Source organism: Macaca mulatta, chromosome 2 (assembly GCF_049350105.2).
Source record: "Macaca mulatta isolate MMU2019108-1 chromosome 2, T2T-MMU8v2.0, whole genome shotgun sequence".
In the NCBI taxonomy this organism is placed as follows: Eukaryota; Metazoa; Chordata; class Mammalia; order Primates; family Cercopithecidae; genus Macaca; species Macaca mulatta.
Window position 1 is genome coordinate 187,677,670 of NC_133407.1, and position 72,089 is coordinate 187,749,758.

The following is a 72,089-nucleotide window of genomic DNA, read 5'->3' on the forward strand; positions in this document are numbered from 1 at the left end:
TTCCTTCTACTTTATCTTTTTCCCCCTTATCCATTGCGCCCTTTCATTTTTTTTTTCTGTATTTTCAATCCACGAAAAGTATGTACTAAATGAACATCAGCCTATATAACTTTTATTCTTAGGAATATTTATGGTGACTCACCTCCTTCTCATGATGTATTCCCAAAACAGACCAAAATCAAGGATAGAGAAATCGATTTCATGTTTTGATGGAAAGAGCTTACATCACTGATTCAAAATTGGGAGGCAATGGAAAGTATATCTTCAGCACTCATTGATGCCAGGAATGAAGATGTGGAGCCCAGAGGAAAGGAAGTCATCCTGACATGAAACAGTTAAAAATTATCCATGATGATAATATCAAAATTGAGAGTCCAGCTGTGCAGCAGCAAGGGTTACACCAAAGCAGTGCTAACCCTACTCCAGTAAAATCCTGTGGCCATCTTAATAGTCATGCTAGGAATGACATGACTTTGTAGATTTCCTCAGTACCTACCCTTCATTGACTTCTGCTTTTATTCTAACTTGACCCTCTCACCTTCCTGGCAATCATGTTAGCCACATGGAAACATTCTGTTTTATTCTACATCTGCCAAGGTTATCCAGAGTAGGTTTGCATTATATGGAGTTTTCTCATAAGATGTTGTTGGATAAGGGAAATAAATACTTTAAATTGACAGACTCCAATTTTAAAGTTAGGTATCTGAAATAATATTGGAAGCATTTTCCAAGAATGAATACAGGTCTATTACTTGTAAGGACACAATTATCCTTTCAATGACGATGTTAATTAAATTTGTGAACAGCTTAATAAATATTATAAATAAACAATTAATAAATAAACCTTCTATTTACAGTACCTAGCATTGTCATGCATAGAGTAATTTTTCAATAACTTTTTAAAGATTGGCAATAACCAATACATGTAATTGCATATCTTATTCAAGTCAGATATTAGATTCTAGGATAAGAAAAAAATTGACTGGAACTCTTTTAATTTGTTATAAATTAAATATATAAACAACATATTAATATTAACTAAATTCTTTTTGTAAAATATTTTTATGTTTTAACTTATTTTAACATGATTTCTTCTATTTTTTTTTAATGTTCACCACTTTTTAAAAACTACCAAATATTTATAACTATTTCCAGCTTTATTAAGTAAATCACTACTTCCAGGAAACTGCTAAGTGTAGTAATATACACCCTTCATATTTTTAATGTTTTAATTACCTAATATGTTACTCATGTTTTCTTCTTAAGGGTGATGCTAGATATTGGTTTAATAAGAAGAAAATAAAAGGAATTTGACAAAATAAAGCAAGAAAAAGGAAATAAAACCTATCAATAATATGACCTAGGATTAAGGAAAAGTTAAATTATATTTAACATTCTGAAATATACTAATTGTATATTTAAAAACAAAGAAAAGTAAAGATGTCTAATAGAATATGACCCCTCAACATACTTTATATATTAAAAGTCAGGGTAGGCCGGGCGTGGTGGCTCACGCCTGTAATCCCAGCACTTTGGGAGGCCGAGGCGGGTGGATCACCAGGTCAGGAGATCGAGACCATCCTGGCTAATACAATAAAACCCTGTCTCTACTAAAAATACAAAAAAATTAGCCAGGCATGGTGGCGGGCGCCTGTAGTCCCAGCTACTCGGGAGGCTGAGACAGGAGAATGGCTGAACCCGGGAGGCGGAGCTCGCAGTGAGCTGAGATCGGGCCACTGCACTCCAGCCTGGGTGATAGAGCGAGACTCAGTGTCAAAAAAAAAAAAAAAAAGAAAAAGAAAGAAAAGAAAAGAAAAAGTCAGGTTAGATTTTGTCTTTTTCTTTTATATTAGATGGAGTTATTTGTTCTAATATTCAGATATTGATATATCTGGTGAGAAGGATAAAACTGAGACAGTAAACTATGAGTGTTTCTGTTGCTGAGAGTCCTTGTCTGCTAAATATCCCCACTTCATGTGGGTGGAAATTGACCTAAGTTACTATTTGGGTGGAGCTGCCATTGTCCACCCCCAACATCTGGTTACCAAGAAGTATCTGAAGTCTGTGTGTTCACCCTCAAAACAATGACAACAGCAAAGGATCCTTAGGCATACCGCATTTGGGGAGAAGGTACTTTGGAATTGAAAACAACAACAACAAATTAGAGCACTCCAAGCTGATAAGGTAAGAAATGGTCAATTCTGTTAGATGTATGCAATGTTTTAGAAACAAGGGTTGTTTAAAATTTGTTTTAAGTACTAATGGCAAAAAAGTTTCTGAAAAAGTAAACTTCAATTGTCAAGGCAATCTATTAGTAGGAATAACATTTTCCCCAATAATTTATTTTAATGAGGAGCAATTGGGTTTATATTTAGCTATAACTTATTTCTGTCTTTGGGGCAATCTGATTACACATTTGATTGTCTCCTTTTTCATTTATTTATCAGCTCTTACTTCTGCCTTAAAACGATGGTGAGTATTCACCATTCTGTGCTGCTTCAAACATCTGCTCACTGCATGGTGGGGCTGCACTTCTCAGCTCCCACTGTATACCTGATATTTCTAGCTAACGATTTCTTCCATTCCTCGTTTTACATGAAATAATCGTAGCCATTTCTTTCTAACAGCTTTTGTGTTCTGTCTCTCAATTTCACAACTGTTCTAGGTAAAAGTAACAACAGTCATAGTAATAATAATAAAAAGAGTGAATATTCCCTTTATGTTGCTTTGACTTAGCATTTAGCTTAGACCAAGAAAAACCGATGTTCTCAAAGAAACTGTCTCATCATGAGACTCCTTTTTGTTTACAGATCCAACTGGAGACATTTGAGTATGCCAGTCTTAACAAATGTGCTATAAAAAACAAAGATATTATAAGAGTAGCATGGTTTGTCAAATAATGTTATTGGAAATGCTACAAAATCTGAAAATAAAGTACTATACTTTCCTCTTTAAATTTTTGATTAGTCTACATGTCAATTTGCATTTCCATATTTAGCAAGGTATAGAGTATCTCTTGATTTAGTAAGTGAAAAGATTTTTCATTGACAAGCTTTTATTGAAAAAATCTGTACATAAATCATTATAAAAGTAGCTTGAACTACAGAACTCTAATAGAATGTTATTAAATTTGAAAATATTTTGGTATGTATTTGTATGAAGATGTATTTTTTATTTCTTTTAATGGAAAACTGAATTGAATCACCCATTTTCTAAAAGTATCTATTAACCACTATAAAAGCGCAGGCATCAAAAGCACAGACTAGACACCAATATTAAAGGTAAATTTTTAAATATCTCTGGTATCCAACTGATGTTTACAAGAACTGGCATTTTTGCATACTTTAAAATAATGTTTGCATTTTATAAGCTACATATTTTTGTTTCAATCTGCTTTTAGTACTATGATGTATCAGGTTGAATCATTCAGTCATGCTGGTTTTGATCCACATGGTTTTCAAGCCAATTGAGTTATTTTAAGCACAGCATGAAAGAAGAATTTTCTCTTTAATCCAAACCATTTGCTTCACATAATGTCAATGTATACATGACAGAATTAGCAGAGATTTTGCCAAGTAGGCTATGATATACAATAAACAAAAGGCAAAGTACAGAATTATTCTGTTTTTGAGTTAAAATTATTCCACCTTAGAAAGTGTTTTAAAGTAATAATTCCTGAAAAAAATTTAACTATAGTTGCATATAATAATTTTGTACAGGTTTAATATTTGCTTGTACTGCTACAAATGGAAGGGTGTTTAAACAGAAATGGCATTTATTTCTGTAGTTCTTGATGATCTTTCAGGTACATATAATAATATATCCTGTCCTCTAACAATTATGTGACTAATTTTTCATAATACTGTTATTAAACGCATACATTTTTTCCTCTATCTAAAATCAGTCTTGGGCTATTTAATGTCATTCATTTCACATTTCACTGGAGAGGAAAACACAAATAGTTCTGCTATCCTGTTTTGCCCATGAAATATTTCCTAATAAGCATTGCCACATCAAATATAAGTGGATTGGCTTTAGAAGGTTAGTCAAACTGTTCTACTATTTACCTGTGAAAATTGAGGTCATGAGTTCACATAATGAAATGAATTCCCTTACACAGTATTTCTGCTAGTTGCTAAGTCGTGGCTAAATGGATCCTTTTAGAAACAAAAGAGCATGTTTTTGACTCAACACATTTATATGGTTTAAATGTGTCCCTCCAAGCTCGTGTGTTAGAAATGTATGCCCAATGCGTGTTTAAGAGGTAATTAGGTCATGAGAGTTCTGCCCTCGTGAATGGATTAAGACCATTATTGCAAGTGTGATTTAGCTATTGTGGGAGTGGATTCCTGATAAAAAGCTAAGTTCAGACCCTTTTGTCTCTCTCTTTCTTGCCCTCTCTCACACTCTCAACTTCCACCATAGGATAAAGCAACAAGAAGGCCTCAACAGATGCTGGTAGTGTGATATCAGACTGCCGAGCCTCCAGAATTGTGAAAAATAATTTTTTCTATAAATTACCCAGTCTATGGTATTCTGTTTTAGCAACACAAAATGGACTAAGGCAGAAAATTAGTACCAGAAGTGGATTTATCGCTATAACAAATACCCAAAAATGTCGAAGCACCTTTGGAACTGGGTATTGGGTACAGACTGGAAGAATTTGGATAAGCAGCCTTAAAAAACTTAAATTGCTGTGAATTGAGAGTTAAAGGCATTTCTGGTGAGGGCCCAGAAGGAGAGAAGAACTGCAGGGAAACTGAACTTTTCTAGAGGTTACTTAAATGGTTAAAATGAGAGTGTTGGTAGAAATATGGACACTAAAGGCCAGTCTGAGGAGGTCTCAAATGAAATTGAGAAACAAGATACTGGAAGCTAGAGTAGAGGCCATCCTTGTTACACAGTTGCAAAGAACTTGTCAGAATTGTGTTTCTGACCTAGGGTCTTATGCAAGGCAGAACTTAGGAGTGATGAGCTAAATTATCTTGTAGAAGAAGAAATATCTAAGCAGCACAGGGTAGAAGGTGGCACATGGCTTCTTTAGGCCATTTACCATAAAAGAAGAGAACAGGAATGATCTAAAGATGGAATTTATAATTAAATGGGAAGCAGAAAATAAATATTTTGAAAATATTTAGGCTAGAAATGTAAAGAATGAAAAGGCAGGTTTAGGAGAGGAAACTAAGTGTGTGGCCAAGTGACTAACCTTTGCTAAAAAGATTATGATTGGGAAGAAGGGAGCCAGGTAGTATTAATCAAAACAAGGAGGTAAAACTCTCAAGGCATTTCAGAGATATTACATTTCAGAGATATTAGGCTGCCCCTTCCATTGCTGGTCCAGAGCAGAACCTTGAAGGCAGTTTTCAGAGAGGAGCCTGTGGAACCTCAGTATTCACCGTCCTGTGCTGCTTCAAACATCTGCTCACCACATTGCGGTGGAGCACGTCTCAGCCCCTGCCACGACCATAGCTCAAGTGGGCCTATTGCAGCTTGGCTCACCACACTGGAGGGCACAAACAGTAAGCCTTGGCAGCATCCATATGGTGCTGACTCTGCAGACACACAGAGTGCACAAGCTGTAGGGCTGTGGTGGACTCCACCTGGATTTCAAAGGATGTATTGGACAGCCTTGGGGCCCAGGCAGGGCAGAAACTTGATGCAGGAACAGAGCCACCACAGAGAGCCCTCACTAGGGCAATGCTCAGAAGAACTGTGGGGTCAGGGATATTACATAAACTCTAGAACTGTAGAGCTATCAGCATAAAACTCCAGCCTGGGAGAGTTGCAAGCATAAGATTCCAACCTGTGAGAGTTGTGGTGTAGCCTATGTCCAACAAAGACATACAAGTGTGGCTGCCTGAGACTTTGAAGGCCCACCCCCAGTCCAGCATGTCCCGGAGGAGGAACATGGAGTTAGGAAATGTTATTGTGGAACTTTACAATTTAATGTTGTGTGCATTGCTGTGTTTTGTACTTACTTGGAATCTGTTACTCCTTTCTTCTGAATTATTTCTCCTTTTTGGAATAGGAACGTCTATCCTATGCCTGTTACACCATTGTATTTTGGGAGTAGATAGCTTACTTTGATTTCACAGGCTCACCTCTGGAGGAAAATTTGCCTCAGGATGAATTGTGCTTTGAGACTCACCCACATCTGATTTAGAGGAGACTCTGGACTTGGAGTGTTTTGAGTTAATGCTTTAATAAATTAAGAATTTGGGGTTATTGGACTGGAATGAATGTATTTTGCATGTGAGAAGGACATAAATTTTCAGGGCCAAGGGTGGAATGCTGTGGTTTGAATAAGTCCCCCAAAGTTTATGTGGTGGAAACTTAATCTACAGTGCAAGAGTGTTGACAAGAGAGACCTTTTACGAAGTAATTTGGTCATGAGGGCTCTGCCTTCATGAATGTAATAATGCCATTATTGTGGCAGTGTGTTCCTGATTTTTAAAAATGAGTTTGGTTCCCCTTTTGTCTGTTTCTCTCATTATTTTACCCTCTTAACTCTTAAGATGGGATGATGCAGCATAAAGATTCCTGCCACATCCTGGCACCTGGATACCGGGCTGCCTATCTTTTAGAACCATAAGCAATACATTTCCTTTCTTAATAAATTACTCAGTCTATGGTATTCTGTTCCAGAAACACCACAAAAAGTGTTCACAAAACAAACTCATTAACCCAGGTATTTTCCGGACTCCTAATAGCATTGCCTTAAAATGTATACATTTGTATAAAAATGGACCCATAAGAATACTTTGCTAAACATTTTGTTATCTGTTATCTATAGGTCAGAAAGTGTTTCATATTTAGCCTTCTCTGAATATTGTAACATGGAGAAATGAATACAATTATTCTTTACAAATGGAAAAACTTGAAGTTGGTTGTCAGATGTTTAGTAATTTTTAAGGTTATTTTTGACAGATGACTTTTAGAAGAGCAGCAACTAAAGTAAGAGTAAATATCACTTAAATGTCAATTAGTGACAGATAATTAACCAGATACTCCATGGGGAAAGCACATACAAATTACAATAATTTTTATAAGTTGCCAAACATACTGTAGAGATAAAACTTCAACGAATTATATATGTTCTCAAAATTCTATTAGGGTAACAAAATGAAATGCAAAGATATTAAAAATATATTGAAAACTATTACTGCAAGTTTTCTTAAAATATAACTGATAACTTTAAATTTGTATTTAACTTACTGACATATACAAAAAATATTGTTAGTTGTGCTTGAACATGGCTATGACACTTTTGTATGTTCCAGTATCTCATGGAAACAGTTTATTTAATTAATTTATTTATTTTACTTATTCTGATAGATCTTGCTTTCTAGTGAAATATTAGCAAATATATGATACTGGCTTTTTGAAATCATATTGTTAGTTATCTGCCTCCTATAAAAAGCAAATAGAAACTTCTTCTATTCTTAAAAGTCTTCATGATATGAGAATCATATATTACTCTTCTAAATAATAGATACATATTTCTGAAGAATTTTATGTTTAATCAAATTACATAAAGATGGGACTTATTACATCTAATGTGATATCTCAGTCACAAGTTAAACATCACATAAATTATTTTTTAGTAAATTAAGCAGCTTTAAATCTTCTGTCATCACAATTCAAGGAGACTTACTTTCTAAGAAAAGCACACATTCAATCTGAAGTCATTGCGTGACTAGCTCTCCCTTGGGTAATGCAATGCCCGACGAAATGTTAAATACACTAGCGTTTCATGGTAACAAATAGGACTAGAAAAAAAAATCATAGTTAAAAGACAGTAACAGTGTTGTAAAGATCAACACCTTTAGGTTTCTCAAAGGTAAAAGACTTGCTGTCACAATCAATAATAGCTGTGAGCACATATGGCTCCTCTAAAATGGCATCACTAGGAATGAAGTTAATAACACAGAGACAACAGTAAAAGCAATAAAATTGGTCTTTTCACCAATTATACAAAGTCCACTGATTCTGCATAAATAATCACAAGCAATTTTTTTGGCATACTCTTACGACAGAATGTATCACTCAGCGATGACTTTTTAGTGAAATTGAGATAAAATTGCAAAGCAGACATTTAACTTATTTCAAAGACAGAATTGCATTTTCTTTAAGAAAAAATAAAACTCCTATTCAGTATTGTCGTAAAGTCATTTTACCCTTAGTATTTACCAAGTTATGCTATATTTTGAAATATTAATGCATTGGGAAGGCAGTAGACTACAGTAGGCTGCGCTAATTTTCAGTCCCACCACTTACTAGCTGTGTGAACTTGGACAAATGAAGGGAGTGTTCTAACCTTCATGTCCTCATTTGCCAAATGAGGATAATAATGGTATGACTCTGGGAGAACATGGGTGAAGGTTGAATGGAATTTGGTAGCATGATCCCATGAAATGATAAAAATTTATAAAGAATGTCTGTCACAGAGCTGCTTTTATGTGGAAAAAGCATGTATATATTACATAAGCGCAAACTTACTTGTTTAGCTTATTATTTTTGTTTCGATTTTGTGTATTTACCTCTGGCCACTCTGCTTCCCTGTTTCCCCAAGAGATATAGGATAACAGTAGAATCCACCATAATATCTTATTGACATATATCTGTAGAGGTTTATATTGATGTACACCCATATATACATCACGATTTTAAGTTTTACAAAAACAAACTGATATTTGCATTATGCTATTTTTTTCAAAGATAATTTCTATAAATTATTCCAAGTCCTCTGAGGTAGCTCTTACACCTTTTTTAATGACTGCATAATATTTTCTAGAATATACATAATTAGTCTTTTATTGAAGACTGAGCATTCGCTTGGTTTTAAGGTGATTTCCCCATTACAAAATTATATACTAAAATGTTTAAATGTCAGTAAGTTATGCTTTTGTTTTTATGGGTTATAATATCAGGTTTTGAATTTCTGTGTTGAAATGCACATGTTTATTTGAGTTTAGAGACTGTACTAGAACAAAAGTTCTGCAGAGAGCTTTGTTGCCATCCAATAATATGTCTCAAGTATCTAGAAGAGTGAGTAGAATTTTTTATGGTTCGACAATGTATTCAAAATGCCTAGATGTGTGCCTACATTTTATTAAGCTCAATTTGTATTTTTTGAATAAATGAACAAAAGGATGTAATATGTCATATTTTTAAGACCAATGTGTCATTTTCTCTACATCCCAACCACCAGAAGATTTTGTAACTCTTGTATATTTTAAATTTTTTAGTGAATCTGAAAGGAAGAGAGTCTAACTTGTTGTATTTAATTTATATTTTCATAATATATTTTATCATCTCATTTCTTGATTATTTGGGTTGCTCTTTTGTGAGTTATCAATTAAAATCCTACCTGTTGTTTTATTTTTTCTCAGTTTGTAAGAGATATCTGTATTACTATAGAAATTGACTCTTTAATCTTTCTTCTGCCTTATTTATATATTTCAGATCTATCATATATTTATTTTGCTTATTATTTGATATATTTATTTTGCTTATTATTTGGATCATGAGGTCAAGAGATTGAGACAATCCTGGCCAACATGGTGAAACCCCATCTTTACTAAAAATACAAAAATTAGCTGGGCTTGGTGGCGCACGCCTGTAGTCGCAGCTACTCAGGAGGCTGAGGCAGGAGAATAGCTTGAACTGGTGAGGCGGAGGTTGCAGTGAGGCAGAGGTTGCAGTGAGCCGAGATCGCACCACTGCACTCCAGCCTGGCAACAGAGTGAGACTCTGTCTCAACAAAACAAAAAAAAGAAAGAAATTCAACTCCAGCTTCTGATGAAAAACGTAAGTTCTTACTAGAATAAAATTAACAATTTCAATTAGTTTTCTTCACTGGATTCAACATCTCTAGCTAGCAACATATGTATACATCTTTAACTAATTTAATCCGTCATTGTTAAATGAGTTATGAATATACATAAATCTTTATGCAACTCTTATTTACCCCTCACAATAAAATGATTTTTGTGTGTGTGTTACATCTTTGGTTTTTATTTTGTGGATTTTCTTAAGCAAATAGATTTGTCAGCTTCATATTACTGGCTGAAAAACTACTTGAACAGATTGTACATAAAGTTAACAGTCCTATGGAAATAATTTCTATTTTAATTGTATAATTTAATACAATAACAAATAAAAGTTGAGAAAAAGATGTAGCATGATCTACTATTCTTTTAATTTTATTCTAGATTTACATTTTTGGCATTAATAGTTTTCAATTGAACTATACTTAAATTACCATCTAAAGTTTTATTTTTACACGTTGAAATTTTTAAGAGTCAATGGACCTACAGTCCATATAAATGTAAATTTATTAATTGATCTACCTATCTATCCATACTTTCACTTTTAAAGACACCTAATAATGGTGATAACATAGAATTTGAATTAATAAAGAGAGATTAGCCTGCTGTGTCTCAAATGGTCTCTTTTCGTATTATTAGCTTTGTTTCAGATATGTTGCATTTACTAATTTACATATCTTCTCCTTTTTCAGTATTTCTTTAAATACCTTCTGCTACAATTGCACATAAAAAGAAATAAAAGATGTCAGCAGAATAAAAACACATAGTAAAGGTCATATGTTCAAAGTTGAGTGGTATCATCACTGGGAAAACATAAGATTCATAGACTACAAAGATGTTACTGTTATCCCTAAAACAATGTGGTTTTATATATCTAAATTCATTCCTTACCACTCAAAATATCTAGCTGTGCTTTATTTTACTTACCCACAGTTTGATAGTAAATCCTCAGAACTAAGTAGATGTTTCTGAGACTTCTAGGATTGAGATTTTTTAATTCATTATTTGTTATATAAGCATTTATTGAAAATAAGCACTGTGCTTCTTTTGGAGATACAATGGCTATCAAATCATAAAGCATAAAATGTAGAGGGTTAAGCAGAAAAAATACATTTAATGGAAGAAGCAAACATTGTTACCATCCCATATGGGAGAGAAATCACATCTAGGCAGGTGATCAGGAACCTCCCTACAGGGAAATAAGAAGTAGAACAAGTTTAGGTATTGATCAGGAATGTTGAAGGACGGGAGAAAAAATGGCTTTACCTTCTCTCTCTTTCAAGAAGAAAGAGCTAGTAAATGCCTATGATAAAGAGAAAATATCAGATAAACTGAAACAGTATGACAAATATAAACAGTATAACTGAAGTAATAAGTGTAAAGTGAAAAATAATCCATTTAACCTAAAATCATAAACTGAGCAAACGGTACGGAGGCATTTTGATTCTATCATAAAAGCAGTGTGATATCATTGGTAGAACAGATACGGTCAGGCTTGTATGAGTCATACCTCTTGGTTAACAGTGTGGAAAAAGGATTAGAAATATTAAGATTGGAATATCTGCTGTGAAAAATAGAGAAAGCATAAAAGCGTATCTTTTATAAGCTCCCCCATATGTATGTATGTGCATTTGTGTATATGTATCATATATATATTTCTTATTGTAGTCTACTTATGCTTATTGTAATCTATAGAAAAATGATACCAACTATACAGCCTCTTCAAATTGTGCAGCACAATTGTTTCGTTAGTAAGTTCTACTTTGTTTTTTTCAAAGCATGCAGTTTTGGGATTTAAACACCCAGGAAAGTCATCTTGCCAATTAAACTTGATTTTGTCCTAAATTCATGGTTATGATTAATCCATTAGCTATCACTCATGCCAAGCAGCAGTCAATGGATAGAAAGCAGAAAATTATGTCAAATACATTAATTTCTACATTCCATGAAGTTTTTTAATGCTACAGTTACTTTCTCAAAAACACTTTGACATTTTGACAAATATGTGGAATGATCTCTATTCCTCTTGCAAACAAAATGCATTTTACTCCAATAATTGATCATTTCACTCTAAATTATGATCAGTTCTGGTTGAATAAATGCAGTTATTTGACATCTGCCAACACTAATATTTTTCTTCCAGTTTTATCTTTACCTCTTCTAGTCCAGCTATGAAATTTTTAGTCTTTGTAAAAATAATACCTCATAATTAAAATAAGTTTAGTTGCCATATATAGTTTGCTATATATTCTTTTAATGGTCTCTAAATGCATTGTCCCTTTTAGGCAATTCATTTCTAGAAACTTGATATTAACAACATATCAAATATATATACTTACTAAGATACTTTGTAGAATTCATATATTTACATACACTTGTTAAGTTGTGAAGCCTCACCAATATTTATATTGTACACTTATACTATGTATATTAGACTAAGGCTGTGCGTTTTCATAATTTTGATTAACTGGATATTATTGTTTAAAAGAGTTTTATGCAGCACACATGTTTTTTATTTAGAAATAATGCTTTCCAATATTTTAAATAATGCTTAATATTTTAATAATCCAATATTGGATTAAAATAATAATCCAATGTTTTAAATAATCCAATATTTTAAATAATGCTTTCCAATATTTTAAATAATGCTTTCCAATATTGTAAAACCAATATTTTATTGGAAGTAACTAAAATGAACAAGTTGTACAATACAATTAAGGTTCTTCTTCTGTATGTTTTTAGTTTTACTGTCTCTCATCTATATCAGAAAAATGGGAGCCTTACACATTCTTTTTTTCATTTACATAACTGAATAGCTTATTAAGTGTTCTTGTTTTCACATTTTGTCTCATTCTTTCCTATTGTATCTGGGTTGCTTATCTACCTAGTGCCATCCTTGACTTTTTAAATTCATCTCTTTTATACTATTGCAGATTTTGAAAATAATATATTCTTGTTAACACCTATCCACAGTTTGTGAAACATATAAAAGTTAAGCTCTCTTTCAAAAAGTTTTTTTTATACAAAAGTATGAGATGCTGCAGTCCCACTGTACTTTCATACTCATTTGGATATTTTTATATCCAAGGCCTTTCATGAGCTCTTATATATAGAACTTACCAGTACCACAAAGTCATTTATATCAACTTTTCCAGGCAATTTTTAAACAATTAATTTTATAAGGAAAAGATTGAAACTCCAGGAATGGAAAGGAGTGTAAACTGAGGAAATGGTTGCAGGGTGGCTGTGGTGGAATAGTTTTGGAACATCGTTAGAGTGGAAATTCTGTGTTGCAAATGCAAAATTACAGCCTGTTACATAGCATGTAAGATCTTTAATCGAATGGATACTTTTAATAAATGTGAATTTTCCCTTAAAGAGTGCAGTATATTTCCTACATACAGCCTTATCAGGTAATCATTGTTTGAATAGAAGTGAAAACATACAAACTAGATGAAGTTGAAGACTACCGTTCAAGTATTTACTAAGAGAGGACTTTGCTTCTTGCAACTATCCAAACTACTTGGCTTTTATTAGTTTAAACAAGTAAATTTTATGAACTGTTTTTATCATAAAGTTAGGCAAGCAGAACCCTTTTCTCCCCCTCTCTGCCATCAGTCTACTATTTAAAATCTACAAATACAGAGAAGCAAGCCAATGGGAAGGCACCTAACTGTTGCATTAAAATCCTCTGTTTGTGTCTTAAAATTTGAACTAATATTTAGTATTGAGAACACATAGACTATATAAAATAATTAAGATGTTCTCATATTATTTGTATTGAACTATAAAGTTTCTCAATAGTTCACTTCTACAAAAATGATCAGGGAACTGTTTTTGCATTTTCAGTCTTTGTTAGTGACTTGTTCTCTTGGAAAGCTCTTAAGGTTTTAATAATATAATTGTCACTTTATTAAGTTGATTTCCTGGAATAAGCCACCTGGCTTTAGCAACTACATTTGTATTTTCTAGGTACTAACTCTCAATATTTACAGTTGGTTTTATATATAAGATATTACATTTTGGAAAGAAATGAATGTGATCTCTTCAGCCAGTATAATGACTATAGTGTCATCTTACATGACTCACATACCTAGCTTTGGATTTACTTTCCAGATCAATTCCAAATCCAAGATTTGACTGGATTTTCCAAAATAATAAACCCATCTTTTGGTGCATAGGTCTCCAAAGAATTTTTCTGTGCATTTTGATGTGCTTTGTGTCAATGGAGTTTTAGAACATATACCAGTATACATACTTTATCATCTCCGAAGGTGACTAAGCAAAGACTGAGTCTGATATCAAACGTGAAAATAATTGAATTTGATTATAAAACAAAGGAAAAGAATTTAAAAGGTGACTCTAGTGAGTAGGGCAACATAACTTGGCAATCATCTTTATTTAATTCATAAAGTGATATTTGCATGTCTACTTATGTGTATCTATTACTCCAAAGCTGTGTTGTTCAATTCAGTAGTCACTAGGTGTATGTTGATATTGAGCACATGAAACGTAGCCAGTTTGATGGAAAAATGGAATTTCCAATTTATATTATTTGAACTGACTATTTAAATTTGAAAACAAGCTATGTAAAATAAGTTTTTGATTAAACACAAGTTTATTGGTTTGGTATAGGTACATTTCACTTTGATCACTGCATTCTACCAGATTTTATAGTTGTAGTTCATGTGGCAGATGCATAAGTAGTTTCTGCTATTACACATACATTTTCTTCTAGAAAATGTCATTGTATCGTTTCAGTTTAAATGAATCTTTTCAACACAATGATTTAATGTTGTAATGCACTTATTTGAACATTTCACATAGCGAATTAGAGTGATACTATGTAAACTCTCAGATTTTGATAATGTAATTGTAAGTACTAATTATTTTAAAGTGTTTTTTATACTTATTTTCCTTCAAATTAAATTATTTTTCTCATTGAAGTAAAAATGTATGGTCATATTTATAAATTTAAAACAAACTACTTCTCCTATGGAATTGAGTGGAGATACAGAAGCTAGTACAGATTGAGCATCCTTAATCAAAAAATGTGAAATTTGAAATTCTCCAAAATCTGAAGTTTTTGAGTGCCAATATAACACCACAAGTGGAAAATTCCACATCAGACATGTTATCTTTTCACTGTATTAATGACATGTCATATTTCTTACTGTTAAGTACTTATGTCTGAATATGCATAAGAAAATTATTGCTTATCCATAGCATAAAAATTCTGTCAGGAATGACGGAGTTGTCAAATAAGCACAGGTGATCCAGATTGGTAGCTGAGATAGACACTTTTGCTTTCTGATGTTTTAATGTAGGCAACTTTGTTTCATGCACAAAATTATTTTTAATTTATTTTTAAATACTGTTTAAATAAAAGTACACCCAGGCTCTGTGTGTAAGGTTTTAAGTGAAGTGGTGGTTAAATGAATTATTATACCTGAAACAAGTTGTTATTTCAGGTATGGAAAACTTTTCAAACTTTTCAAAAAGTTATCAGGAATATTTTACAAAGCAAAAGATCTCAATAAGTTATCAAACAATTGTCTACAGTATACAAGATCTTTCTACTAATATCAAAAATCAATTGATTCAAATATTGAAATAATGTAAGTATTATTCTTTAGCCTACAATAAACAGGAAATAAAAAGCACTCTTCAATTAATACATTGGTTATGTTTTATCTCCATTTTTGCAAGGAAATGCTGTCAATTTGTGGCTTTAATTATTCAACTTTTGTCATAAATTATATTCAACTTTTGTCGTAAATTAAAATTTTCAACTTTTGTCATAAATTATATGTCATTAACATATGTCAAAGAAGAGAATCTGCTAAACATAAGGATGTTATTTTCTATCACAATGGGTGGTGCCTCAGTTTCAACTAGACAAAATTTTGGATTAATTAGAATGCTAAAACAGACTGCGTTCCTCTTCACATTTTGTTCTACTGTTAGAAACACATTGAAAATATCTGTACGTTTTCTGAAGCAAACTTAATGAAAAGTTTTATTGATGTTTAGTTGTTAAAACCATTTAATATGTGCATGCAAATGTGTAAATCATCACCAGGTTTTGCAAATCTTGAATGAAAAAGAAGGTAGTCAAGTAACATTTTTTGGATTCTTTTTCAGACAGAGTCTCACTCTGTCACCCAGGTTGGAGTGCAGTGGGGTGATCTCAACTCACTGCAAACTCTGCCTCCCAGTTTAAGCGATTCTCTTGCCTCAGCCACGATAGTAGTTAGGATTACGGGCATGCGCCACCATGCCCGGCTAATTTTTGTATTTGTATTTGTAGAGATGGGGTTTCGCCATATTGGCCAGGCTGGCCTCGAACTCCTGGCCTCAAGTGATCCGTCCTTCTCGGCCTCTCAAAGTGCTGGGATTACATGCTTGAGCCACCGTACTCAGCCAATTAACTTAATGATATTGTGTTCTCTACCAATGATTGTTGTTTGAATGGCAAAAAAGAGTTTCACACAGATTTTCTGTACTGTAAATTCCAATTAAATACTTTCTTGAAACAAGAGAAATGCATGCCAATATTCGATAGTTAAGACCCCCCCTGAAATTCAAGTGATTTATGCTTTCTCACCAATATCACAATATATATTAACTAATATGAAACTAAATTTAGTACATTTCTGTACCGAAATATATGCAGAAATTGAAATTTTTCATAATACAAATCTATGATGATAACATTTCTCTAACAGGATAAATATGCAGAAGGTGTTTATTGTAATTCACAGCGTCATGTAAATTGGCTGCAAAGCTACTCTTTTTCTGAGAAAATTTTGAGGAATGCTTTGCTGATATTAATAAACGGAGTTTATTTTAATTTATCAAATGCCTATTTAATTTAATGCTAATGTTACTGAGTTGACACAGTTAGTAGATTGATATAATTTGGGAAGTGTTATTTTTGGAACTGTTACACATTTGCTTCTAAGTTAAATTTCCTCCTTCCAGGCGCAGGCTATGGCTATGACTTCCCTCATGTCTGCGCTGGCTGCTCAACTGCTCTGTCCCCCGCAGAGCTGCCGCCTGCGCTCTCGCACCTTCCACCGTGCTGCACTTTGGAATCACCAGTGAGACAATTGTGAAACCAGCTTCAATTTCTGAGGAAGAATTGTTGAATTTAATAAATAAACTGAGTAATGTTGATAATTAGATGGCCACCTTGTTCAGCTGCCTCTTGCAGGGCACACTGATGAGAGAAAGATCTGCAATGCTTTTTCTCCAGACAAGGGTGTTGATGACTTTCCTGTAATGAATGTAGGACTAAAGTGTTTAGACCAGTATTCCATGTTACTGGCTACCCGATGGGATGTGCGGGAAACAATTAAGCAAACTGACATTCCAATCCTAGAGAAGACTGTGGTTGTGGCTGGAAGGTCAAAAATTGTTAGAATGCCCATTGTAATGTCACTGCACATAGATGGGGCACATGAACGTCCCAGAGATGATGCCACTGTTATAATATCTCCTGGATACTCTCCCAATGAGCAGTTGAAGAAACATAAAATTTTTGCAGATAGTGTAACATCCGCTGCAGGCATTCCAAGCCTGTTCACAATAGATATAATCAAGGAAAGAGCAGCAGTTATTGATGTGGGAATAACCAGAGTTCAAGATCCCGTAACTGCTAAACCCCAAATTGGTTGGAGATGCGAATTTTGAAGGAGTCAGATAAAAAGCCTGTTACATCATGCCACCTCCTGGAGGTGTTGGCCCCATGACGGTGGCGATGTTAATGAAGAATACCATTATTGCTGCAAAAAAGTGCTGAGGATGGAAGAACAGGAAGTGCTGACGTCTAAAGAGCTTGGAGTAGCCACTAATGAATTGTTGTGTCTTCTATGTCAAGAACAGCACTCCAAGCCAGCTCAAGAAGCAAAGCAGGCCAATAGAAAGACAATATATTTTATTTATTCTACTGAAATGGTTTAAAATGATGCTTTGTATTTATTGAAAGCTTAAATTGGAGGGTGTTTGTGCACATAGCTCTGCAGTACCTCACCAGGGGTCATTCCAGTATGCAGGGGTGTGTATCTAGCCAAGAGCAGCCATTAACCCAGTGCTGAGCTTGGGAGACATTTGTCATATTGAGATGGATACTTAACTCTGTCAAACCACCTCGGTTAAATGTTTGCCTTCACTAGGACTGCGTTTCCCAAATCCTATTCCAATAAGAGTTGATACTCATTTTAGGTACAAAAACTTCTGGGTTCAACTGATCGAACTAAAGGAAGAGTGTTGCTAGACAAAATTAGGGAAAAGGTGAAAAAGGAAAAAATGGTAGTAATTGAGTAGACAAAAATTCCTCTAACTTATATGTGCATTGATTGGTAACCAGATTTATCTAAGTAGAACTGGATTGCTTAGGAAAAAAGAAAAAGTACCTATTAATCGTTTTCCTAAGCTGTCTTTTTGAGGCTTAGTCATTGGGAAAATGTTTAGGATTGTTCCTTGATATTAGTCCTCATTTTATGTATGCTACCCTTCAGTAAGTTCTCCCTATTTTAGATTTCTAGGATTGAAAGGCTTACTTGATATATTAGTCTTGTGTATTATCATATTTGGCTTTGCTATATACTTTAACTTCATTGTTAAAGTTTTGTACTGTTAGGGAATATCTGTATAGTTTATTTAATATATCTTAAAACCTAATTTTGAAAAACAAACGTGGCTTGATAACCATTTGGGTAGCTTGGATAATTATGAAACTTACTTTCCACCAAAGAATTGCCAGCTTTTCTGAGATGTATCCTGTTGATTTGTTCAGAATATTTTTTTTCTTTTCTGAGCAGGAGTCTTGCTCTGTCGCCAGGCTGGAGTGCAGTGGCGTGATCTTGGCTCACTGCAACTTCCGCCTCCTGAGATCAAACAATTCTCCTGCCTCAGCCTTCCAAATAGCTGGGACTACAGGTGTGCACCACCATGCTCAGCTAATTTTTATATTTTTAGTAGAGATGGGTTTTCACCATGTTGGCCAGGATTGTCTCGATCTCTTGACCTCATGATCCGCCCGCCTCGGTCTCCCAAAGTACTGGGATTACAGGCTTACAGGCGTAAGCCACCTAACCCAGAAGATTTTTAAGAGTCTGGGTTAATATTAAATTTAATCATATCCTCTGAATGTTATCTTTTTCTTTATTAATAAAACAAACAAACAAGAAACAAAATTAAATTTCATTTTAAAACAGGAACTCATTTTGTCCATGTGGATACAAATGCTAAAGCAAAATCTTTTTCTTCATATTGATTCATTGATTGGAAAACTTTTAACTATGTTTGCAACAACTGGTGTATGGAAAATTTTTCAAATGTAAATTTATAAAATCTAAATACACATAAAATGCTTTCAATGAAAATGTAGTATCCATATTAAAATAAGCTGTACATGTAAAATATAAAGTAGATTTCAAAGAATTAGTATTTTAAAAATCATCTTGTTTTACGTTTTGAGATAAAATATAACATATTAGACTAAACACAAAATAGTATGAAAGTTGATTTTAAAAATTACATATATGGCTCAGGTTACACTTCTATTGGAAAATGCTCTGATCAAGCATGATTATGAGGGTGAGATAAATGCCTATATAAAGTATTCCAATGGTTTTCCTAGACTTTTTGACTTGAACATGATTTCCAGGACACTAGGAATCCAGAAATATGCTATGACACAGAGTTTAGTTTTTATTTTATAATTCCTTGGCTCCATAATCATGTATATGTGAAGACTACATAGAATTGAAACTAAAAACCTCTAAAAATCTATATGAATATAAAAGATGAACTTGTTTAGCTTAGTTAAAAGAAAGGCAAATGATGAGTCATGCTCATTTACTCATTTTCCTCACTATTTTAATGAAGAAGACTGGTTATCAATATGTTACCAGAACCATATTTCTAAGCCAAGAATAGAAGAAGTAATGTTTGGCACAGTAATCTTTGTCTTTTTTTCTTTTTGAAGAACTTAACAATGACCATGGATCACAGGCTAATTACTGAAAGCATTTCTTGGTAAATTTCAGTTATGCTTCCATTCAAATAGTAAATATGTATGTACATTTTTCCCTTTTTTGTTTTATTTGAAGAACATTTTAATAGTTCTTTTGAAAGTTTGTGTTTTCTAAATAAAATTGCTTCATAACAATTTATGTGTTTTAATTTTTATTCTGTTATTTTTAATATTTACTACATGGAAACATGCAAAAAGAAAAAGAAAAAGGAAAAAAACCCTCATAGTTTACTACATGTGAGAAGAAATATGGAATTAGGGCTACAGAAAAAAAGCAATAAACTTTAACCTATGTAAGAATAATAAATCAAGTAGCTCACTTATTTGCTACTTCTATATGAAATCTTAATAGAAAATGTTATTGCCTAAATGAAATTCACCAAGGCATGACACAATTGTTCCTTCTACCTTCTAGTATTTCTAGGAATCACTATACTCCCATCACGGTCAGCACAACACATAAATCCCTTTTAGGGAATATAGATGCTCATTAAACACAGTCTGAATGTCTCTCTAAAATTTTAATCTATGAGTCTTATGTCAAATAATTATATTTTTTAAAAAGTAACATAAAATAAGTTTTAAGCTTATAGTATCTTTTTATATGAAAGCAAAATAATAATTAATAAAATGTAGAAATCTAAACCTAGGATACAACAAAAGTACTTGGATAATTTTTTAAAAGGACAGAAGATTAATTTGACATAAAAATTAACATTAAAATTGACAAAGGCTAAAGCTTTGTTGAAAATGGTTTAAAGATTTCAGTTTAGATTAACACCTTCAAAGTGAGAATCAATTTAAGTTTTCTTACATCCTTTGTTAACATTTTTGTAAAGGGAAGAATATCAGTTTTTGTAACCTTTTAAAACTTTGCTTATCAAATCATTAAACTCTACTTATTTTCATCTGTGCTGATATTTTTAAATGACTGAAAATGAATATTTTGACATCAAAAGCCATATAATTCCTTGGCAGCATTACTGAATGTGAAAGGCTATTTTAAGGAGTCTAAAATAAATATAATATTAAAAACTCTAAATTTAGTTATTTATTATATCTTCTTCAGGGTAGTTTCAGTAGTAATAATACAGAGTTAAGTTATTTTTGTACTAAATGTAATTCATTTCATTCTGTTCATAATAATAAATGAACATTTTTTGCAATAGGAAGGAAATAGACCATGATCAATTTTAGTTACACATTAATGTCAATATTTACTTTATTAACTATAAGAAGAGCTTTTGAAAATACGTTTATCAATTGAGGTACAAGGAGAGATACATGCTCGCTCCTTCACCCACAAGGCTTGTGAGCGCGTATGTATATATGAACATGTATGTCCCCATATCACTTTGTAATATGAAAACTAGTAGGCAGAACATAGTAATTTGACAAGTACAGAATTTCAGCAACATGGAACTAGGGATGCAAGTGACTTAGAATCATACATATCTCTTGCCTTAAGCTAAACTAAGAGCCGAAATTATGCTCCAAAAACTTAGATGAATAGTATAAGGCGCAGGATTCAATATTTGTGGAAAGATCAACAAATTCTTATTTTTATTATTATACTTTAAGTTATAGGATATATGTGCACAATGTCCAAGTTTGTTACATATGTATACATGTCCCACGTTGGTTTGCTGCACCCATTAATTCGTCATTTGCATTAGGTAGTTCTGATTATATTATCCCTCCCCCATCCCTCCACCCCACGACAGGCCCCAGTGTGTGATGCTCTCCTTCCTGTGTCCAAGTGTTCTTATTGTTCAATTCCCACCTATGAGTGAGAACACGCAGTGTTTGGTTTTCTGTCCTTATGATAGTTTGCTCAGAATGATGGTTTCCAGCTTCATCAATGTCCCCACAAAGTACATGAACTCATCCTTTTTTTATGGCTGCATATATTCCAAGGTGTATATGTGCCACATTTTCTTAATCTAGTCTATCATTGATGGACATTTGGGTTGGTTCCAAGTCTTTGCTATTGTGAATAGTGCCGCGGTAAACATATGTGTGCTTGTGTCTTTATAGTAGCATGATTTATAATCCTTTGGGTATATACCAGTAATGGGATGGCTGGGTCAAATGGTATTTCTAGTTCTAGATCCTTAAGGAATTCCCACACTGTCTTCCACAATGGTTGAACTAGTTTAACTCCCACCAACAGTGTAAAAATGTTCCTATTTCTCCACATCCTCTCCAGCACCTGTTGTTTCCTGACTTTTAATGATCACCATTCTAACTGGTGTGAGATGCTATCTCATTGTGGTTTTGATTTGCATTTCTCTGATGACCAGTGATGATGAGCATTTTTTCATGTGTCTGTTGGCTGCATACATGTCTTCTTTTGAGAAGTGTCTGTTCATATTCTTTGCCCACTTTTTGTGGGGTTATTTGATTTTTTCTTGCAAATTTGCTTAAGTTCTTTGTAGATTCTGGATATTAGCCCTATGTCAGATGGGTAGATAGCAAAAATGTTCTCCCATTCTGTAGGTTGCCTATTCACTCTGATGGTAGTTTCTTTTGCTGTGCAGAAGCTGTTTAGTTTAATTGGATCCCATTTATCAATTTTGACTTTTGTTGCCATTGCTTGTGGTGTTTTAAGTCCTTGCCCATGCCTTTGTCCTGAATGGTATTGCCTAGGTTTTCTTCTAGGGCTTTTATGATTTTAGGTCTAACATTTAAGTCTTTAATCCATCTTGAATTGATTTTTTTTAAGATGTTAGGAAGGGATCCAGTTTCAGCTTTCTACATATGGCTAGCCAGTTTTCCCAGCACCATTTATTAAATAGGGAATATCAAATGGGAAATCCCCGTTTCTTGTTTTTGTCAGGTTTGTCAAAGATCAGATAGTTGTAGATGTTTGGTGTTATTTCTGAGGCCTCTGTTCTGTTTTATTGGTCTGTATCTCTGTTTTAGTACCAATATCATGCTGTTTTGGTTACTGTAGCCTTGTAGTGTAGTTTGAAGTCAGGTAGCATGATGCCTCCAGCTTTGTTCTTTTTGCTTAGGATTGTCTTGGCAATGCAAGCTCTTTATTGGTTTCATATGAACTTTAAAGTAGTTTTTTTTTTTTTCCAATTCTGTGAAGAAACTTATTGGTAGCTTGATGGGGATGGCATTGAATCTATACATTACCTTGGGCAGTATGACCATTTTCATGATTTTGACTCTTCCTATCCATGAGCATGGAATGTTCTTCCATTTGTTTGTGTCTGGTATGTTGTGTCTTTGTTCTCATTGGCTTCAAAGAACATCTTAATTTCTGCCTTCATTTCGTTATTTACCCAGTAGTCATTCAGGATCAGGTTGTTCAGTTTCCATGTAGTTGTGCGGTTTTAATCTTAAGTTCTAATTTGATTGCACTGTGGTCTGAGAGACACTTTGTTGTGATTTCTGTTCTTTTACATTTGCCAAGAAGTGCTTTACTTCCAACTATGTGGTCAATCTTGGAATATGTGTGATGTGGTGCTGAGAATTTTCTGTTGATTTGGAGTGGAGAGTTCTGTAGATGTCTATTAGGTCTGCTTGGTGCAGAGCTGAGTTCAAGTCCTAGATATCCTTGTTAAACTTCTGTCTCATTGATCTGTCTAATATTGACTGTGGGGTGTTAAAGTCTCCCACTATTATTGTGTGGGAGTCTAAGTCTCTTTGTAGGTCACAAAGGACTTGCTTTATGAATCTGGATGCTCCTGTATTGGGTGCATATACATTTAGGATAGTTAGCTCTTCTTGTTGAATTGATCACTTTACTATTACATAATGACCTTCTTTGTCTCTTTTGATCTTTGTTGGTTTAAAGTCTGCTTTATCAGAGACTAAGATTGCAACCCCTGTTTTTTGTTTGTTTGTTTTTGTTTTGTTTTGTTTTGTTTTTTGCTTTCCTTTTGCTTGGTAGATCTTCCTCCATCCCTTTGTTTTGAGTCTATGTGTGTCTCTGCATGTGAGATGGGTCTCCTGAATGCAGCACCCTGATGTATCTTGACTCTTTATCCAATTTGCCCACCTGTGTCTTTTAATTGGGGCACTTAGCCCATTTACATTTAAGGTTAATATTGTTACGTGTGAATTTGATCCTGTCATTATGCCAGTTAGTTGATGCAGTTTCTTCACAGCATCAATGGTATTTGCAGTTTGGCAAGTTTTTGCAGTGGCTGGTACCAGTTGTCCCTTTCCATGTTTAGTGCTTCTTTCAGAAGCTCTTGTAAGGCAGGCCTGGTAGTGACAAAATCTCTCAGCATTTGCTTGTCTGTAAAGGATTTTATTTCTCCTTTACTTATGAAGCTTAGTTTGGCTGGATATGAAATTCTGGGTTGAAAATTATTTTATTTAAGAATGTTGAATATTAGCCCCCACTCTTGTCTGGTGTGTAGAGTTTCTGCCAAGAAATCCACTGTTAGTCTGATGGGCTTCCTTTGTGGGTAACCCGACCTTTCTCTCTGACCGTCCTTAACATTTTTTCCTTCATTTCAACCTTGGTGAATCTGACAATTATATGTCTGGGGTTGCTCTTCTCAAGGGATATCTTTGTGGTGTTCTCTGTATTTACTGAATTTGAATGTTGGCCTGCTTTGCTAGGTTGGAGAAGATCTCCTGGATAATATTCTGAAGAGTCTTTTCCAGCTTGGTTCCATTCTCCCCGTCACTCTCAGGTACATCAATTAAACGTAGATTTGGTCTTTTCACATAGTCCCATATTTCTTGGAGGCTTTGTTTCTTTCTACTCTTTTTTTCTCTAAACTTCTCTTCTCACTTCATTTCATTCATTTGATCTTCAATCACTGATGTCCTTTCTTCCACTTGATTGAATCAGCTACTGAAGCCTTTGCATGCGTCATGTAGTTCTTGTGCCATGCTTTTCAGCTCCATCAGGTAATTTAAGGTCTTCTCTACACTGTTTATTCTACTTAGTCATTTGTCTAACCTTTTTTCAAGATTTTTAGTTTCCTTGAGATGGGTTAGAAAATCCTCCTTTAGCTTGGAGAAGTTTGTTATTACTGACCTTCTGAGGCCTACTTCTGTCAACTCTTCAAATCATTCTCCATCTAGCTTTGTTCCATTGCTGGTGAGGATCTGTAATACTTTAGAAGAGAAGAGGCACCATGGTTTTTAGAATTTTCAGCTTTTCTGCTCTGTTTTCTCCCCATTTTTGTGATTTTACCTACCTTTTGTCTTTGATGATTCTGACCTATAGATGGGGTTTTGTTGTGGATGTCCTTTTTGTTGATGTTGATGCTATTCCTTTCTCTTTGTTAGTTTTCCTTCTAACAGTCAGGTCTCTCAGTTGCAGGTCTCTTGGAGTTTGCTGGAGATCCACTCCAGACTCTGTTTTCCTGGGTATCACCAGCAGAGGCTGCAGAACAGCAAATATTGCAGAACAGCAAAGGTTACTGCCTGATCCTTCCTCTGGAAACTTTATCTCAGAGGGGCACCGGCTGAATGAGGTGTCTGTCAGTCCCTACCGGAAGGTGTCTCACAGTTAGGCTACACAGGAGTCAGTGACCCACTTGAGGAGGCAGTCTGTCCATTCTCAGAGCTCAAACGCCGTGCTGGGAGAACAACTGCTCTCTTCAGAACTGTCAGACAGGGACATTTAAGTCTGCAGAAATTTCTGCTGGCTTTTTTTTCAGCTATGCCCTGCCCCCAGAGGTGCAGTCTACAGAGGCAGGCAGGCCTCATTGAGCTGTGGTGGGCTCCACCCAGTTACAGCTTCTGGGCTACTTTGTTTACCTACTCAAGCCTCAGCAATGGTGGACGCCCCTCCTCTAGTCAGGTTGCCTCTTCACAGTTTGATCTCAGACTGCTGCGCTAGCAGTGAGCAAGACTCCGTGGCATGAAACCCTCTGAGCTAGGTGTGGTATACAATCTCCTGGTGTACCATTTGCTGAGATGATTGGAAAAATGTAGTATTAAGGTGAGAGTGTCCTCATTTTCCTGGTACAGTCTGTCACAAATTCCCTTGTCTAGGAAAGGGAAATCCCCCAACCCCTTGTGCTTCCCAGGTGAAGTAATGCCCCACCCTGCTTTGGCTTGCCCTCCATGGGCTGCACCCACTGTCCAACCAGTCTCAATGAGATGAACCAGGTACCTTAGTTGGAAATGCAGAAACCACCCATCTTCTGCATTGATCACACTGGAAGCTGCAGACCGGAGCTGTTCCTATTCAGCCATCTTGGAACAGAAGGTAAGATCAACAAATTCTAAAATTGAAGACAACAAGTGAATTATTGGATAGACATCCATGTTTGAGAAGGACCAGAATATGAGGTAGGAATTAATGGGGGTTTAGGGAGATAGCCTAATTCTGCAGATTGTATTAATGAAGTAGGATTATAATCAAATCCAATCAAAGATTACATAAGCAGCTCCCCAAAATGTAACTGGAGTGCAAATTAAATGTATGCAGGCATACAAACAAACATACATGTATGCAAACTTATGTAAATATATAATTATATGGTTTGGCACTGTGTCCCCACCCAAATCTCATCTTGTAGCTCCTATAATCCTGATGTGTTGGGGAAAGAACCTGGTGGGAGATAATTGATTCATGGGGGTGGGTCTTTCCCTTGCTGTTCTCATGCTAGTGATTAAGTCTCACGAGATCTGAGGGTTTTTAAATGGGAGTTTTCCTGCACAAGCACTCTCTCTTTGCCTGCTGCCATTCATGTAAGGTGTGACTTGCTCCTCCTTACCTTCCACCATGATTTTGATGTCTCCACAGCCATGTGGAACCATAAGTACATTAAGCCTCTTTTTTTTTTTTCTTTTGGCCACGTCTCAAGTCTCAATTGTCCAGTCACAAGTTTGCCTTTATCAGCGTGTGAAAATGAACTATTACAGTAATTTAGTGCTACTGAAGATACCCAAAAATGTGGAAGTGACATTGGAACTGGATAACAGGCAGAGGTTGGAAGAGCTTGGAGGGCTCAGAAGAAGAGAGAAAAATGTGGGAAAGTTTGGAATTCCCTAGAGATTTGTTGAATGGCTTTGACTAAAATGCTGATAATGATATGGACAATGAAATTCAGACTGAAGTGGTCTCAGATGGAGATGAAGAACTTGTTGGGAACTGGAGCAAATGTTACTCTTGCTATGTTTTAGCAAAGAGAATGGCGACATTTTACCCAAGCCCAGGAAATTTGTGGAACTTCGAACTTGAGAGAGATGATTTAGGGTATCTGGCAAAATAAATCTCTAAGCAGCAAAGCATTCAAAAAATGACTTGGGTGCTGTTAAAGGCATTCTGTTTCATAAGGGAAGCAGAGCATAAAAGTTTGGAAAATTTGCAGCCTGACAATGTGATAGAAAAGAAAATCCCATTTTCTGAAGAGAAATTCAAGCTGGCTGCAGAAATATGCATAAACAACGAAGAACTGAAAGTTAATCTCCAAGACAGTGGGAGAAATATCTCCAGGTCATGTCAGAGGTCTTCATGGCATCCCCTCCCATAACAGGCCCAGAGGCCTAGGAGGAAAAAAATGGTTTCATGGGCCAGGCTCTAGAGTGCCTCTGCTGTTTGCAGTCTAGAAACTTGGTGCCCTGTGTCCCAGTCATTCCAGTCATTACTAAAAGAGGGCAATGTACCACTTGGGCTGTTTCTTCAGAGGGTTGAAGTTCAAAGCCTTGGCATCTTCCACATGGTGTTGAGCCTTTAGGTACACAGTAGACAAGAATTGAGATTTGGGAACATCCGCCTTGATTTCAGAAGGTGTACGGAAATGCCTGGATGCCCAGGCAGAAGTTTGCTACAGGGGCAGGGCCCTCATGAAGAACTTCTGCCAGGACAGTGTGGAAGGGAAATGTGGGATTGGAGCCCCCACACAGAGTTCCTACTGGGGCACTGCCTTGTGGAACTGTGAGAAGACAGCCACCATCCTCCAGATAGTAGATCCACTGACAGCTTGCGCTGTGCATCTGGAGAAGCCAAAGACACTGAATGCCAGCCCATGAAGTCAGCCAGGAGGGAGGCTGTACCTTGCAAAGCCACAGCAGTGGAGCTTCCCAAGACCATGGGAACCCACCCCTTGCATCAGCATGACCTGGATGTGAGACATGGATTCAAAGGAGATCTTTTTGGAGCTTTAAGATTTCACAGCTTCACTGGATTTTGGACTTGCATGGGGCCTGTGGTCCCTTTCTTTTGGCCATTTTCTCCCATTTGGAATGGCTGTATTTACCCAATGCCTGTACCTGCCATTTTATCTAGGAGGTAAATAAATTGCTTTTGATTTTACAGGCTCATAGGTGGAAGGAATTTGCCTTGTCTTAGATGGGAGTTTGGATTGTAGACTTTTTAGTTAATGCTGAACTGAGTTAAGACTTTGGGGGACTGTTGGGAAGGAATGATTGGTTTCAAAATGTGAATCTCATGGGATTTGGGAGGAGCCAGAGGTGGAATGATATGGTTTGGCTCTGTGTCGACATCCAATTCTCATCTTGTAGCTCCCATATTTCCTATATGTTGTGGGAGGGACCCAGAGGAGGATAATTGAATCATACAGGAGGGTCTTTCCCATGCTGTTCTCATGATAGTGAATAAGTCTCATGAGATCTGATGGTTTTAAAAATGGGAATTTCCCTTCAAAGCTCTCTCTCTTTTTGCCTTCTGTCATCCATATAAGATGTGACTTGGTCTTCCTTACCTTCCACCATGATTGTGAAGCCTCTCCAGCCATGTGGAGCTATAAGTCTGTTAAACCTCTTTCTTTTGTAAATTGCCCAGTCTTGGGTATGTCTTTATCAGCAGTGAGAAAATGGACTAATATATCAGTATATGAGTTAATGAGTAAATTTGAAAAAAAAGATCAGTGAGATAACCAGAAGTCATGAAGTGGTACATAGTAGAGGCTCAATAAATGTATTCTCCAAATTTACCACCATTGTGCCTCTCATAATACTATGAAACTCTAATATAAAATATTGGTGACTTACTGTGTTAGGTGGAATAATGGCCTTCCAAACACAATCTCATCCTAATTACCAGAACTTGTGCATATGTTATGATAGGCAAAGGATTGAGGTTGCAGATGGAATTAACTAATCTTGAGATAGGAGATTTTTTTTAATTATTTAGGGATCCCCAATATAATTAGAAGGGCCATTGTAATAAAAGAGATAGGAAAACAAGTCAGTGACAGTGACATGATATGAAAAATATTTATCAGCTATTGATGACTTTGACGATGCAAAGTCTTCACAATCCAAGCCATGTGGGCATCCCATAGAAACTTGAAAGTCAAGAAAGTATATTTATCCCTAGTGCCTCCAGAAAGAAATGTAGCCTGGTAGATACTTGAATTTTAGCATATTTCTGATCAATGAGCCTTGAGATATGAACTTAGAATAACAAACCCTGGAAAGACTACATCTTTCTTAAAAAGAAAGAGATGGACAAGAGAAACATCAGTCTTCTTTAGCAGAATATGGTCCTATCTATATGAGTATCTAAAAATATGAAAACTGAGGATGGAGAAACAAAAATATGAACCAACTGTACTGATGAGTTTCTTTTTATGAAGGATAATTGTGTGTTCTTACTACATTTTGACTTCAATGTGTTGCACATGGTCACTAAAATAAATCCAACTAACAGACTGCCAAATACATTACTGGAATAAATATGTCTTGTGAATTCATTTATCTGAAATACCAGTCTGACATAGTATCCAAAAATAAATTAATGTTAGTCTGTCATTGCTTTATTTTAATAAGTTATTGCTGACCCCTGATTCTCATGATAAATTTTAATGTTTTTAATCCTTTGTATTAAAACCTTGCAAAGGGGTTCCAATGAATCAGAGATTCAATATTCTCCTTTGGAAATTGGAATGTTAACTACTTTGGGTGAAATCCTGTCCCAAAGAGTCTTCAAAGTTTTCTGTATTTAGTTACCTAATTTATAAATTTCTCTTTTCTCCTGTAATATTATTTGATGAACCAACATACCTGAACTAATTTGGACTCTATACGAGCCTTGTTAAATATCTTTACCTATTAAGAGTTTCACAAAAGGAAGTTGGCACATATACATAATGCGAATGTTGACAAGAATCTACAAATTTTTGGGTAGTTTTGTAAGTTTTCATTTGAAGATTTTATTTTAAGCATCATTTGCTGACAAGTTTTGCTATTTTCTATGGGTTTAAGGAAGAAATTATCAACTTTGGTAGATAATTTTCTCTTCCTTCCTTAGAGGATCTGGCAGTGAAATTAATCAAGGTCTGATACAAGGGGAAAATGTTGCCAATTACACCATTCCAAATGAAATTAGAAATGATGCATACTAGACTGCCACTTTAAATGTGGATTCTTACCAAGGCCAAGTTTATTCTTAGAATCACTGTGGAGCTCAAGCCAAACTATCTTATTGTGCAGTAATACAGGCATGAGTCTCCAAATCTAGTTACAACTCAGCCGACAGGTAGTTATTTAGGGAGACCATCCACAGGGAGTGATTGGAGTCCCATCTGTTTAAGGACTTGCTGCCAGTGATAGCAAAAGATAGGGAAGATCCATCATTCTAAATGGGGGATCAATGGCTGAGAGCATACTGTGAGAATGAAAGTCAAGAGAGCGTTATTTTGTATTGGGGAAAAGTCAGAATGATATTGACTCTCTCTAAGTCATGTAGAATTGAATTTAGAGACACAGTTCTTACTGTGAGTGCTCCATGCAACGTGTTAAAGTCATTCAAACAGCAGTTAGACAAGGCACTTCAAGTCAGTACTTATCATTAAAAAGAATAAAGGTATGTCCATTTAACTACCCTCAGGAAAAAAGTAAAATGTCAATGTTGTGTGACTCCCAAATCTCTCCTCTAGTATCTTTTGAGGTGAAACACGCAAGTGAGCGTTTAATACTAAAACACAATTTTCTCCCAGCAAGCAGATGGGTTGTCTACTTGAACAGGATATAGTTCAATCAATCATGAAATAATAGACTATCAGGAGGCGACCAAGACATTACCTAGTAAAATCTTCTCAAATTAAATGTGACCTAAAGAAACTAAGTGTCTGTTTCCATGATTAAACAAACAAAAGCCTGTTGGAACACTAGGGTATACTAGGGTATAAACTTGTACTAAAATCTTGTGTAATTTAGTATTTTCTTTTCCTTCTATAATATGATGGCATCTCAGTTAGCTATTTATCAAGTAATTATATATTTGGGAAGACATAATCGTTATGCATCAAACAAAAACAGAGTAATAAAATATAATAATCCACTTGTGGAGAATACATTGAGTCCGTACCCGATATTCATCCCTCCTTTAGCTGTACTACATAAAGACTAAAAATTCAATTCCTCAGATCTTTAGCATCTCTTGTTTCATATGTTGTTAAAGCTCAGCCCACGAAATGAACTCCTGTGTTTTGGAAGTTGAAAGTAAAGAAAATACTGCACTTTTGCAAGCAGTATCATGGAAGCATTCGATTTTTCTTCGATCCCATTGGCAATGTCTTTGAATATATCCCTGGGTACTGGGATGCAGGCTTCAATTTTGTGTGAATCTAACAGGTACAGTACAATTTGCAGTCAATAGATGTGGTAGGTTCTTTATCATGCCCAGTTTACAACTAAAGTGTTTCTGTGGTTAACAACAAGTGCTGTGGCTTCTGGATTCCCCTTGATGGTAGCAAAATTAGCAGCTTCTGCATCCTTACAGTTTAGTGATATATTTTTATATGTCATTTCCAGAAGTCCAGTCAATGAAAAGTCTGTTCTTCTTATCTTCTTTCAATGTAGTAAGCACTTTTCCTTTACTAAATCCATTTTTCTCTTTCTACTTGAAATGATATGTTTTTTAAAACCTATAATGAACCATGACTAATATACACTTCTTTGGTATAAGCTATATTTACTAAATATTCAAACAAAGGGAGTATGAACTAAGACTTGAATATTGAAAGGTTTCATAAAGGAAATGGACCTAAAGTTAGATTTAAAAGCATCTAAGATTCTGACAGCGCAACAGATAAGAAAATGAGAATTCAGATGTGAGAGACAACCTGAATTTATGACATGAAGAATGAATTTGTGTACATCTACATCTGATTTTCCACTATGTCCTGAATGCCCACCATAGGCCAAGTAGCAAGAAAATGATGGATTTGAATCACTGTAGATACTGGCTTGAATACAGTGAAGATTATGTTTGGGGGAAATATTGAATAAACTATTGAATTAAAAGAGAGAATTAAAATAGTGGAAGCCTCTAAAAAGTGGAAGCTATTGAAAGAAATCATCTTTGAAGGATTTGGAAAAGGGAGTGATATGATAAAAATAATTTTTAAAGCATAACATGGGCAGTAATATAAAAGACAGTAGAGGAGCTGGACTAAAGGAATATTAAGATTAATGATGCTGGAAAGGAAGGCATAAATACAAGAGCAAGGTCTTTTAGGGAGGGATGAAGTCTATAAGCATAGGGATTCATCTTAGTGAGCATTTAACTCTAGAAGATAGACATTAATAAAGGTTTTCATATAAGACTATAAAGAAGATGAGACCATTGGTATAAATAAAAACTGCATGGAGCTAGAAAGAGGGAAAATGTGTCTTGTATGATAGAGGACTTCTCACAAATGAGAGACGTTCTACTCTGCAGTCTGTGGCCTGTAGCCGGGTGGAAAGCTATAGTAATTGGAATCCAGTGAAATAGAAGTAGGTTTAAGAGGGTTATCTGGGGAGTCCACTAAGAAAATAATAAAGGACAGAATAAAGCTAGACTATAAATTTCATATAGATCAAGTCTACCTATGGGGTTCTATAGTCCAGAGTACAATTGAGAAAAAAAATGTAGATACTGTTTAAACAATGTGTGTAAATATGATAACGTCAGACAAATTGGAAAATAAATAAAATACAATAAATGATAATGTCAAGATTTATAAACCAACTTTAGGTTTAATATAAATGCAAATAACCCCCAAGAACGGCACATACATGACTCTCTAGTTTGTTTCCTTTTTCCTCTAAAGTTTCAAGGTGCAAGACAATTTGCTGTAAGACGGGAGCCCAGATATTCTGAAGAGACAGTTGCTCCCATTTCAGAGGGGACAGAGTACACTCCCTAATGGGAAAATAGTTCTCTCCCCACTGCACTAGTTAGTCTTCCAGTAGAGACATTTTTTTTGGGCAGACATTTATTTCACAGGCTCAAGAGTTATCTTGCCCGCATCCTCCCTCTGCCCACATAAGATATGGGTCCTGAACGAATGGGCCTGAAGACTGCTTTTCTGGACAAGGGAGTAGGCTACTCCTTCCCAAACCCGGGCTGGATAAATCTTAAAGGAAAGTTGCCAGGAGTGGTCATTCCCGCCAGAATCCCAGAGTTAATAGAGGGAACTGCAGTAGTACATCTGGGGTATGAAAGGGAGCAGGCGTTGAATTAGGAGAAGATAACAATTTTTTAAAAAAGAGAGAGAGAGACTTTTACAGGCGACAGTATCAAGCTTCCTACTAGGAGGAGGGGAAATTAAGCTAATCCTGGTCCTATCTCCCCTATAAGCAGAAAGTAGCTCTTTCAGGATTTTCTTCACAAAGGAGGAAAGACCTGCTTTCCATCCTTATTCCAAACCTCTGTTTGTTTTGGGCATAGAAACTGCTCTGTCGCCTCCCTTCCCTTCAACATCCTTCATTTTGGTAGTGACCGAGTTTCTCCTGTTTCTTACAGAGACATTGGCAGACACATAAGAAGCGATCAAGGAGCTAGAAATCTATGGTAAGCAGAAGACAGAAGCCTGGAAGTTGGGAATCTTGCCTTAATGGAGTCTTAAGACAGCAGTATGAGCTGAGCCTGAGAACGTTTGGCCCAGAAAGTAACTAATGCTGTATTGGGTTCCCATTTCTACAGAAGGAAGGAGATGCATCTACCTGTTGCTACCAATTGCTAACTCTTCCCCTACTGCCCACTACCCACACAAACACTCCACACAAACACTCCACTGTGGGCAATTCTTTCGAGGGCTTGAGGGACAGACCAGGACTTGAGGGAGGAGGGAGTTTCTTAAGCAGAAGGAAAGCTTAGATAGCGGGTTAGGGTGGAAATGGCTTCTACTAGACTGAGTTTGACTTGTCATAGGCTTAGGAACGGCAGGGGAAATCAATGACTCAGAATTTCCCCCACTCACATCTATCCCTAGGACTACGGAAGTTGTGTCCCGGGAAAAGTTATGCTTGAAATGAGGCTGAAGCCGTAAGCCTCTGTGGTGTCTCAGGATCAGGAGTACTCGAGCAGTGACAACCTGAGTGTGACAAAGAAGACACAATTGACATATGTTTTGCCAAACCTCATTTTGGACAGAGACCCTTGGCATCATAGGCTAGTGGGCATTATACACTCAGGAAGATCCTGCTTGCCCCATGCCAAGAATTTTAGGACTTCTACATAATACAAGCTGCCTGATGTGGGAGAAAAACAGAGGGATGGGTGCTATTCGTGTCTAGTTACTAGCCTGATTTTCAGATAAGTCATTGAAGCAACATAGATCGAGAAGTTTTTACATTTGTTTAACAAACTAGTAAATTTAGAAATGAGGTCTGATACATCTGATTAATTTTCTTGGCAATAACATACTGTGGATCTCTGCAGGTCAGGCACTAAAATAATAGTAAACAAAACAGGCTTATATTGTCAGAAGTTTATAATCTAATGGAGCAGACAGATAATACAAAAGAAAATAAACCAGTAAGAGGCCTATTGTATACAGAGGCAAGTAAAATCATGGTAAGAAAAGCACCGTCTTATAATGTAAAAAGAGGCTATTGTGGATATTGCATTTGTCATTTGGCATCTATTTCAGCCTTCCTCTGGTGTACTTTTTGTTCTACAGAGGCTAGAAAACTTGCAGTCGGAGACTTAGATGCAAATTGAATTAAGTAAGAAGATCCAAAATGAGATATTAAAGGCAGAAGTGAGACTTTTTGAGCTTATTGCTGCTTTTAAACATGGTTGTAGGGTTGGTTGTTTTTTTTTTTTTTTTTTTTTTTAATTATAATTTCAGCCTAGTCACTTGCTTTGTGGAAGTTCAGGGGCTGTGGCAGTCAGGAAGTGTAGGCTAATGCTGCCGTAATTGTAAGTTCTTGAAGTTTGCCATTCCAGTAACGACCTCCTGATTCTCCCTCTTCCTGATGATGACATGGCTCTCTGGGTTGGCAGCCACCTGTGCCTGTTCCTGGAGCCATTACTCGTTGTCTACCTGAGTGTCTACTCTTTGTAACTGAGGCCTAATTGATTAAAAGTACTAATATAAATTGCTTTTTATTAGGAAAAACATTTCTCAAGAAATAACTCACGTTGATAACTGAAGAATGAATAGGAGTTAACCAGCTAATGACTAAGGAATAGAACCCTTTCAGGCAGAAGGAATAGCATGGGCAAAACCCTGACACTGGAAAGGATTGATATCTATCCTGACATCAATCCTGAGAAGAAAAATAAACTTATTTTTTAAATATTATCAACCTTAATTAAATCTAGGATCCATTAGTAAGGACTTCATTGCAAAAAATAGTTCTAGTGGTAAATTTTCTCCAAAGTACTGAAGATAATCCAGGGTGACTGGTCTGTGGAAGGAATGAGGAAGGGTAATGGGGACTCTTAGTAGATGATGCTATAGAAGTAATTAGAGTGTTTATCATGTAGGGGTGAACAATTTGAAATTTCTCTAAACGTAAGAAAAAGTGATTGCAGACAGCAGAGAAGAAGAGTAATGAACATATTTGTCTGAAAAAGAAATTCTCAATTTTTAGCTTTTAATTCTATATTTAGAATTGAAGCATTATTGTCTATCCTGAGAATAAAAATAAATGGTTTTTTTAGTATTATCACCCTTAATAAAACCTAGGATTCATTAGTAAGGTCTTCATTGCAAAAATGGTTCTAGTGGTGATCATTGCTGTTGCCCAAAGTACTATTCTTTTGTCACAGATTATCTTTCTTGCAATTAGCAGCTTATAAGCCTTTCTCATCATGTTTACTGGGTCACACACATGCACACAATTGCAAAGGCAGGGGTGTATGGAGAAGGCAATGTGAACTGTCTCATGAGACCAGGTCTTCAGTGCTTAAAAGTTGGGATCTAAATTAAATAATTGCTATAAAATTATAACTGAGAGAATAGAATGTTTATGGTTCCTCTTTCTTTTCAGTGCAAAAATGACTATAACTGCAGACATCGTAAAATAATGCCAAGAGCTTTTAATCAGAAGTCAAGACTAATCTCTAAGTCTTTCACTAATGTTATCCAAGCAGTTCTCCTTTAGTATCTGTTAACCTGAATTTCTTTATTTGTAAAATAATGTGCTTGAGCCAAATATATTAAAGACTGATACATTTAACTATCAATAAAATATGTAGTTCCCATGCACTAAAAGAGTTCCTATGCAATAATTATAAAATATAATTATAGAAGATGTTTCAATCACATAATATTCACAGGAAAAATAATTTGCATCAATTAAAGTCATTGTCATCAATATTTTTCATTGTTTTGTGTAAACTTGTTTTTATATATTTTGAGAGTTTATTATAATATTAACTGCCTACACACATAAAATAAATACTTCAATCTAGGAAATTGAAATCACTATTCAATTGCCTTCTTTTTATCTGAAAATGTCTGGGCTAAAAGACCAAACAGACTTATATTAATATGCATCTTTTCCAATTTATTTTCAACATTTCAATAACTACATGTTTTAGATATAGCTCATGTAGAAAACACGTTGTTGGATTTAAAAAAAACCTAATCGTAAAACAATTGTCTTTTGATTGGATCATTTCATCTATTTATATTTACTATAATTAGTGATATACAGATTAGGTACCCCTTATCTGAAATGCTTGGAACCAGAAGTTCAGGTTCGGGATTCTTTAGAATTTTAGAATATTTACATTATACTTACTAGTTAAGCATCCTAAATCTGAAACCCTGTCTCTACTAAAAGTAACCAAAAATGAGCCAGGTGTGGTGGTGCATGCATGTAATTTCAGCTACTTGGGAGGCTGAGGCAGGAGAATTGCTTGAACTCAGGAGGCGGAGGTTGCAATAAGCTGAGATGGCGCCACTGCACTTCAGCCTGGGTGACAGAGCAAGACTCCATCTCACAAGAAAAAAAAAAAAAAGGAAGAAAGAAAAAACAAAATCTGAACTGTGTCATGTTGACATTCATAAAAGTTTCAGATTTTAGTATATGTTGGATTTTGAATTTTTGAACTTTGGAAGCTCAATCTGTATTTGAATGTGTATCTATCATCCATTTCTGTGCATTTGATTTACTTCTAATACTTCTGTTTCTTTTCTTGTATTCTTTTGTGTTTGTTAATTAAGTTTATCGTTCCACCTTTCAATCTATTTGTTGTAGTCAACCCTCTTTTTTGGTATATCCAAAACTTTTATTATTCTTTTCATGGTTAATTTAGCAATTAAAATTTGTATTCTTAATTTTTTAAAGTATAAAGTTATTGTTTTTTTCTTCTCTGTAATAAGAAATTTTGAACACATTAACTATATTTAGCCCATTTTGTATTGTATTAGATGATATTTAATTTAATTATTTCTTTGTAAGTCTACATTATTGGTTTAGAAAGCTAATGTTGCTTTCTGCTGGTTGCTTCTTTGACCTTTTCCCTTTTTCCATATCATGTCTTCTCTCTTGAATTACCTTCCACATGGTTCATATTTTCTTTAATGAAAATTGCTGGTAGGAAACTCCCACAGATTTGTCTGTTAATATCTTTATTTTACTCTTTATGGGATTTTTAGATCTTCTGTGACAAAGTACCACAAGCTGGGCAGTTTAAACAAGAGAAACGCGTTGTCTTACAGATCTGGGAGCTGGAAGTCTGAAATCATAGTGTCTGTAGTGTCATTTCCTTCTGAGGGCTCTGAGGGAAGGATCTGTTCCAGGCCTCTCTCCTTAGTTCGTAGACGACTGTCTTATTTTTGAGTCTCTTCACATTGTATTCCTTCTATGTGTGTCTGATTCTGTTTTCAAATCTCCCTTTTTTTAAATTGGATTAGGACTAATCCTAATGACCTCATTTTAATTTGTTTCCCTCTCTCTGTAAAGACTGTATCTCCAAATAAGAACACATTCTGACTTACTGGTTATTGGGACTCCAACAAATATTTCTCTGGGGGATACAATTCAACCCTCACCCCCTTATTTAAAAACTGGTATAAAATTCTAAGTGAGCATTTACTTTTCTTTATATTCATGGTGACCATCGGCTTGTGGCTTTTAATGTTCTATTTAGAAGTCAGCTTAAGGAAACTGGGAGCCTTCCTTTTGAGATGTAATAATCAAGAAAGGTAGCATCTGTATCTCCCAGTTTTCATGGGACTGTGAGTCTAACTTCAGCTGGCACCCGGCTCCAAGTGCAAAGATATGAGTACTTCATTTTTTTATTTGAATTAAGACAATTAACAAATACAGGTGGCTACTACAACTACTACGTAAGTTTAAGGTGATCTATGTATGACAAATGGTGCTGTCAAGTCCTCTTAATTAAAGACTCTCTGTTGTTTGTCTTCAGAGCCTGTATGAGATGGGTTGCACCTGCTTGGCTATATAAAAGGGCAAAACCTCTTTCTGACTTCGTAATGTCCAGAAGTTTGCCTGTTATGCACATCCAATTTTGGTTTCGTGCTATTTACTAATGAAACTTTTCTTTTCCTCCTTTTAAGTTGTTTTTTTTTTTAATAGCAAGAATAGCCTCTTTCCCTACCTCTATATTCTGCTTCTGTTAATTCCAGTATGTAAGATTATTATAGGTTTATTTGTATAATTTTTATATGCATTTTAATTCAGTGTATTATTTCCTTGTGGCTTAGAAATAGTTTGTATTACATTATTTTCTTTTGAAAATAATGCTTATGAAAATTCTTTGAGAATCCTGTCAACATGAGGTATATTTTTCCAGACAGAATTTCTTTCTCTTATTTCCACTAGGATATTAGGTGTCTATTGGGAAGAGACATATTAGATTTATGAGTTTTCTCAACACTTGTGTAACAGCAATTTGGGCTGTGAAATAGACATTTTTGTTGTGTGACATATAACCATAAAGTGTAGCACATCACAGCGTTTTTGAAAGTCAAGAATCTAGGGACAGTTTATCTGAGTGGTACCAGTTTACACTCTCTCATGATGTTGCAGTCAAGATGTTGTCTGGGCAACGATGATCTGAAGGCTTGACTGGGACTAGGGAATTGCCTTAGAAGATAGCTCACTCACTTGACTGTTGTCTGGAAACTGCATTTCTTTGATAAATGTAACTCTGCATTGACCTGATCTCAAGATAGGATTCAATGTCCCCCGGAATGAGCAATCTAAGAAAGAGACAGAGGAAGAATCTTTGATTACACAGAATTTAAAGTCAAAAACCGTCATTTCCACTCGTGTTTTCTATTGATTACAAGGCACTAATTTCAGTCCACAGTCAGGAAAAAGGAAATTAGCATCCACCCCTTAAAGGGAAACATATCAAATAGTTTGGTGACATATTTAAAACTACTCCATGCTGTGAATTCAGTTGAGAGCTGGCTAGTCATTTAACTTCTCAGGCACACTAGTTTTTCTTGCTGTGCTCTGTACCAAGACAGGTTTTCTTGCAGGGCTTTAAAAGTGGTGAGTAGTTGTGGTGGGTTTAATTCTTATTTACATTTACTCTGAGAGTATAGCCCCTTGGGATCACTTACTAGATTCTCCCTTTGGTCATACCCTGGGCTTATATTCACATTTTGTTAAACTAGTAAAACTACGGATCATTCCTAATAGTTTGAGAAATATTCTGCAAACTTGAGAATATATTTACTAGCTCATAGAGTTTCTGTTGATCCTTAGTTATGCAATCAGAATCTCTTCAAATAAGGATAATTTTACTTCTTTCTTTCCAATGTGTGTGCCTCTCATTTTCTTTTCTTGCCTTTTTGTATTGGTTAAGGCTTCTAGATCAATGAACAAGAATAGAAACTAGAAATGTATCCATATGTCCATGGTTATCTGAATTTCTACAAATTCCCTGAGAAAATTTTTGAAAAATAAAACATTTTATTAAGATGTTGAGACATTGGAAACCACATAGAAACAATAAGCTTATCCTATACAAAAATGACTTTGAGCCACGATCATAATTCTAAACATAATAATTGAAAGTATAAATTATCTGGGGAAAAAAAGATAATATTTTGCCCACCTTAAGTTAATAAAATATTATCAGAGGACACAGCAAGCTAACTGTAGTAGAAATAAAACAATTTCATACATTAAATCTCATTGAATGTTTTAAACCATATACAAACATAGTAATAAGAAAATGCATATGTAAACATCAATATGAGAGAAAATATTCACAATACATATGTCTGAGAAAGAACTTGAATATATAAAAACACTAAAAGCTCATTAATAAGAATATATATATATATTTTAAATGGCAAACATTTAGAAAAAATGGCTACAAAGGACATATACATATGGAAAATAATCACAGAAAAAGATGCTCATTATTATTAGTTATTAGGAAATTGAATATTTAGCCCACAATCAAATAACATTTTGTACCCCTAAAACTGCTAAATTCAAGAAAACTTATTTTACCAAATATTGCGGATACTACATGAATAAACAAATTTATGATGACAGAAATCAAAACAGTATTTACTTCAGAAGTGGTAGAGTGTATTTAAAATGGAGGCAGAGAAAAACTTCCTGAGATAAGGAAAATATTTTTAACTGATAATTTATTTTTCATTGATTCATAGTAATTGTACATATTTCTAAGGTACATGTGATATTTTGATACAATGTGTAATAATGAAATTAGGGTAAGTGGGATATCCATCACTTCAAATATTTTTCTTTGTTTCTTTTTTCTTCTTCTTCTTCTTTTTTTTTTTTTTCAGATGGACTCTCACTCTGTCACCCAGGCTGTAGCTCAGTGTTGCAATCGCGGCTCGGCTCGCGGCAACCTCCACCCCGCGGGTTCACGCCATTCTCCTGCCTCAGTAGCTGGGACTACAGGCGCCCGCCACCACGCCCAGCTAATTTTTTGTATTTTTAGTAGAGGTGGGGTTTCACTGTATTAGCCAGGATGGTCTCAATCTCCAGACCTCGTGATCCAACCTCAAACATTTTTTATGTCTTTGTGTTAGAAGCATTCTAAATCTTCTAGGAGTTTTGAAATATTGTATAAATTTTTGTTAGCTATAGTCACCCATCTTAATTAGGGTTTGGATTTTGTTAGTGTCATCTTGGCAAAAACTCATCAAATGTTACACTTAAGGCCGGACGCGGAGGCTCACGCAGGTAATCCCAGCACTTTGGGAGGCGGAGATTGGTGGATCATGAGGCCGGGAGATCGAGACCATCTTGGCTACCACGGTGAAACTCCCTCTCTACTAAAAATACAAAAATTAGCTGGGCGTGGTGGCGGCACCTGTAGTCCCAGCTACTCGGGAGGCGAACCCGGAGGCGGAGCTTGCAGTGAGCCCAGATCGCGCCACTGCACTCCAGCCTGGGCAACAGAGCGAGACTCCGTCTCAACAAAAAGAAAAAAAAAGTTACACTTAAACAGTGTGTATTTCTCTGCATGAAAACTTTAACAAAATGTTACTAATGACAAAATTAAAATTAATAGTTACAAATAATTACAAAATTAAAAAGTAAATAGTAAAATTTTGTTAATAATAACAAAAATATTATCTACCCACATATAGCACAGATATCACCTATGCCAGTGTGGAGTAACATAAGTTTCCGTTAAGTTCCCCCTAAAACTAAATTATAGGTGTGCAAGTCTAGACAGAGAACCACGGTAATGTTGAGATGATGAAGGAGAATAAAAGCAGCTGTTGCAGAGTTCTAAATCACACACAAGAGGGCTGAAATACGTGCTTACAGTTTCATTGGAGAAGGGTTTCTGGTTCAGAATATCATTTGGAAAGGGTGCACATTTTCTCTGGAAGTATATCTGACCCCTGGTTAAACTAGTTATGATTTATGAACAAAGTAGTAATAGTTTCTGTGGATTGGGCAAGATGTTTAAAAGACTAAGAATCCAGGCCAACTGTAAATATTAACTAACATTAACTTGAAAATTCCCTTACATGAAGCTACTTCTTTGTTCTTTTTTCTAGTTCAACCTCTTTGCGCATGTTCAGACAAAGACGTATTTCTTAAGATCATCTCTAATACCATGGGGCAGTATGTTCTCTGCATCAAATATAACAGTTGACTGAATTTCCTGTATTATATTGGGATACACATTTCTCCAAACCAATTTTGGTTTGTCATGACAAGATCGTAGTTAATCTCATTAGAGTTAGGAAGGAAAATGGCTAATATAAGTCACGTGAGCGTTGGTTTACCTACTGATCATATGACTTCAAGCAAAAGCTTCTAGCTCTCACCTTAGATTTCTTCCTCTATAGCTGGAGTTTCAAGGATGCCTGATTTAGAGATATAAAGAGCTGGCTAAGTTAACTTATTTCTTACGGAGACAGGGTGGGGCTCACTTTAGGCACTCAGAATGCTGTTTCTAACACTAGCACTACTAAGTTTACTAAGTTTCTCTTACTACTTAGTAAGTAGTAACTTACTAAGTTACTACTAGTTACTACTAGTACACTACTAGTGTTTCTCTTACTAAGCTCTACTAAGAATGGATGTCTTGAGATTGTTGCAGTAAATTGTTAAACTCAAGATTTTCTTACCACTATGCTCACTTTATCCAAATTTTGAATGCTTCTTTATAGAACTACACTAAATTTGAAAGAAAAAAGATATTGAATCTGACATTAAACTAAAAAATTTTAAGCCATAAGTCCCGTTTAACATTTTATTAACTAAAATGTTAAGTATTACTTCATTTGTTGGAGATAGAAAATAATATTGCCTGAAAGTAATTTTTGTTGTTGTTGTTTTGGTTTGTTTCTCTCATTTGAACTATTATCATTGAAAACTTCCATTTAAGAAAATGCTAACAAACTGATTTAACAAGACTGAGATTTTTTTTTTGTCTTAAAATCTATTTGTTTTAAACTTTTGAAACAAGTTATTTAAGATGGTACTAATACTTTCCTTCTAATTAGAATGCTGCAAGCATAAGGGTATATTTTATGTAAATTGTTATCTATTGGTCAAATAGATATACCACGAATATACCACTGATATTTATAACATCATGGCATTGTTTCAAATATGTCAAATATAATGTAACTTTATGACACGTCTTCAATTGCATTTTAGATAACATGAAAAACTTCCACAGCATGTATAAATATTCTCATCTACTTGGTCTAACATTGTTTTAAATACAAATTGTAGTGATTTGGAAAGGGTCATATTATAAGTTCCTACATAATTATCAAACTAATTAGATCTACCACCACTAGCATCTTACTATGTGCATCTTAAGAGCATCTTTTAAAAAAGCTCTTTTTACTTAATAAAGGAATTTATGGTTTTAAAAATTGTGTAATCACATTTAATCCATAACATACCTACTTAAATGAATAAGTCACGGAGTATCACCTGTGAGTCCTTCTCCTAAGAAGAAGCATGAATCAACTGTCACATCCTTAATTATAAGTTCAGAAGTAATCCACTCAATTTTTCCACACACAGTTTAAAGACTTCAGCGATTTCCTAAGAAGAACACCATGCCCTATGGAACATTGTCTGGTGTCTAGGTTAATCATAACAGCATCCTCTTCTGAGTGAGAAAAATTACAGTATCATCTGGTTATAACTGAGAACATTAATGTGCTGATTCAGAAAAAATGCAAGTCCAGTGATACCTCCCACAACTCAATAATCATATGGACACCAGTGATGTGTAAAAATAAAAAGAAATAAAATTGACCATAAAATATATTATCATGTGTAGGCTCAAATGCTCTTTAACAGATATGTTGTTATGTTTTCTTATCAACGAAAATATCCTTTTTGGTAAAAAAAAGGAAGTGGGTGTTGAGCTGTTAGTTGGGTGCTGAAGCAAGCAGCACTATGGTGGCAATGCTGGGTGGTATGTAATTCTTTACAGATTTTGGAACTGGAGTTAAAAGAGAAAACAAAGGAAAATGTTTTTGATTATATAAAATTGGGGATAGCTACGCATACTGCTTAAAGAATTTCTGGAGATCTGAAAGCCTGTTACTTCCGCTGATGTGCTATACTTCTCCCATTGACTTTGTTATTGCTGGGTAGTTAATACATCTTTTAGGTCTATTTTCATTGCCGTGCCCATTGTTCAAATTAGTTGGTAGGGCTGTTTGAGAAAACTCTGGAATAAGTAATTTTTGTTGTTGTTGCTTTGATTTGTTTCTCTCATTTAAACTATTATCATTGAAAGCTTCTACTTAAGAAAATGCTAACAAACTGATTAACAAGGCTGAGATTTTTTTTTTCTCTTAAAGTCTATTTGTTTTAAACTTTTGAAACAAGTTATTTAAGATGGTACTAATACTTTCCTTCTAATTAGAATGCTGCAAGCATAAGGGTATATTTTATGCAAATTGGTGTCCATTGGTCAAGTAGATATACCACGAATATACCACTGATACTTACAAATATCATGACATTGTTTCAGATATGTCAGATATAATGCAACTTTATGATACGTCTTCAATTGCATTATAGATATCATGAAAAACTTCCACTGTATATATAAATATTCTCATCTACTTGGTCTGACATTGTTCTAGAAAGTCTCTCGCGACATGCTGCATGAATTCAGCTGAGATCAGAACAATCCAAATAGAAAGTTACATCTTCACCTTTATTGTCATGGGGAATACGGTATGCCAGACAACACATAAGAGTCAATAAATATGTCATTTCTAGGAGAATATTAATCCTTTCTCATAATGTCACTATTCTACTGTATTTTATTTAAAATACTAATTGCAATTTCAAACTCTGATAAGTACTTAAAATTATATAGCTTGATTTGAAATATGTGAATCTTTTCTTTTGATTATATTCCAAAGACAGGGTGAGTTTTCTACTGTGTCGATTTTATCAGAAATGAAAATTTTTCCTTTCTTTTTCTAACTTTATAAGTGTAGGAATACTACTCTACAACATATATAAGTCATTTGTTTTATTATGCATACACTTCAGAATATTAAAACAATAAACTGAAAATACATAATTTAAGAATAATCTTGTATTGACTCCATATCATTCTAATAGTAACTCAAAGTGCCAAGACACTGAGCATTTCTATGTGGGTTTTGTGAAGATCTGCAGTAAGGTCTCATTAAGTTGCATTTGTTTAATTCAAAATTTTTAGCACTTCAGCCTGGTTTTAGGCTGATATCTCTATAAGCTCTATAAGAAAATGATTTGTTAATCAAATTAATAGTGTACATAAAGCGAAAGACCATTTCAAACTACTTAAGATAATAAGTGTTTTAGAGCTCTTAAAGTACTTTTTAAGATCACATTTGCTGTCAAATAATTGAAACGTTAATCTTAAATAGTTCTTAGCTAAGCAGTAAAACACTAGCCCCAAGGGATTCCACTAAGTAAGGATTCTTCCCAAGATATACAATATAAATTTGGTGGCATTAGACTAAAACTATATATTTAAAAAAAAACTGTAATTCAGCATTTATACCAATTTGGAAAGAAATTTTCTCCAATTTTTGATTAGCTCTTTGTTATACTGTCAAAACAAAAATATTATCTACATACATAATTTTTAAAAAATATTTGTATACTTATTTGATCTGGTTTATTGACCTTGGTGTTTTACATTATTATGTTATAGGACATGATACTTATGACATGAAACACATTTTAAACAAACAGAATAATATAGTCAAAGATATTTTATTTTCAAAACTACAGAATATTACTGTTGTCTACATTTTACCATGTGAAGTTGCAGATTAGCTAAAATCTGCAAGTATTCATTAAAAAGCAGTAATAACACAGCAGCCACAACATGTTATATATAACAGAAACTAGTAATAATAATAATAATACATTAATAATAAATTATATTATATAATTTTGAATGATTTCCAATTAAATTGAGTGCTAATGATTTTATGTTATTAATATATATTAAAATAAATGAGAAAAATCATATATGATCATAGAAATACCTTGAATTGAATTATGGGAAGTGGAGGATGGGACAGAAAGTAAATAAAGCGTTTTAGATTATACTGTATAGTAGATAGGTCCCTTCCTATAAAGTTATTACTTAGCACAGCAAAGACTCCATCAATCATAATCAGAGTCTGAAATTATAGCAAGCATAGTATCTCCCTCAAGAAATGATAAAAAATAAGCATTTTACTAATAAATCCTTCGTTGCAGTATTTTTTTCATACTTATAGTTTGAAATTTATAAACTATGCATTCTGAATAGTACTATGTATTCTAACAAGTACATCACACATTCTTCTAGCACAAGGAGTAACTAGATGATGTTATATATTTTTCCATAGGAGCGGAACGCATATTTTGATTTTTATATTACTTTTTACTCTGTTAAATATTACTTCCAATTCTCACACTTGTTAAAGGAGTATCAAATGAGTCAGGTTTTTAAAGCCGTATTTTCTGGTAACGTACTCAAAACATAGCATAACATCAAGTGTTATAGTAACACAAATAATATATTTGAGTATGTGTATAGTTTCAATATAAGGGAAATCAATTTTTCAAAAATTATGGCTTGGTGAAGTCCACAAACTAGTTAATAGCAGAGCTAGGACTCAATCCAAATTCTTTTGACTTGTAGCTTTTGTCCTTTCAGAGGCCTTACAGTTTTAAGACAAATGTAAACTCCTTTTGGGGCTGTGAGACAAGAACTGACCTGGTACATTGAACTGAGGAGAGGGAAAGCAATGAGAAAATAGTATAATTTTTTTGTTACTGGAGAAGTCAAAAAGAGTTTTTTATAAACAGCTCCTTTATAAATGAGATTTGAGTTAAGTCTGCAAAGAGGCGAGGAATTTGATAGGTGTCTTTGGATGAAAATATTTCAATTAAAGGAAACAATCTCTGAAAAGTTCCAGAAAAGGAAGTGAAAAATTCAGCTTGTGTTAATTGAGTTAGGCATAGAATTATAGTGATAAAATCTTAGTACTGAAATGGTTGAAAACCAAAGACTGCACATTTAATATAGGCTAAAGATTACAGGAATTAATTGCAGTTCCGTTTAGATTGTAAAGAACCCAATATGAACCATTCAGCTAGGCATTGTCCTGTGCTTTCAGAGGCCAAAGAACACACATTGTCTTTTCTGTGAAAATAGCTGACTGATTTATTAATGGTTTCAATATAATACAGTGATAAATATTATTAAATAATGCTCAGGAAGACATAAGAGCTAAGAGGAGTAGCACAACTTGAGAATTCCAAGACAGCCTTCCAGTAGGAGAATTTACCTACAGTGTTTTGGAAAGAATGAAGTCAAGTCAGGTTAGCAGGATAGAGGGAGCAACAGATACTAATCTCAGAAATGCTGAGCACCGGAGATGGTGGGAGGGTCCTGTGGAGGTCTTCCACGATGCATCTTCCACTTCTTGCCCAGAAGCTGCAGTCGGGACAGCAGAGCCTCTTTTAAATATCTTTTGTGATCATAAATCTCATGCCTTAAATTATGTGCTCTGTACTTTCCTTTTAATGGTTCCTTATCCATAAAATCTCTGTCATATTTTTTTTCTCACCAACTCTTTCTGTTGTTCTTTTCCCCAGTATAACATCCTCCTCAAAGTTCTATGCTCTCTCCACTTCCTGGTTACAGTCTGGAGGTTATCTGCCTGACCCAAATAAACAGTGCTGCATTTATTGTAGAGGGATTTATAGGGATTGCAATGATTTACAGTAGACAGTTGGAAAGAAATTTCTAACACAGGAATTTATTTACCTCAGCAGAAAAAAAATTTATTATGGTGACCATTCTATCAATGAATAAACAGAAAGGTAAAATGTCAAAGCACATGCAGCTGGTAAATGATGATACTATAGCGGAAGAGTAGCATAACACAGACTTCCTCCTTGATTTCTGTATATCTAAGCCCCTGCAAGGAAGAAATGTGCTGGGTTATCCAAGAAAGACCCTATTCCCATCACTGCAGTCTCAGTAGATGAGTCAGGCTGTTGATGTGACAACATCTTCAAATACCAGTGAAGATTGGCAGGCATTTCTTATTTCTGAAAGCATGTTGTTTTACTCTTTTAGAGGGAAAAGGAGTATCTCAAGGAAAAAGTGAGGGTTCAGGGACCATGAATATGTTTGAAATATGAATAGTAGGAATGCAATAAGCTTAAAATGAGAAACATTTTGACTGATCTAGGTAAATAAGCTTCTAAATAGAGTAATTCAAATCAGAGGTGGGAAGGAAAATTGAGTTAAATGACCTCTGGTTTATTCACTGGAATCATGTGAAGGATTATCAGAACCCAAAAAAAAATGGGGCAGGGTAAAGCTGACAAATCCAATGGGAAGTGGTAGGGCAGTCATTGAGGTCTACAGGAAGAAGTACTGCACAGGAAGAAAGAGCGTATCAACAGTGCAGAAGCCACTCAGACACCCTAACAGAGCAGCCACAAAGGTCAGCAGGGCAAGAGTCAGCAGGCTTGTGATCCTTCCTAAATTAATGACACCACAACCCAATCCTTTCCAATCTGAAGTAAGGTCAGTCCCTGCCTCCGTTCATCCTCATGTCATATGTCATATGTCAGGGTAGGAGTTAGCCTGAGGATATGGTTAGGCATTGTGTCCCCACCCAGATATCATCCTGAATTGTAATTCCCAGATGTTAAGGGAGAGACCTGGTGAGAGGTGACTGGATCATGGGGATGATTCCCCGTGCAGTTCTCATGATAGTGAGTGATTTCTCAAAAGATCTGATGGTTTCATAAGCAGTTTTCCCTGTTCTTGCTAGAACTTCTCCCTCCTGCCACCATGTTAGAAAGTCCAAGCCTACTTCCTCTTTGCCTTCTACCGTGATTGTAAGTTGCCTGAGGCCTCCCCAGCCAAGGAGAACTGTGAGTTAATTAAACTATACATCCTTCCTTTATAAACTATTCGGTCTCAGGTAGTAACTTTATAACAGTGTGAGAACAGGCTAACACCTGTAATCCAGGATCCCAGTGTCTATCCGTTACTAGCTCTAATCCACTGGAAACAAAACCTGAATGCAGAAATTATAAGGGAGATGTAGGAAGACTCCTTATCTCCAATATATGAGAATTATTAACTCAAAATTTCATCAAATTACCATTTTTTTGGGCTACAGGATAGAGCCATTGTGTCATGTATTTCTTAGTAGAAATCATAAGTTACCTTAGGGAGGCCGGGCGCGGTGGCTCAAGCCTGTAATCCCAGCACTTTGGGAGGCCGAGACGGGCGGATCACGAGGTCAGGAGATCGAGACCATCCTGGCTAACACAATGAAACCCCGTCTCCACTAAAAAATACAAAAAAATTAGCCGGGCGTGGTGGCGGCGCCTGTAGTCCCAGCTACTCGGGAGGCTGAGGCAGGAGAATGGCGGGAACCCGGGAGGCGGAGCTTGCAGTGAGCCGAGATCGCGCCGCTGCACTCCAGCCTGGGCGACAGAGCTAGACTCCGCCTCAAAAAAAAAAAAAAAAAAAAAAATAAGTTACCTTAGGGAAACTGTTCATCTTCATTTTGTACCACTCTGCCTTTCACTTGCTATGCCCTCACTGCTAGGCAATTTTCTTCTTTTAAAATCATCTTTCCGTAAATTTTCTGTCGGATATTTTTTCTCTCTGCTTATTTACCTGGTAAGGTTCCTGTTATTCATTAGAATTAGATGAGCAATGTCTCCGGTGAATTTTTCCCCAGTTGCCTTGGGGAATATCTGGGCAACAATCTCCCTGTGACACCCTCACTTCACGATTTGCTTCACTATTGAATTTATTTTGTTTTACCGGAATAATTAAGATGCAAAAGTTGCTCATTTTTACTATTTTACATATATCTGAATATTTCTCACGATATGTCTAGATTTGAAATCATTTGAACTTTTCTGCTACTCTATCATTAATGAGTAATCTGTTGAAAAAAATATATCCAAATGCCTTGGGGTGGGCAATATCTCAGTAAATATCTGATAATTTAATCAGTGATACCTGTATATAATAAAATTTGATTTTGATACTTTTGTGTTAGATGTACTTATGTAGATAATGCTACAAAATTGAATACAAATGTTTGACTCACTCCTCTTATTTTTTTATTAGTATAATAGAGCAAGAAGATGTGTGTGTGTGTGTATATATATATATATAGTTTAATCATAAGCAAGCTGGTTAAAAAATTAAATTGGTCGTATATCAGTAAAATTATTTTCAAAACTTAATGTTATCTATTTAGTAAATTTATTTACTCTTTGTACCCTAATTACCCTAAGCATAAATTATTGCTATTTCTGCTGATTAAATTAATATCACATGAAACGTCTATAAGGAATATGGGACAAAGTGAATGCTCAGTAAATGATAGCCACTGACACTGTTCTACTCTGTGCATTACATACACATTCATTATTCAAAAAATACAAACTCTTAAAATTAATAATGTCTCTTCACTCCTGGATTTCCTGTAACCAACACAGTATTCCCAGGTGTATGTCAATTTAATCTATTTGGAGAGCTAAAATCAAAACTATTATAAGCAGCTAGGAATCATTCCCCTGCATAACAAATGAAGAGTAGTTTTAAGGGGCCCAGGACTTTTTTTGTTCTTTATCTTTGGTACACATTTGTTTTCTGTTTGGTTAAGGCAACATCCAATTTCAGAATCACCATTTCACAAATATTCATAAGCATTTTGATTATACCATGTAACTGTGAAACACACACACACAAAAGTTTTAGGAGAAAGATATATAAGAAGACTGTTAGGCAATATAAATGTAGAATTTCCTATAAAATAAACTTCATTTCATAAAGCATTTTTATTTTGTATGGAATTAAGTTGTGTTTTGCCTTTATACTATTATTATTATAAATAAGTGGTCATTTCTCTTTGAGCAACTTTGTGGAGAGGCATGGAGCCAAGGTAGAGAATCCAGCAGAGAGGATATATATACATTATTTCTGAGCTATCTAGTTGATAAAGGTAAGATAGACAATTTATCCCATTTCTCTCTTTTTAAATTATTTTAGCTTTAGGGGTATATGTGCAGGTTTGTTATATAGATAAATTGCAGGTTGTGAGGGTATGGGGTATAGATTATTTTGTCACACAGGTAATAAGCATAGTATTTGATAGGGAGTTGTTTGATCCACACCCTCCTCCCTCCCTCCATCCTCAAGCTGGACCCAGTGTCTACTGCTCGCTTCTTTGCGCCGATGCGTACTCAGTATTTAGCTCTCACTTATAAGTGAGAACGTGCGGTATTTGGTTTTCTGTTTCTGCCTTAATTTGCTTACGAAAATGACCTCCAGCTCCATCCATGTTGCTGCAAATGACATAATCTCTTATTTTTAATGGCTGAATAGTATTCCATGGTGTATACGTACCACATTTTTTATTTTTTATTGTTTTATTGAGCCACGGTCTTGCTCTGTCACCCAGTCTGCAGTGCAGTGGCGCGATCTTGGCTCACTGCAACCTACACCTCCCGGGTTCAAGCGATTCTCGTGCTTCAGCCTCCCGACAAACTTTTGTATTTTTAGTAGAGACAGGGTTTCATCATGTTGGCTAGCCTGGTCTCGAACTCCTGACCTCAAATGATCCACCTATCTCTGCCTCCCAAAGTGCTGGGATTACAGGCATGAGCCACTGCATCTGGCCCCACATTTTCTTTATTCAGTCTACTGTTGATGGGCATTTATGGTTGATTCCATGTCTTTGCTATTGCAAATAGAGCTGCCATGAACATATGCATGAATATGTCCTTATGGTAGAAGAATTTATATTCCTTGGATATATACCCAATAACGGAATTGCTGGGTCAAATGGTAGTTCTGTTTTAAGTTCTTTGAGAAACCTCCAAACGGCTTTCCACAGTGGCTAAACTAATCTACATTCCTACCAGCAGCGTATAAGCATTACCTTTTCTCGACAACCTCACTACCACGTTATGTTTTGACTTTTAGTAACAGCCATTCTGACTGATGTGAGATGCTATCTCATCATGGTTTTAGTTTGCATTTCTCTAATGATAAGTGATGTTGAGCATTACTTTATATGCTTGTTGGCCATGTGAATGTCTTTTTTTGAGAAATGTCTGTTCGTGTCCTTTGCCCACTTTTTAATGAGCTTGTTTTTTTTTGCTTATTAATTTAAGTTACTTATAGATTACAGATATTAGACCTTTGTCAGATGTATAATTTGCAAATATGTTCTCCTATTCTGTGGGTTCTGTGTTTAATCTGTTGATGGTTTCTTTTGCTGTGCAGAATGTCTTTAGTTTAATTAGGTTCCATTTGTCAATGTTTGTTTATGTTGCAGTTGATTTTGATGTCTTTGTTATGAAATCTTTTTCAGGGCCTAGGTCCAATATGGTATTTCCTAGATTTTCTTCAAGGATTTTTATAGATTTTAGGTATTACATTTAAGTAATAAATCCACCTTGAGTTGATTTTTTAATATGGTGTAAGGAAGGGGTCCAGTTTTAATCTTCTGCATATGGCTAGTCAGTTATCTTAGCATTATTTTCTGATGTGCTGCTGAATTCAGTTTTCTAGTATTTTGTTGAGGGGTTTTGCATCTGTGTTCATCAAGGATATTGACCTGAAGTTTTCTTTTTTTGTTGTATCTCTGTCAGGTTTTTGCTATCAGAAAGATGCAGGTCTTTTAGAATGAGTTAAGGAGGAGTTCCCTGTCTTTATTTTTTTGAAACAGTTTCAGTAAGAATGATATCAGCTCTTCTTCATGTGTCTGGTAGAATTTGGCTGTGAATCCGCCTGGTCCTGGACTCTTTCTAGTTGGGGGCTTTTTAATGCTGATTCAATTTTGGAACTCATTATTGGTTTGTTCATGGTTTCAATTCCTTCCTGATTCAATCTTGGAAGGTTGTATGTTTCCCAGGAATTTATCTATTTTTTTGTAGGATTTCTAGCTTGTGTGCATAGGCGCACAGAGGTTTTTGTAATAGTCTCTGAGGGTTTTTTGTATTTCTGTATTGGCAGTGATGTCCTTTTGCCATTTCTGATTTCTGATTATGTTTATTTGGTTATTCTATTTTATTTATCACTCAAGCTAGCTGTCTATTAATCTTGTTTATTCTTTCAAAAAACAAACTTCTGACTTTGTTGATTTTTGTGTTTTGTTTTTTTTTTTGCATCTGAATTTCTTAACTTCCCACATACAGCCAATTAAATTAATTTCTCAATTACAAGACCTTCAAAATAATTACAAAGAAGGAAATAATTCATCCAGCTAATCTCCTTTTCTTGATCTCAAAAGAGGATTCTTACCTGGCCGAGGCACTCTCACTCTGTGTATGATTTATCTCAGTTTATTACTTGTTTGCTGCTAGGCTTCAGATTTCGGTTAATATTTTCCAGGAAGAAATCGAGTGTGGCAAAACAATCAAGCTAAAATAATCTTCACACTAATTAGTTTTGTAGCCAATAGTAAGCTTCAGTAATTAAAAGTGAGGAAGAGATAGTTACCTTCTCTTTGAATATCACTACCAGGTAGCATATTAGAAGAAAGCATATCTAAGATTGATTTTTTTTCAACAAATTTAATCATTTACTTTAAAGCAGTCAAGATGTACAACACACACATGCACACACACATACACATACACGCACACACAGAGACACACACAGAGAGAGAGAGAGAGAGAATGTATTCATTTACCAGCCTTATATTCTCATCTAGAAACTCGTTGAAGTATCATGCTTTGCCTGTAAAGGAAAATATTTTTTGTGACAGGATTCACTAAAATCAGATCATAGTATTATCTATAAACTGCTAAATATATGAGCAAAGAAATCCTAGACATTTTCAAGGTTATAGGCTATAGGGATAATGGGGTTATATCATATTTATGTAACAGTGGTAAATATACTTTAGTTTTGGGAAACTTTTGGTTGGTTTGCAGAAATAAGTTTATTCAAGTTTTTGTAAAATCTATCTGTCTAGTTGGCATTTCAGAATCTGTGACTGAGACTGATGTGCTGGAATCTTTATGGGGAATAGTTTCAGGAACAACATCTGTTAGGAAGAAAAGTAACCCAGTTGGGACAGGAGTTCAACGATGATAGGCATGACCACCATCTCAGCTGATTTCACAAAGACAATTGAAAACTGCTTTGAATTAAGGCAAGCCTCTGGGCCTTTGTATTTCTTTCCATAGCAGTCTCTGAATGCGTAGAGACAAGGTGCAACTTAAACTGAAGAGAAGATATGCTTTAAACCAAGGATAATTGCTGTCGAGGAACTCAGTCTTATGCCCTCAGTAGCTAACAAACCTAGTAGTGAGGCATGAATACCTCATTTCTGAAAGGAAATATAGGTGGAGCGTAATGATATTCACTACAGCTCATAAAAATATAAAGTTAGTGAGAAAAAAAATACAGACCTCACTTCTATAGCTGGTCTCAAGGCCACAACTGATACTCATTATCTATCTTCTCTAACATCAATTCTAAAATCACCCAACTCTAGCCTATCACCTCTGCTGATCTAAGTGACTTACTTGATGGAGTGACCCAGACTCTCATCTCTGCAGTGGCTGAGCCCCTGATCTCCAGTTCTTCCTCATGTTGTGACTGCTACATTAAATTATTTAAAATTTAAAATGTTCAAGGCAGTACTAAGAGATGCTCCATAAGCTCGCCTGGATGAGTCCTATAATGGTAAATGTTTAACAAAGAGATTTCTGTAAAGATAAAAAAAGAAAATGTATTTTTTGAAGGTCTGCTGATTTCTGTAGTGAAATATTTCAACCATGGCTGATTTAGAGCTACTGATATTACCCTAATTGAATGAGGAGTTGAGAAGAGATGTACATAACTGGCTCTGGTGATCACGATACCAACACACCACTGCCTTGATGCCAATCATATTCTCCTCTGTCCCACTGTGTAGCAGCAGCTGTACTTCCTCTTGATGCTGAGTCAATAACCTGCCAGGACGATGTCTTCTATCCTTGCCTGCTAGTCCCTTGGCACAAAGTCCAGATATTTGTTTGGATGCCATAGCTTAAAGTTTAATTTTGGTTTTATCCACTCGTGGAAGAGCTCTTCCTCTGGGAACAAAGACCTTAAATCTTCTGAACCTAGAATGCAAAGACAAGAAGGACACATCCCCCGATGTATCACAAAGAGAAATTGTAAACATTACCTCTCTTACTTCAATCCCTTATTACCAGATCTTTGTGTTCTACTTGGGGACACAGCATCATGCAGCTGTCATCTTAATTTGTCATCTGCTGCTCTCAAAAATTTAACTCCAAGCTGGTATCACAGTAATGCCTTCAAAAACCTCTTCTATTGTTCTATCAGAATGGCAGCTTCTCAGGAATATGATATGTGGTAGAAGTAGATCTCATAATTATTCATGCAGTACCATACCTCCCTTTAAAAAAAACAGTTTGTTTGGTCTATAGTGACATTATGTAGGATCACTTATCAGTAAAACAAATACTCTCTAAGCTCTCAGATTGTGCTACTGTCAAAATTGTGAGAAGAAAAGTCAAATTCATACCTAGAATATGTGTTAATTTCAGTATGAACCACTCCCCCTTCCAATGTAAAAAGGACACATTACAATAAACTCATCACCATTTGAAAGCATTTTCATATACTAAGCAAAGCATATGAAATATACCCATATCACAAGTTAAGAATAGTTCTGCTAGAAAATTTAAAAATAATTTTTATAATTTTGCTTCTGAAATTATTTAGCAGAAAGATTATATTCACAGTAGGTTACCATTTTGGTCATCATTTTGCATATTTAGAAATGTTAACAAAATAGGAGCCATTATACTATGATTGGTTTTCAAATATACTGATACTCTTGAAGAATCAAACAGTTAATAATGTTTACATCATGTTACTTTCTGTAGATCTCTTATAATCTTAAATATTCTAATATTTAAACTTTTATTTTTCTATTATAGAGCAAATTTATTTAAGTTTTAAGTAGGGTTTTGTTTGTTTTCTTAGAAGAGGATAAAATAGCTCAGAGTCCCAATGCCCTGTGTGACTCATGGGTAAATAACACTTTTTGCAGTGACTATGACCTTTTTCCAACTTATTTTTTTCTTCTGGCTAATTATTCACACTTTACTTTATTCCTAACAGAAGTTTTCATAGCACTTAACTTTCTAGGCTTTTTACTTTCTGTGTGGTATTAAATATATTGTAATGGAGGCTTGTTGACTTGTCAAATTTACTTACGCTGAGTTTTCTTTTTATAAAACATTCTTTATAAACTTCAAAAAGGCATCTCTAAATATACACACTTGGGGAATAATTTACTGCAGCAGACTACTGTTTTTTGAAGTTGTTCATTCCTTATTTAATATTCTTGAGGTTTCTCTATATGTGAAAATAAATGTACTCAAAAGTAGGAAGATTTGCTGCAGAAATAAAGTAGGGCTGCTCCCAATTCTTTCTTCCTTTGACTTATCATTTGTTGGTGTCTTTATGATGTAGGTTTGTTGATAGAATTCCACTGGATGACCTACAGCTTATGTGAAGACTTTCACATATATTATAAAACTCTCCATAAAACTGTCTTGAACTCTATAAACTCCATATTACTCATACACGGAACATGCAAAGATGAATAGGACAATTACATAGGAAGGGTTTACTTTAGGGGACCATAGACATGACCAAAATGTAAAATGCACAACTCCAGTGTATTTTAAATAGCATTGTATATAATTAGCAATATCGAAATGTAAAAAATAATTAGAGCTTATTTTTCTATTATTTCTTATGCGTGGCCATATATATCATCATATGCACTGTGTACCTATATCTATATTATATCTAGCCCGCCACCCCTGCAGAGTTTTGTGACCATTTATGACGACTGGCATTAGTAGGCATTGACTTTTTGAAGATAACACTCATCTCATTATAATTAAAACAGTCATTATGACAAAGGGAAGGTTTTTGTTTTTCAATTGCTTGAATCCTAAGTTTAAAAGCTTAAAAATGAAATTAACTCAATGTAAATTGTAATGAAAACTAATTATTTACACTAATGTAATATAATGTAATATAAACAATTTTTTTTTAAACAACTGTTGTTTTAAACTAACATGATTCATCTTGTGAAATGACTAACAAAAGATATATCCCTAGCTATTATCCCACATCAATGTCATGGAAAATCAATAGTACTAGAAACTTGCACTGAAAACAGACTTTATTTCAGGTATAGCTGGTGCAAGAACTAATGCTTTCTGTATAACATTACTGTAGAGATTAGCAGTGTTAAAGCTATGTTTACTAAAGGACGCAACCAATTATTTAAGAGTTTCTCTGTCCAAAAAGACAAACATATCGTTTGTGTGCCTATAAAAATAAAATTATTTGTGCAATTTACATGACATGTGTCACTTTATTTATAATTCTAGGTTGTTAATTAAGTAATATATTTCAACTCATTTCAATGTTCAGAATTTTTTTGTTAAAATAATATTGCTTTGCCATTTATTCATCTGTATTTTCCACAACAAAATCATTTTTAAAAAATATTTCCAGGTGTCTTTCACATATGCAAAGCAATAAATTTTGTTCTGGGATGGCTATATAAACGAATAAACGTAATCCATTAACTTACATTCCCTATAATAGAGTTGAAATTAAACAGTAGCTGCTGACTTCATAGCAATATAAGTGAGAATATAATGTATCTCTTAAATAGTATGATTATATCATAATGAAAACTATAAATATTTGAAAGAAAGAATTATGCAAGATAAAGGCAAATAATAAGACTACAAATGAAGAAAAAATAATTTAATTTTTTCTCCAGATAGTTTTTTGATCACAAAGATGTTCTAAGACAAGAACACATGAGTGAATATATAGAGATGATTAACTTTCGGATGTTTTCTAGAAATATCAAGTTTCATGATTTGGCTAAGGTATTAGTAACGAGAAAAAAAATTGTAAATAATGGTTGAACCTTGACTACAGGCAAGGGGAGGGGAGAAATCCTTCTAAGTTAAGAATTTATCTTTCTTTATTAGGTGTTGAGGAGTTACTGAAATATTCAAAGAAAATGTAATGTTCTTGTATATTCCAAAATATTTATTGAAAAGGCATCACATTGTAGATATTATATATGTTTTTTCTGAATGTAGGCAGGATCACAAACTTAGACAAAATATGTTATTTCCCATAAGAAAGTCTTACTGTGTTAGAAAAGCTAATACATTTCATAAGTGACAATAATATAAGACAGATGACAAGAAATTCCAGAAAAGAAACACACAGATAGTTCGATGGAAGAAACAGAAAAAGCATCTTGAAGAATGTTTATTTGAGATAAACGCTTGAGGATTTTCAAAGTCCTAGATTAGAGGTAGAGAAAGGGTACATTCCAGATTCAGTTAATGTATGCAAAAGCTAGCAGGAAAATAAACTTGTGTGATGATCTTGGGAAACATTTAATGGTTTATAGTTAGAGCAATGCTTTTATAGTTATATGCAGAGTACTAGAAGGCAGTTAGTTTGTAAATTGGGATGTGAACAAACTGTAGATTTATATAGAGGGAATAAGAGAACTCACTGATAGTTTGGCAGTGACAAAATTTAAAAAGTAACAAAAGCTTTTAATGATCAAAGGAAAAACTATGGCTTAAAATTTGTTTACTGAAAATAATACAGGAAAACCAAATCATAAGTTTTCTTTGTCAAAACCAAATGAATTCATGAAAAAATATAGTGATACTACCTCGTGGCATCTACAAATGTCTGCTTACTTTTTAAATAGAGCTTATTATATTAAAACAGTAAAAGAAAAAGTAAGAGAAGAAAAACACAGCAAGTGCAAGGGTTAGTTAAAAAGTTATTAACTTATGCCTTTAAAGAATGAAGAAGAAGAACTGTTTATAATAGAGAGAAAACAATCTACAATTTAAAATGTAGTGCAAAGGAAAAAAATAACTTCAGTCATGGAATAACAGATCAAAAGTAATTTGGACACAGTAATAAGGAGAATAACTACTATGGAAAATTAAATCCATGACAGTAACAAGAAGAAAGGAAACTAAAAATGAAAATGAAGAGAGAACATATGATAAATGTGTAGGAAAACAAGGAAGATGGAGTATTTTTTAAATAAATATTTACAAAGACAGCAAAACAAAAACATATCAGTTGCAACAAAATAAAAATGAAAGGCTATAGGAAAATTTGCCTGAGTTAGAGACTTAGGAGGAGAGAAAACAGATTTCTAACTATCCAGTCTAATTATCTGCAAGTATCAAGATCCAAACAGTCATTTCAAAAGACAAGGGAAGAGGAAATATTGTTAAGTAGCAATTGTACTATCATTCAAGTTGTCTGTTACGTATGGAAACAACTAAAGGATATTTTTAACATATACAGGGATTGTAGGAAACATTCTACACCAGTAAACAGGGAAGTTCTTTGAAGGCACAGACAATATCCAAATTATGTATTACTTTATCAACAGCAATTAATGGCGATGCTTACACATAATGGTCTTCACCAAATATTCATTGAGTGAATTAAACATTCTTAAGCAAAATTAAATATGCTTGTGTGTGTGTGTGTGTGTGTGTGTGTGTGTGTGTGTGTCTGTGTGTATGTGCTTATATGTGTTCGTGAGTTAAAGTTATAAGTCAGCATTGTAAGAGGATTTCAGGACTACCAATTAGCTTTGCAAAAATTTAACTCAGCTAACCCTTTACCTGTAAATGAGAATATTTAACCATGATCTTCACAATATACAATAGAAAAACTCTGCTATGTTCAATCATCACAAAAAGCAGTAACTGGTACTGAATTTAAGCTCTATGATGCAAGGACTATGTTTATATTGTTCACCATAGGAGTTACAACATTGATTACATATTAGTTTCCAGAGTTGATAGCCAGTCCATATTTCCTGATATAATGAATTATCAAGGACAGAAATTTTAACAGTTACTAAATTATTATAACAGCACCAGAAAAATTGCTAAACAATTATATCGATTCATTCATTTGCTAAATGTTTGTTAAATTTTCCACTGTGTGTCAAACAATATTTTTGACACCGGAGAGAAAGAAATAAAATAGATAAAGTCAATTCTGTCCTCATGGAGCTTGCACTCTAGGAGTGGGAAGACAAGGCAAGAGATACAGATGAGTGTTCAGAGATGTGTGTTAATGACCGAGAATAAAACTTTTCCAAGTGTCCTGATGATTCTGGAGTTTCCCCCTAATAAAGGCAGTGTATGTATTCCTATGAAACATACTCTGTGTTGGGAAGTTAAGAGTTTGCTATTTCTCAGCCTGTAACATCCCGATGGGTTCTTCCTCCCTGCTGCACAAACAAAATCAACTAACCACAAAAATGGCTTTGACACAAGGCTGGCCATGCCATGCAGGACACAGAGTTATTACTCAAATTAATCTCATCAAGATCTCAGAGGTACGAGTTTTTCAAGATAGTTTGGTGGGCAAGGGACTAGGGTATGAGGAGTGCTGATTGGTTGGGTTGGATATAAAATCATAGGGAGTCAAAGCTGAGTAGATACTTGTGCTAAGTGGTTTCTGTGTGGGTCCAGGTAAAGCCATCAGTTGTAAGCATGCCAAAAGTCTGAAAAAAAAATTTCAAAAGGCAAATCTTAGGTTCTACAATTGTGGTTAATCTGCAGGATTAATTGGAGAAGTTCCATATCTTGTGACCTCCGGAATAATAGTTGGTAATCATTTACATCTACAGTTTAGCAGAATTCAGTCTCCTGTATCCTCCTAGCCTGGTAGTGTCTCATTAGCTTTATTAAAGGGGCTAGGTTTTGGGGATGGGCAATTATCATTTTAACTACAAATTAAATGTCTCCCAAAGTTAGCTTAGCTTAAGCGTAGGAATACTTAAAGCACAGCCTGAAGGCTAAAGGCAAGATAGAAGTTGGCCAGATCAGATCTCCTTCACTGCTATAATTTTCTTTCTGATATAATTTTTGAAAAGGCTGTTTCAAGTCTAAGCCTTCAGAGACCTGGCATGTTTCCCCTTGTCTGTCCTTATGCTTCTGCCATGCTCATCACCATCAGAACATGCCCAGACCAGTCTGATGGAAGAAGAGAGCCAAGTGGACCACAGCCTCAGTCAGCTGAGAGTCACTTGCCACCACCCCCAGTCCAGTGACCATCTGTAGAACTGTCTAACCAATCCCAGGCTGACCCAGATTCAGGAGCAATATCTGCCAATTATTTTATGCTACTGAGATTTTATTTTGTTTATGCTGCATTGTGTGACAATAGATAACTGACAGGAAGTAATTATGCCAAGTTTCAGACGGTGATCATTGCCAGAGAAAAAAATAAAGCAAGGCAACAGGGACAGAGAATGGCAAGGACAGGGGAAAGTTGCATTTAACACAAAGTGATAAGAAAAGTCTCATAGGTGATGCGACATTTGAGTAGAAATATGAAAAAAGGGAAAATTCTGATGAAAATGGCTTTAAAATTTCCTTCAGCCTGACTAAACATTAGAAAGGCTTCTTCCTGCCCCTAAGCCCCTGACCTTCCTTTTCATAGATCATTTGCTTTAGAAAATTGTAAATTCTTTCTCTACTGCTTTGAGATACGAATCCTTTTAAAAGCTTCTTGCCAACCAGTTTTGCAATGTGAAACTGAGTGTCTTTGTCAAGGATCTGGGCATTATCCCTTTGAAAGATAATTATCAAGGAAGACAGGGAAAGTTTCTCCCAATTTCTGTTGGAGGGTAGGAACCTAATTTTGCTCCAAGTTATGAAACTATCTCCTATCTTGAAGATAAGAGAGCATTTACTTTAATAGATTCTACCTCATTTGCATGCAGAAATTCATTTATTGGTGTTCAGAAACCCATGCTAAATGTACATTAATAGTAATAATTCTTAAAGTACACTGTGTGTTTCTTAATGTCAGAGACGTGGAATCAGGGCATGAATGTATTTTTCATAGAAAGTTAAATCTTTCTAATAAGAGCCTTAGTATTAAAAATATATATATTCAAGTGCAGGCAAAACATATAAGCAGTATAGTGTTAGAGCTCTTATATTGCTCTCTGACACAAACTCTCCTTCACAGAACTTTAAGTCTCCCTCTCCATGGGTGTGTGTGTGTACACATATAGGTACACACATTATGTATAATGTATATAATGTGTACAAATAGATATGCCTTCATATGCTTATAATGCATAATAAATATTAATATGATTTCCCTGTGACCCCACCCAAATATCATCTTGAATTCCCATGTGTTTTGGTAGGGACCCAGTAGGAGGTAATTGAATCATGGGGGCAAGTCTTTCCCATGCTGTTCTCATGATAGTGAATAAGTCTCACAACACCTGATGTTTTTAAAAAGAGATGTATCCCTGCACAAGTTCTCTCTCTTTGCCTGCTGCCATCTATGTAAGACGTGACTTGCTCTTCCTTGCCTTCTGCCGTCATTGTGAGGCTTCCCTACCCATATGGAACTGTAAGTCCAACTAAACCTCATTCTTTTGTAAACTGCCCGATCTCAGGTATGTCTTTATCAGCAGCGTGAAAATTGACTAATTGGTACCAGGAGTGGGGTACTGTAGAAAAGGTATCCAAAAATGTGGAAGTGACTTTAGAATTGGGTAACAGGTAGAGGTGGAAACAATTTGGAGGGCTCAGAAGAAGACAGAAAAATGTGGCAAAGTTTGGAACTTCCTGGAGACTTGTAGAATGGCTTTGACAAAAATGCTAATAGTGACATAAACAATAAGGTCCAGGCTAAGGTGGTCTCAGATGGAGATGAGGACTCGGTGGAAACCAGAGCAAAGGTGACTCGTTATGTTTTATTAAAGAGAATGGAGGTATTTTGCTTCTGTCCCAGAGATTTGTGGAACTTTGAACTTGAGAGAGATGATTTACGGTATCCAGCAGAATAAATTTCTAAGCAGCTAAGCATTCAAGAGGTGACTTGGGTGCTGTTAAAGGCATTCAGTTTTATCAGGGATGCAGAGAATAAAAGTTTGGGAACTTTGCAGCCTGACAATGTGGTAGAAAAGAAAATCCCATTTTCTGAGGAGAAATTCAAGGTGGCTGCAGACATTTGCATAAGTAATGAGAAGCTGAATGTTAATCCCCAAGACAATGAAGAAAATGTCTCCAGGGCATGTCAGAGGTCTTTATGGTAGCCGCTCCTATCATAGACCCAGAGGTCTAAGAGGAAAAAGTGGTTTTGTGGGCTGGGCCACAGTCTCTATGCTGTGTGCATCCTAGGGACTTGGTGCCCTGTGTCCCAGCCACTCCAGCCATGGCCGAAAGGGGTCCATATAGAGCTTGGGCAGTGGCTTCATAGGTGAAAGCCTCAAACCTTGGCAGCTTCCACTTGGTGTTGAGCCTACCAGTACACAGAAGGGAACCTCCACCTAGATTTTAGAAGAGATATGAAAATGCCTGAATGTCCAGGTGGAAACTTGCTTCAGAAGCAGAGCTCTCATGGAGAACCTCAACTGGGGCAGTGTGGAAAGGAAATGTGGGGTTGGAGCCCCCACACAGACTGCCTAATGGGGAACCACCTGTTGGAGCTGTGAGAATAGGGCCGCCATCCTTCAAACCCCAGAATGGTAGCTCCACCAACAGCTTGCACCATGTGCCTGGAAAAGCTGCAGACACTCAACACCAGTCCATGAAGGCAGCCAAGAGGGAGGTTGTACCCTGCAAAGTCAAAGGGGCAGAGCTGTCCAAGACCATGGGAATCTACCTCTTGCATCAGCATGACCTGGATGTGAGATATGGAGTCAAAGTAGATCATTTTGAAACTTTAAGATTTGACTGACCTGCTGGATTTTAGACTTGCATGGGATTTGTATCCATTTTGTTTTGACCAATGTCTCCCATTTGGAATGGTGGTATTTACCCAATGCCTGCCTCTCCATTGTATCTAGGAAGTAATTAACTTGCTTTTGATTTTAGAGGCTCCGAGGTGGAAGAGGCTTGCTTTGTCTTAAATGATACTTTGGACTGTGAACTTTTGAGTTAATGCTGAAATGAGTTAAGACTTTGGGAGACTCTTGGGAAGGCATAATTGATTTTGAATTGTTAGGACATAAGATTTGACAGGGACCAGGGTTCAAATGATATAGTTTGACTGTGTCCCCACCAAATGTCATCTTGAATTCCCATGTGTTGCTGGAGGGTTGCAGTGGGAGGTGATTGAATCATGGGGGCAGGTATTTCCTGTACTGTCCTCATGATAGTGAATAAGTCTCAAAAGATCTGATGGTTTTAAAGAGAGTAGTTCCCCTGCACAAACTCTCTCTCTTTGCTCTCTCTCTTTGCCTGCTGCTATCCATGTAAGATGTGACTTGCTCTGCCTTGCCTCCCATCATGATTGTGAGGCTTCTCAAGTCATGTGAAACTGTAAGTCCAATTAAACCTCTTTTGTAAATTTTCCAGTCTCAGGTATGTCTTTGTCAGCAGTGTGAAAACAAACTAATACAAATCTGTAAGTGTGTGTGTATGTATGTGTGTGTATATATATTTACTACATATAATGAACATATAACCATATAATACATATAATATACATATATACATATATACATATGTACACATGTATATATAATATATATTCATTACATATAATACATATTATTACATATTATAAGTATTTGAAGGAATCTATTAAGACACTGGCTTTGTAAAATTTAAACTAGTTTCAGCCAATCATAGGTAGGCTATAGTGAACTTTTTTTTTTTTTTTTTTTGAGATGGAGTCTCCCGCTGTTGCCCAGGCTGGAGTGCAGTGGCCAGATCTCAGCTCACTGCAAGCTCCGCCTCCCGGGTTTACGCCATTCTCCTCCCTCAGCCTCCCAAGTAGCTGGGACTACAGGCACCCGCCACCTTGCCTGGGTAGTTTTTTGTATTTTTTAGTAGAGATGGGGTTTCACCGTGTTAGCCAGGATGGTCTTGATCTCCTGATCTCGTGATCCGCGCGTCTCGGCCTCCCAAAGTGCTGGGATTATAGGCTTGAGCCACCGTGCCTGGCCTAAAAGACTTATAAGGAGATTATTTTGAAAGAAAGAAAGAGAAGCTGAAATGATTAGAATATGAGGTGCATAATTTATAGACAAAAGACTGAAAAGGAGTAACACAGAAGTTATTTTGGGCATGCCAGTATCAGCATTTGGAATAGCTGAGAGAATGAATTAAAGTTATTAAAAAGGAGAAGGTAAAAGGAAAGAGTAGAGAGTTATTGAGAAAAGCATGTTCTATATGATGGTGTTGTAATTTTTCTATCAAAAACAAAAATAAAAATAATTTTCAATATAGTCGTTAGGCCAGTCAACATATTCACCCTGTTTCTACTTTTAAGTAGTCTATTTGGGAAATACCAATACCACTGTGCAAATTACTTTTTTTTTTTCATAATTACAAATTGGTTTTATTTCATAATATGATAGCCTTTGTTAAATATATTTTTAATAAACATTGGTTAACATTTCTCCCAGCTCAAGGTTACAGATGCCTTTTAATGATATAAATAGCTATTTAACCTTGTCGAATAATGAGCTGAACTTGATTCAGTTTAGGCCTCACCTAATGTTCATACAGTTATCCTGCTTATTGAGCTACAGCAACTCTCATTAAAGAAACAAAGGCTCTCTAGCCACAGTATGTGCTGAGGGGAAAGGCAGCAGAAGGACCCCTTGGAACACCTGCTCTTAGGTACATTTGACTGGATCAATATATCTGTCCCCAGCCACTATGAGTATTGGCTCCTAAATCTTCTCCTGATTGTTTTTCTCAGTTGACATAGACCACTGCACCTGTGAACATATAATCTAATTTTATTGCTTCAAGGGGAGGAGGGCAACTGTGTAGTGCTTACAGGTTGAAGCCCTCTCCTTGTTGATCAGACTAAATTTAACTCTATCACTTCCAATGTATTTCTCCTTTTATATCTTGTTCTATTCAATAACTTAGAGGTCTATACTGAAGAGCACTCCTTCAGTTGATCTCCTATATCAGAATACTTATCTCAGATCCTGTTCTAGGGAACTTCACCTAAAATGATGATTTTTCTGTTGCTTGTGTAGACAAGTGTTTCACCTCTCACCTGTAGTGGGAGCCTCTATGTTTTTACTCTTAAGATTTCTTTATTGCCATTAGTGCACAAAACAATCTGAGACCCACTTCCCACACATGTGTAAAAGACCTTGGAGGTAAAATGTGTGGGAAGTAACGGTTTGGGTCAACTTTCACTAGTGAGGGAAAGGAGGTTTTAGATAGAGTATTCTTGCTTCCCTCTCCCTCGCTCCCTTTGCCCCATGGACTGTTGGAAGACAAATTCTTCATTTTGCTCCTCTTACTACACTTGAAATTCAGTGTAAGATCAAGAAGCTGCTTGTCAAAAGGTGGCTATTTTAGTAATATACCTGCTCATACTTGCTCCTTCTATCACTCACTCATTCAGTCTCTCTCCTTGTCACTCTTCTGCCAGTGATAGCAAACTAAATCACGGCAAAATTTATTTTTGATAACTTTTGTGAGTATAAGAATCACATTTTTTTTTCACAATGATTGTTGTTCTACAGGTAATAAGAAGGTAGAAGAAAAAAAGAAGGAAGAACATTCTGGGGAAAAGAATTTAAGAAGCAAATTGAAGGAAACAAAGGTAGTAAAGAAAATGACACCAATAGAGAAAAGATACATATGTATCCTATAAAAGAAAAGAAAGAGAAACCTGTTGTAGTTCTCATAGATGAAAACCAAATTGGCATTAACTTGGATTCAGACACACTTAAAAATAACTAAGGACAGTTGGTTCAACAGGATTCTTTTTGCATGAGACATGAATAAACTTCTATGTAATGGCCCATTTTTATTGAATGGAAAATTAATGTATATACTAGCATTATCCAAAGTCAATGCCTTAATTTAAAAGGTATGCTATCATTCTGAGCATAGCACAGTATCTATTTCTCAAATCATAAAAAAATTATCTGAGTCTTATGAAGACTCAAAGATAAAATAGTTATTTTCTGGTAGGCATTGTTTAGGAGTATAATTCTGAATTTCTTTGCAGCTTATTCAAATGCAGCATCATTGGCAATTAATATATACTTTCTGTATTGAGGGTAACAATTGCAGGAAGTGAGGAAAGAAAAACGGTGAACTTAAAGTCTTATGCCATAGAGTAGAAATACGGGGAAATAGGAGAGTATATAAGTTTAAATGAGTTTTAAGGGGGGAAAGGATGGCAATAATTTAACTAGGCAGAGCTAATAACCTCTGATAATAACATCCTCAGTTGCTAAAGGAATATTTTAAAATTATATTCTGTTTGTTTTGTTGTTGTTACTTTCTGTTCTGTAGGAAGTATCTGTTGTTTAGAGTGATCTGTGCAATAAAAGTTTTGGCCCACAGGAGAGGTTTGAGGTGGCCACTAAGAAACAGGAGACAGTAGTGAAACAATAGACAGGACAGGAGTGACAGAAAATGATGGGCATCATGCCAAATGCGATAAGATTGCTTATGAATACAGTGAGACAGATGCAAGAATTCCTGCAAAAGGAAAAAGAAAGTTGTATATTATGAACGGAAACAGTAAAACAGATAGTGACTGGAAGAGAATTCTTATCTAAAAGAAGGAGAACTTAACTCATGCTATCTTCAGGTTTCCGGCATGGAGTTAGAAATAGGAAAATCTATATTCCTATAGTTGGAGATAACAAACCTAAATAAAGTATGCATGGCAACACAGGCAACCAGAGTACAGAATTCGTCACGTGCAGGTGCAGTGGTTGGAAAAGAGATGCTCTTTAGGCTAATGAAGTAAAACAGAGTAAAGCCAAAGGAACGTAGCAGAGAGGGTCTCAAATGCGCAGCTGTATCTACTGCTGTCTCTTTTCTCACCTGGTCTTCCGTTGCAGGTTAATTTTTTCTCTGTACAATCTGTTTGCTTCCCTACGGAGCCCCTAACATTTTCTGAGTTCACGCCAAGTTGCTATTGATCATTTGTTTTGAGTGCCCTGCAACTGATAAAATTTGATTTTCTTCTATTGGTGAGCCCTGAGCTGAAATTAGCTGTATTTGTCAAATCCAAAGTTCACGTAAGGTAACCGCATCAGACTAAGTTATAAAAGTCCACTTTAACTATCAAACAGCTAGACATGGCTTGAAACTACACATGTACAAAAAACGTAGCTCATTGTAAAAATGTACAATAGGCAAGATGTGTGCTGGATTTTTAAAAGACAATAAATGAAACACTTCTTTCTTCATCGGAGTTGGAACAAATTAAGAAGGATGATATAGGAGATGAACAGATGGCTTTATTGCTTTAACGCTGATTGGGAAATGTGGCCTTAATTTTGTCCAAATGAGCGTGCTCATACTTGGTCTCTGAATTAGGAAAACTTACTATGCTCATCACTGGCAGAACTGGACAAATTGGTTTTCTCATGGACGTCAAAGATTGTATCACAGTTCATTCCTACTCTGTGTAGAGAATATAACAACAGTCACAATAACAATAAAATCTCACAATGTCCTTCTAGAGCATAAACATGCTGTGGTTACTCTTGTTACAATGAGATACAAAATACAATGCAATACAAAAGTCAAGTGGAAGGATTTTTCTCCTAAAGCAGAGATGTTCTTCACTCTCTGGAACCCCTCTGATGAAGGAACATCTCTGATTTCCTCTAATTCCCCAACAGAGCATCCCTTGAGCAGGTCTCCGTGCAGAGCCAATGGCACAGAGGGTGTCATGCAGCAGGTGCAAGGCATGATAAAGGATGACTGAATGCAGGAACTCTTCCAGCGGACCTCTCTTCCATCCTCTAGGTGGATATACAACAGTTATTCAGGCAAAGCAGCTGACCAAGAGTCACCTTCTTATGGCCATGGGACCTTTTTCCTTGTGAGATGTCTATATGCCACAAACTTACCAGCACGGTAAACCTTCTTGTACACACATTGTTAGCCCTCCATTAACATTTGTTTCTACCACTCAGACAAGACCAGATTTCTTATTCCCCTGAGGTCAAATGAAAGTGCATCTTATTGATTTTGGAAAGCTCTTTCACATTGAGTTATCTGAATTGTTGATAACTCATTTGTTGTTATTGTTGAGTTGTTCAGTTATGATATGGGTTGAATCTGTGTTCCCACCCAAATCTCATGTTGAAATGTAATTCCCAATGTTGGAGGTGGGGCCTGGTGGGAGGTGGTTGAATCACAGGGCCAGTTTCTCATGATTTAACACCATCCCCGTTGGTGGTGTTTTCACAACACTGAGTTCTCACGAGATCTGGTTGTTTAAAACTGTGTGGCATCTCCCCTCTCTCTTCCTTCCTCCTGTTCTGGTCATGTAAATTGTGCTTGCTTCCCTTCACCTTTCATCGTGATTCTAAGAAATGTTTCCTGAGGGCTCCCCAGAAGCAGAAGTGGCTACACTTTCTGTACAGCCTGTGGAACCAGGAGACAATTAAAACTCTTTATTCAGTTTCAGGTATTTCCTTATAGCAGTGTGAGAACAGACTAACACAACTTCCTCAGGATTTAATGTCTTTATTTAATTTTTTTATTCATGCTAAAATAAAATGTAATGACTTATGCCACCTTTATTTTCTAGATAACTCTCTCAAATTCCAATAGATATATTTCTGTAAAAATTGCTATAGTCTATTTTTTCTAACATTACCCTCTACGCTGATAAATATTTTATCAGTTTTAAAATATTAAAACATTTAAGTTTCAAATTTATGGAGTCTTTAGACACAGATATGACTAGGAGAATATGAATGATTTTTCATAAGCCTAATTTTTCTACATCCCGGTATAGAAAATGTAACACTACTTTTGATAATTTAACTTAATTAATGTATTGAGTGACTATTTCACCTGAGGAAAAAATTAATCAACTCCAAATTCAGTCAACGCTGGTGCTTTCTTTAGTATTTCTGTAATACACGGTCAATTGAGACTTTTCCTCTCTCTGTTCTACCGTCCCGGTGCTGCATCTAGTTTTCAGAGGATCGCATAATTAGACTATCGAAAGAAGTAAATGGTCTACAACCATCTTTGTTTCAAAGCTAGTATCTTATAGAGAGATGATTTTCTGTGTCTGGTTTTTGGCTATAGAGCCTAACTCAGTGTCCCCTTTGGAGGCAGATATGGTACTTACTATCATAGTCTCCAATCTTCACTCCTTGTACCCTCCTTTATGTGTGTAATATACATATACATGTATGTATGATTATGCCTGATGTTATATGATTTCCAACATAAGGATCTTGCAGTTATTTTCCTAATACCTAAAAATTTTAACACTTTATTGTGTTACCATAATTGGTATTCTTTAATTTCAAATTTCGTGCTTATTTCTAATATATGAAAATAAAATTGGCTTCTGCATATTATTATTGTTTTCTGCAACCCCTTTAAAATTGCTTGTTAGATTTAAGATATTTTTAATACTTTTGTTGATATTTTCTATGTTGATATTTTCTATGTAGATGATTTTGTCATCTGCAAATCGAAACAATGAGACATTTCTTTTCCAATGTTTATATATTTTGTACATTAAAAAATTATTACATTGTGGAGGCCCAGGAAGAGTTTTCCTTTTGTCCCCTCTGAAGATTTGCTGAAAAATCACCTTGCAGAAGGTAGATAATTGGGGGGAAAGCATTCAAATTTATTTAATGTATACATACAGGCTGGGCGCGGTGGCTCACGCCTGTAATCTCGGCAGGCGTGAGCCGAGAGGGGCAGATCACGAGGTCAGGAGATCGAGACCATCCTGGCTAACACGGTGAAACCCCGTCTCTACTAAAGATACAAAAAATTAGCCGGGCGTGGTGGCGGGCACCTGTAGTCCCAGCTACTCGGGAGGCTGAGGCAGGAGAACAGTGGCGTGAACCTGGGAGGTGGAGCTTGCAGTGAGCCAAGATCACGCCACTGCGCTCCAGTCTGGGCAACTGAGCAAGACTCCGTCTCAAAAAAAAAAAAAAAAATATATATATATATATATAAATATTATACACACACACACACACACACACAGAGGAGCCTTCAGAATGAAGACCCAAAGATAGAAGGTAATTGTCTATTCTTATGCTGAAATTCCATAAAATATGGACAGCCACGTAAAAATGTGATTGGACAAACAAGTTCCGATCTAATGCTAATAGACTGAGTGGGGAAACCAAGCCAGGCCTGGTTCTTCTTGGCCTATGTAAGCGTGCACTTCTTCCTTCTGGGTATAGAGCGAGACCCTTTCTGTAATAGGAGTCTTATGACCTACAGTCAAAGTAAGTCCAATCATTTCCTTATGATTAATTTTTACAGGAAAAGGGTGGAGGGAAAGTTAGTGTAATATTTTCATGTCTTATGGCTGTCTTTGGGGAAAAGGGGGTTCTGGTTTCTATGACCTGCCTTAGGGAAGGGAGATTCTAGTTTCTATGGCTAGCTTCGATAAACAATGGGACTAAAAGATATAAAGGCAGGAGAAGGTCAAATAAAAACTTTTGCTTCTGAAGCTGCTTCTGAAGCCTTCATTTTTGGGGTATTGTTTTCTGAGCCCCACCATAGAGGCATCAGATAATTTTACATAATTAATTTCACTTTCTTGTATTTAACTTACTGATTTATTTTTCAGTCATTTTCTTTATTTTTCAAAAGCTTTATTGAGGTATAATTGATATTAACAAATGCATGTTTAATGTATAACAATTTGATAAGTTTGTACCTATGAATTTTCCTTCCTTCCTTCCTTTTTTCCTTCCTTTCTTCTTTTCTTTCCTCCCTCTCTTTCTCTCTTTGTATTTGTTTTGTTTGACTTACTGCCCTGGCTAGGATTTCACTATAATGTTTCACAGGAGTTTTAAGGGAAAAATATTTTTACCTTTTGCCAGATGAGAGAGGAAAAGACTTCAACATGTAACCATATTTTTTTACTGTTTCCTTTCATTTTATTGTAAGTAGATGAATTTTATTCTTCATCAAGAAGGAAATTATCATTTTTTTATCTAGTTTCTTATAATAAGTAATCTATTTCTGAATGTTGAAAG

At 35.4% G+C, this 72,089-nt stretch overlaps 1 pseudogene; it reads left to right on the plus strand.

Moving 5' to 3' along the window:
- Positions 1-16,823: 16,823 nt before the first annotated feature.
- LOC696678 (bifunctional methylenetetrahydrofolate dehydrogenase/cyclohydrolase, mitochondrial pseudogene) lies at positions 16,824-17,795 on the plus strand (annotated as a pseudogene).
- Positions 17,796-72,089: the final 54,294 nt, after the last annotated feature.